Genomic DNA, 68,669 nt, shown 5'->3' on the forward strand with positions numbered 1-68,669 from the left:
CTAGAACCGTGTAGACCTTTTCCTATGTCGACCTAGACCCATGTCGACATTTTACCATGTCAACCTAGTAGTGTCGACCTAGTGACTGTCTACCATAATGCTGTAGACCAAATTACCACATCCCGTCCCTCCCGAGCAGCAGCAGCAGCACACACCTTTAGCATGTGCTGTGCTGACAGCAGGCTCAGCATGAGCGTCTCACTGACATGTGGAGCCTGCTGTCAGCACAGCACATGCTAAAGGTGTGTGCTGCTGCTGGGGGGGGGGGGGGGCAATAACACTCCAACCGTCGACTTTAGAGTGTTTTTTCACATCCTTCTAAACATTTTTGGGGTGTGGCCTAATTGTGGGAAGTGGCCACGTCTCCTGCGGTTAGGCCACACTCCCAAAATTTTAGCATACCTCTCAGTGGCCCTGTCCTCAGTGCATCCATCCGCATTTACCACTTTTCTGAGAGCTTAACTGGAATGGGACTTTTTTTCCACTGTATTCAGGCCATAAACAGAAACCGCATTCGCCAGGTACCGCATTCATAAGAAAGAGAAGGACTGAGATAATAGATGTCCTTTGTGAGGTGGCTAAGACCTGGGAGTCGGCCAACCAGTCTGAGGCAAAGAGCCTTAAAATATCTATTGTCAAGCTAAAGAGACGATATGATGCGCAGCCGCAGAAATAGGCCTAGCTGGTACAAGGCCGCGCCCCATTTTGGTGCAAGCGACGTCGCATAAAATACACTGAAAGAGCCAGGTCATAAAATCTCGAACCACATAAAGGGGGTTATTCAGACTTGATCGCTGCTGTATGAATTTGCACAGCGGTCGATTATGGAACGACGGCAAATTCATATGGAACATAGCCATTTAGCGAATCAATCCAGCATCTTTCCTGATCGCTGGCCCCTCACATGTTGATTGACAGGAAGCCGGGTAAAATGCAGGCGTGCACAAACGTTTTCAGGAATGGTCGTTGACCTCAGCTCCGGCCTCATTCAGCCTGGCTCTATCGCAAGGCAGAAGTGGGTTCTGGGTTACACACAGACTGCACCCACTGGGAAAGTCATGCGATGGTGTGTGAGTTATGGATGGAAGAAAAGGAGAAAGGAGAACAATGACATATCCCGGAAGTAGTCCAACACTTCACCTTTCCAGAAGCGTGGGATTCAGGAAGGCACGTTAACTTTCTGCCCTTCCTGTAGGACCGGGTTAGGGGTATGATCTGGTAAGACGGATCGCTAGTGATGTCATCGTGCAGTAGGAACAGACTTGGGAGGAATTCTTAAGGGACGGCCGTGACCTCATGTGCACCCAGGTGTCAGGCATGATCGGCAGATGATCCATGCAAAGCAGCAGGTTGGTCATCACCTTACCGGACATTGGGCCTGATTCAGACTTTCTATCGCTAAGCGGGGAGAAAAAACCAAAGGGGATTGTTATCACCGCTAACTTTATTTCATGGAAAAGGCTCCATGGCCGTCATATACTGTAGTCCCACCTGTTGTGATTTTAGGACAGTTTGAGAGGATCCAAAAGAAACCTGATTGCAAGTATTGTCACCACGCTAGGGTTTCCGGTACCAGGATTATCGTATTTTATTTATAAGGCGCCACAAGTGGTTGGCAGTGCCGCACATAGAGCACACATTACAACGATACAGGGGACACAGAACTATACATTGCAGTAACTGAGACACTACAGTAGAGCACAGGTGACAATTAGAAGCACAATGCTCTGTACACAGTACAGCTGGGATGTTGTCCACGTCCTACCAGGGGTGGGCTGCTATAGGAAGAGATGAACTGTTAAAGAGCGACAGGAGATCATGTGGGCACAGACGGTTGATGCGTAGGAGAGAGCTGTAATTGTAGTGTGAGAGAAGAGGACTGTGGGACAGGAGGGAAGAGGGTCCTGCTCCAATTAGCTTACAAACTTGCTATGGAGAGTGATGAGCCCACAACTGTGACCCATTCATCTTTATTATGCTTCTTGTGCTAATTATTTGCTTTATTCCAGGAGATAATGATGTATTTACTAAAATGCTAAGCGAGAAGCTAAATACATTCTGTTTTTCCTTCTCTTCTAGTCTATTGTTTGACACATTGACCGGGGAACCCAGATGTGATGTCTCTTCTCCTACCCAGGGATTCTCTGACCACTTCATGTTACTTACAATAACTAAATAGTCCTGTCGCTGGGACGACCTGCACCACCACCACTACCACTGTCTGGCTGGGGCTTCCAGTAACTGTATAGTCTGTATAATCACTGGGATGTCCTGCACCACCACCACCACTGTCCGGCTGAGGCTTCCAGTAACTGTATAGTCTGTATAATCACTGGGATGTCCTGCACCACTACCACTGCCACTGTCTGGCTGGGGCTTCCAGTAACTGTATAGTCTGTATAATCACTGGGATGTCCTGCACCACCACCACCACTGTCCGGCTGAGGCTTCCAGTAACTGTATAGTCTGTATAATCACTGGGATGTCCTGCACCACCACCACCACTACCACTGTCTGGCTGGGGCTTCCAGTAACTGTATAGTCTGTATAATCACTGGGATGTCCTGCACCACCACCACCACTGTCCGGCTGAGGCTTCCAGTAACTGTATAGTCTGTATAATCACTGGGATGTCCTGCACCACCACCACTACCACTGTCTGGCTGGGGCTTCCAGTAACTGTATAGTCTGTATAATCACTGGGATGTCCTGCACCACCACCACCACTGTCCGGCTGAGGCTTCCAGTAACTGTATAGTCTGTATAATCACTGGGATGTCCTGCACCACTACCACTGCCACTGTCTGGCTGGGGCTTCCAGTAACTGTATAGTCTGTATAATCACTGGGATGTCCTGCACCACCACCACCACTGTCCGGCTGAGGCTTCCAGTAACTGTATAGTCTGTATAATCACTGGGATGTCCTGCACCACCACCACCACTACCACTGTCTGGCTGGGGCTTCCAGTAACTGTATAGTCTGTATAATCACTGGGATGTCCTGCACCACCACCACCACTGTCCGGCTGAGGCTTCCAGTAACTGTATAGTCTGTATAATCACTGGGATGTCCTGCACCACCACCACCACTACCACTGTCTGGCTGGGGCTTCCAGTAACTGTATAGTCTGTATAATCACTGGGATGACCTGCACCACCACCACTACCACTGTCTGGCTGGGGCTTCCAGTAACTGTATAGTCTGTATAATCACTGGGATGTCCTGCACCACCACCACTACCACTGTCTGGCTGGGGCTTCCAGTAACTGTATAGTCTGTATAATCACTGGGATGACCTGCACCACCACCACTACCACTGTCTGGCTGGGGCTTCCAGTAACTGTATAGTCTGTATAATCACTGGGACGACCTGCACCACCACCACTACCACTGTCTGGCTGGGGCTTCCAGTAACTGTATAGTCTGTATAATCACTGGGATGTCCTGCACCACCACCACTACCACTGTCTGGCTGGGGCTTCCAGTAACTGTATAGTCTGTATAATCACTGGGATGTCCTGCACCACCACTACCAGTGTCCGGCTGAGGCTTCCAGTAACTGTATAGTCTGTATAATCACTGGGATGTCCTGCACCAACACCACCACTGTACGGCTGAGGCTTCCAGTAACTGTATAGTCTGTATAATCACTGGGATGTCCTGCACCACCACCACCACTACCACTGTCCGGCTGGGGCTTCCAGTAACTGTATAGTCTGTAAAATCACTGGGATGTCCTGAACCATTACCACCACTGTCCGGCTGGGGCTTCCAGTAACTGTATAGTCTGTATAATCACTGGGATGTCCTGCAAGACCACCACCACTGTCCGGCTGAGGCTTCCAGTAACTATATAGTCTGTATAATCACTGGGATGTCCTGCACCACCACCACCACTGTCCGGCTGAGGCTTCCAGTAACTGTATAGTCTGTATAATCACTGGGATGTCCTGAACCACCACTGTCCGGCTGGGGCTTCCAGTAACTGTATAGTCTGTAAAATCACTGGGATGTCCTGAACCATTACCACCATCCGCCTGAGGCTTCCAGTAACTGCATAGTCTGTAAAATCACTGGGATGACCTGCACCACCACCACCACTACCACTGTCCAGCTGAGACTTCCTGTAAATGTATAGTCTATATAATCACTGGAAATGCCCTGCACCACCACCACCATCCGCCTGAGGCTTCCAGTAACTGCATAGTCTGTATAATCACTGGGATGACCTGCACCACCACCACCACTGTCCGGCTGGGGCTTTCAGTAACTGTATAGTCTTGTCTCTAGAATGACCTGCACCGCCACCACCGCCCAAGCTGAGGCTTCCAGGAACTGTATAGTCTGTATAATTACTGGGATGTCCTGCACCACTACCACTGTCTGGCTGAGGCTTTGAGTATCTGTATAGTCCTGTCGCTGGGATGAGCTGCACTGCTGCCACGGCCCGGCTGAGGCTTCAAGTAACTGTATAGTCCTGTTGCTGGGATGACCTGCACCACCACAAGCGCCCGGCTGAGGCTTCCAGTAACTGTATAGTCGGGTCTCTGGAATGACCTGCACCGCCACCGACGCCCGGCTGAGGCTTTTAGTAACTGAATAGTCTGTATAATCACTGGGATGACCAGCACCACCACCACTGCTCGGCTGAGGCTTCCAATAACTGTATAGTCTGTATAATCACTGGATGTACTGCACCACCACCACCACCACTGTCCGGCTGAGGCTTCCAGTAACTGTATAGTCGTGTCTCTGGAATGACCTGCACCGCCACCACCGCCCGGCTGAGGCTTCCAGTAACTCTATAGTCTTTATAATCACTGGGATGTCCTGCACCACCGCCCGGCTGAGGCTTTCAGTAAATGTATAGTCTGTATAATCACTGGGATGACCTGCACCACCACCACTGCCCCGGCTGAGGCTTCCAGTAAATGTATAGTCTGTATAATCACTGGGATGACCTGCACCACCACCACTGCCCCGGCTGAGGCTTCCAGTAAATGTATAGTCTGTATAATCACTGGGATGTCCTGCACCACCACCACCACCACTGTCCGGCTGGAGCTTCCAGTAACTGTATAGTCTGTATAATAACTGGGATGACCTGCACCACCACCACTGCCCCGGCTGAGGCTTTCAGTAAATGTATAGTCTGTATAATCACTGGGATGACCTGCACCACCACCACCACTGTCCGGCTGGAGCTTCCAGTAACTGTATAGTCTGTATAATAACTGGGATGACCTGCACCACCACCACCACTGTCCGGCTGGGGCTTCCAGTAACTGTATAGTCTGTATAATAACTGGGATGACCTGCACCACCACCACCACTGTCCGGCTGGGGCTTCCAGTAACTGTATAGTCTGTATAATAACTGGGATGACCTGCACCACCACCACCACCACTGTCCGGCTGGAGCTTCCAGTAACTGTATAGTCTGTATAATAACTGGGATGACCTGCACCACCACCACCACTGTCCGGCTGGGGCTTCCAGTAACTGTATAGTCTGTATAATAACTGGGATGACCTGCACCACCACCACCACTGTCCGGCTGGGGCTTCCAGTAACTGTATAGTCTGTATAATAACTGGGATGACCTGCACCACCACCACTGCCCCGGCTGAGGCTTTCAGTAAATGTATAGTCTGTATAATCACTGGGATGACCTGCACCACCACCACCACCACTGTCCGGCTGAGGCTTCCAGTAACTGTATAGTCTGTATAATCACTGGGATGTCCTGCACCACCACCACCACTGTCCGGCTGGAGCTTCCAGTAACTGTATAGTCTGTATAATAACTGGGATGACCTGCACCACCACCACTGCCCCGGCTGAGGCTTTCAGTAAATGTATAGTCTGTATAATCACTGGGATGACCTGCACCACCACCACTGCCTGGCTGAGACTTCCTGGTACTGTATAGACAAAGAAATATTCCCTAGAAATATACAGGCGCTTTGACACGGGTAGTTGCCCCAATAGAAGCTGCTGCTCAAATGTGGGGGCAGTCACTCTCCACAAAAAAGGCAAAGAAGGGGACAAGCACAAGGCGAGTCGAGCAGCGCTATAAATGAATAATACCAGATGATTGGAAATATATCAAATGCTTTACTCACATTAAAAATAGCTGAATACACAATGGTACAATACAATATTAATTGATATAAAAGATATAGGGGGGAGAATAAAAGTAAATTGGAATGAAAATAAAATCATTAGCCAAGCCTCAATGGATGCATGTAATTGAAAATGGAGAATATTTCACTGGTGGGAGTGGGTAAATGTATATTACCACATATTAGACCGGATCCTTGGTTGGTGGAGAATAGCTGAAGTCCTCACGATGGATGCGGTTTTGGTGGACTACTGCTGGAGGATGTAATCAGTTGCTGTCGCTCACTGGTGTACTCTACCCATTTGTTGGGGAGGAAGAAGGTATTCACATGAGTCACCGGAAGATTCCTTGGAGCGAACCACCACCTTGGCCGTCACTGAGTGGAGTATGCAGTGCACAGTAGATTATAGACAAATATTGGTGCAGGATGTTTTTTCTGGTCACCTGGAAATGCTGTGCACGGTGTCCGCCGAGCACCTAACGCGTTTCACTGCGTCCTGCAGCTTTATCAAAGGTCATGTCACGATCCGAGCTGTCAGACAGACTTTCTTACCGGCTAAGTGCCTCCGCAGGTTCAGCTTGCGGTCCAGACGTCATCTCTGCCGGCCTCCTGTCTCCCAGTGACAGTCCCCAGTGCACGGCAATCCACCTGTCCGCCACCATTGCTCCCAGTATCCAGCATGGTGTGCACAAACACACTTTCCCGCCATAGCAGACATGGGGGCTGCCATGTTCTTTCCAGTCACATGTCTGTGCTGTCCAATCCTGTTGGTTCTGATCTCCCTGTCATACTTCCTCGGCCAATCCTGGCCACCCAGTGGGGATAAGTATGCTGGGAGCTCTCAGAACCATTGCTAGTGCTTCAGTTGTCTCCAGTGTATGGTCAGCTGTCCTTGTCTCCGTGCAAGTGTATTTCTCTGCTGGTGTTGTCTTCCATGCTGCAGTGTGTTCCAGGTTGTTCCATCTCCTGTGAAGTCCAGGTTATTCCACCGCCTGTGATCCTGCCTCTCAGCCCAGCTACCAAGCCTAGCTCCGGGACTCTGGTCCTCCGATGCTCCAGCATCATCTGCCACCGATGTTCCACCATCGATAGTCCGATATTCCGGATCTCCTGCTTCCGTCCGTTATTCCGGACCCACAGTCTCATCTCCCGTCCGTCATTCCGGACCCACAGTCTTCTTCCATATCCGACACTCCGGATCCGATGTTCCACCATCGATACATGTCATCATCTCATCTGTAAAGTATTGCAATCTGCATGAACTGTCATTATTTCCTGCATACTTTACTGCCTGTACTATTACAACCATCTGCAAATAAACTCTGGTTGTATTTTACCTCTGACTGCTTATTGGCTCTGGGTGCACTGTCGCGCAGTCCATGCGCAAGGGTCCTCTCCAACCTCCCCGGTTCAGGTACCGGTCCAGGTCCCCACCAGAGGTCTCAGTCTTGTCGACTAAGCCCCCTGGTGTGACAGGTCACCTTTGATAAAGCTGCAGGACGCAGTGAAACGCGTTAGATGCTCCATCCCAGCCTCTGGTTAGTGTCATTTGATTCTCCCCTTCACTATGGACATTGCCTTTTTCCATCACTGGCATCTCTCCAACTACATCGGCGGACACCCCCTATATCTTTTATATCAATTAATATTGTATTGTACCATTGTGTATTCAGGTATTTTTAATGTGAGTAAAGCATTTGATATATTTCCAATCATCTGGTATTATTCATTTATAGCGCTGCTCGACTCGTCTTATGCTTGTCCCCTTCTGGTACTGTATATTCCTGTCCCTGGGATGACCTGCACCTTCACCTGGCTGAGGCTTCCATCTCATCTATTACATCTATGCAACGGGGTTTCTTTCTCATTGTTGTCATTTTAGGGAGGAATGATTGTACCAGTTTTTAACCTGACCCCCACTTTCATCTCCCATGAGTCTGTGCTAATTGCTGCAAAGCCTTGTCAAAAAGCGTAACCACACACCGGCCAGTCATGCTTAATGTCAAAACCTTTGTTATTTAAACCCATTTATATTAGCACGGGCTCACATAACACCATGTACAATTCCATGTTCAAAATTATATACCCTTTCTAATAACGGTTTAGTCCCTATCTGCTTCTACCTCCAATCATTGTCCTCACAGCTCCCTCTCTCCATAGCCAGAAAGATTGAACAGATTGTTTTGCTTTCACTTTCTGTTAAGGAGTAATTTGGTCTGTCGAGTGGCCTCTAGTGGTCACCAGCGGTACTTCACCTTAGAGGTGAGAAGTAGTTAGCTATATATAAAACGGACCGACACTCCCACATCAATTTTCAGCAGCCCTGTGTGCCTCCAATCAATATCAGAATATCAGATTCACACTGCACCACACACTAGTGACTTTTATACATGTTACACCACACAGTAGTGCACCTTGTACACATTATTTCACAACAGTAATGCCCCTTACACATTATACCAAAAATTAGTAATGCCTCTATACACATAATACCACACAGTTACATGCCACAAATTATTACAACCCGGCTCTGCTGGCCATGCCCATACAGCGGAAACATAGTTAAATATCGAGGTGCGCAGTGTGATCAGATTTCTGCATCTAAAGGGCACATCAGCAGCTGGAAGTCATTGCCCTCTTTTTGGGTTGAACGATGATCACGTCATGTTTTAGAAACAGGCTTCAGGTTTAGATTTAGTGGATGTGCTTGGCGGTCTAGGTCGCTGCTCGTCATGAACGTCTGTCCTGTTATCAAAGGCAGCGCACCAAACCCGTTTCCGTGACATGCCGCTATTACCATACATAATTCAGCATGGATCGCTAATGAGCGAGTTTGCAAATCGAGCAATTATAAAATGCGCATATGCCAAGGCAAATAGCGAAAGAAAATGTGTATGGATCGTAAATTGCAATCCCCTCGCAGTTTCAATGACAGGAAGCGGCGCTTGGGGGTGGTAACCGCCCATATTCTGGGAGTGTCAGAAAAAAAAGCAGGCGTGCCCAAGCGTGTATGTTTTGATAACTCCCCCCCCCCCAGCACATTACACATTATGCCACACAAACAGTAATGCCCATTACACATTATGTCACACACTGTAATTCCTATTACATATTATGCCACACACAGTTATGCTGCTTACACCATTGTATTTGCCACACACAAAAATGCCCCTTACAAATGATGCCCCCACAGTAAGGCATCCACCCCATACATTACAGAAATTGTTTTACCTACATGCTCCTTGCCAGGGATTTCTTACTCATTGTCAGTGGTTTTATGCTTGCTGCCAGGGGGAGTTACATACTTATTGCCAGGTGGTGTTACATGCTCGTTACCAGGGGGGTTACATGCTTGTTGCTAGAGGGAGTTACATGCTTGTTGCAAGTGGAGAGTTACATGCTGTTTGCCAGGGCGTAGTTATATGCTCGTTGCCAGGGAGGAGTTACATGCTTGTTGCCAGGTGGGAGGGTACATGTTTATTGCCAAGGGGACTTATATGCTTATTGCCAGGGGGTTACATGCTTGTTGCCCAGGAGGTTCCATTTTAACAGCACACCAGCGCTCCCGGAATCCGCACTTCTGGTAGCGCTAGGCGCACTGCACTTGTCTCCTCCAAGGCTCTGCCCGCAGTGGATGCTTTTGGAGGGGCCGCTTGGGTGCCACCTCGCCTCCCCGGCTCCTGGAGATTGAGCCCCACCGAACCCTCCCTACGCCTCTGACCCCTTGTAGAGTAGAAAGTGCTACATGTATATTTTGTACAAATATAAAACCAAATATTTTATTGAAAGAAGTCTTTAAATTATCCAGTAAGAGCCTAAAATGTGCAGTTTACTCTCAGCGTTATGTACATCTAATACTCAGACGTTATCACATTATTATTATTATTACAGCCACTGGTAGGAATTTCCTATTTTCTATAAGGTGCCATCATTCCATTCAGTCCTATTCAGTTCTGTCCTTTTTCATCATTTTGTTTTTTTTCCCATGGGCTCCTCCATCCGTCACTGTCCGTGCAAACATATAAACGCCTCTCATTGCGACGATGAAGACGATGAATGCGATGATGAGGCCGAAGATTCCTGAGGACATCGCAGTTCCTGAGCAGAGGAAAAGAAATGTAATATTAATGACAGAGTGTCTTGGTGCTGTATAATGGTCTCCTAGTCCAATTTGGTGACTCCGGCACGGCGTGCACCGTGTACAGGGCCTAATTCAGAGGTGCACGAGACGGAATAACACTGATCGCAGCTGGCATCTCAATAGGCTTGGAATCATTTGTGACATTAGCATATATACACAGTACCGGTTGCGGTATATATATATATGCGCAGTGCTGGTTGCAGTAGAATCGGTTGTGGTATTAGCATATATATACACATTGCCGTTTGCGGTATATATATATGCGCAGTGCTGGTTGCAGTAGAATCGGTTGCGGCATTAGCATATACATGCAGTGCTGGTTGCAGTAGAATCGGTTGTGGTATTAGCATATATACGCAGTGCCAGTTGCAGTATTAGCATATACACGCAGTGCTGGTTGCGGTACAATCGGTTTTGGTATTAGCATACAGTATATAAGCAGTGCCAGTTGCAGTATTAGCATATACACGCAGTGCTGGTTGCAGTAGAATCGGTTGTGGTATTAGCATATATATACGCAGTGCCAGTTGCAGTATTAGCATATACACGCAGTGCTGGTTGCGGTACAATCGGTTTTGGTATTAGCATTTATATATAAATATATATATATATCTAGGAGATCTAGGAGATCCTGTGATTCACAGTTTATTTCACATTGAGAGGATGTATAATTTTTAATTGTGGACAGAGGAATGCCACATCCAGCACTGCTATTTCACCTGTGATTGAACTTTTCTGCTACTATGTTTAAGACCATTTACTTAATAGGTGGATCTTAACAACTGTTTGTAGTCACTGCTGTTGGCCACTAACTTATTGCTAGAGGATATACCTCCATTCAGACATATTGTCATTGGATTGATTAATTGCCCCATATAAAGTCCTAAGGGACAAAAAGTGTCGGGCTGCGGATTTGTACTAAATGTGGCATTTTTAACAACTCGAAACTGTGGATGAAATCCTACATGCTGGAAAAACTTTCATTAAATGTAAACTGGTTTTTAACAAATTATTACTGATTTATTGTATGCACATAGCCACTAAGTGGTGTTTTTAGTATAGCGCACCTCTATTCCTTTCTTCCATTCTTTTTCCCCTTGTGCCTTTATTAACAGCAAGGTACTATAACACTTTCTTAACTATAATGCTTTCTTAAGCGCACTATTAGGGTCACTATATCCTCTCTCTCTCTCTCTCTCTCTATATATATATATACGCAGTGCCGGTTGCAGTATTAGCATATACACACAGTGCTGGTTGCGGTAGAATCGGTTTTAGTGTTAGCATATACACGCAGTGCTGGTTGCGGCAGAATCGATTTTTGTGTTAGCATATACACGCAGTGCTGGTTGCGGTAGAATCGGTTTTAGTGTTAGCATATACACGCAGTGCTGGTTGCGGCAGAATCGGTTTTTGTGTTAGCATATACACGCAGTGCTGGTTGCGGTAGAATCGACTGCAGTATTAGCCTATATACGCAGTGCCGGTTGCGGTATTAGTAAGTAAGTTTTATTTATATAGCGCACGTTCTCCAACAGGACTCAAGGCGCTTTACAGACATTAAAAATAATCCACATACTGTAATACAAAGGGTTGTCAAAACGAGCAACAATGGCAGTACAGATATACATCTACACGGTGGAGGGTGATATGACAACAAGTTGTCAAAATAGAGGCGCTAAACAATGAGTTGCTGTGCCAAGCTGCAGTGTACTGAAAAGGGTTGTCACACCCGTGCAAGGAAGATCCTTTTTTTGCAGATATACATCACACTTACAGATTAGCATATATACGCAGTGCCGGTTGCGGTATTAGCATATATACGCAGTGCCAGTTGCGGTAGAACCGGTTGCGGGATTGGCATATCTACACAGTGCTGGTTGTGATAGAAATCGATTGCAGTATTAGCATATATACGCAGTGCCGGTTGCGGTAGAATCGGTTGCTGTGTTTGCAGAAGTATGAGGTGCCGGTTGCGGTAGAATCGGTTGCAGGATAAGTATATATGCGTTGCCTGTTGTGGTACAATCGGTTGCAGCATAAGCATATATATGCAGAGCCGGTTGCGGCATTAGCATACATACACAGTGCTGGTTGCGGTAGAATCGGTTGCGGCATTAGCATGCATATGTCGTGCCGGTTGCGGTAGAATCGGTTGCGGGATTGGCATAAATACACAGTGCCGGTTGCGGTAGAACCGGTTGCGGGATTGGCATATCTACACAGTGCTGGTTGTGATAGAAATCGATTGCAGTATTAGCATATATACGCAGTGCCGGTTGCGGTAGAATCGGTTGCTGTGTTTGCAGAAGTATGAGGTGCCGGTTGCGGTAGAATCGGTTGCAGGATAAGCATATATGCGTTGCCTGTTGTGGTACAATCGGTTGCAGCATAAGCATATATATGCAGGGCCGGTTGCGGCATTAGCATACATACGCAGTGCTGGTTGCGGTAGAATCGGTTGCGGCATTAGCATATATACACATGGTTGCAGGGTTGAATGTTAAAGGTGGCAGAACCTTAACATTTTTCTTTCTTAATTGTGTGTTTTCTGTCACTTGGCCAAGTCTGCCGTAACGTTCCTCTCTTCCCCAATAATGTAACACCTATCCCTTACCACTTGGCTTTATCTCTTAGCTGCTCCAAGCATCAAGCCAGCTTACATTTCTCTCTCCCATAATCCCACAGATACCTTTCCAAATGTCTCTTACAACATATACGTGGACCTGTATATCTACCTTGTGGGAGAACATTATAGTGGATCTCGATTGGCTCCTCGAGGGCCACATGTGACACAGCACAGGTGTAGGTGTCCGACGGTGCTCCAGGTGGTGGCATGGGAACCTGAAGGTGGCTGGTCAAATTGTAGGTCCCATCCTTGTTTCTGCGATGACTGGACGTCACGGGGGACACGTGGGTCACCGGTGCCCCATTCAGTGACCAGGCCACCTCCACATCCAGCGGATAGTATCGGTTAGTGCAGCAAGTCAGGGTGGGGTTTGGTTCTGTGCTCAGGAAAACTGTCACCTGAGGGGGTTCTGAGGACAAGAGAGACATCGGTCAGAATGGTGGGCCAGGCCCCGGACTTTTCGACCTAAGTGGCGCTTAATCATAGTATACTTTGGGGCAGATATATTAAGCCTGGTGAAGTGATAAAGCAGAAGGCGATAACGCACCAGCCACTCGGCTGCCAACTGTCATTTTGAAACCCAGTTGTAACTTGACAGGTGCTGATTGGCTGCTGCATTATCACCTTCCACTTTATCACTTCACTTCATACATCTTCCCCTCTGTTACATGAAAGCTGCAACTGATATATAATAAAGTATAAATGTACTGCTAAGCTAAATAGTATAACAATGTAACTGGGTTAAACATAAAAACTAAAGTGCTCTTAATGTGAACCAGTTTTACTCCACTTGGATGAAGATTTCCTGACCCCGCAGTGTGACTTTCCCGGCCATTATCAGTCAACGGTTACCTGGATGGCCGATGTTCATGCAGAGTGATCCAATGCTGCGTCTTCTATTTATGCTCCACAGAGGCTGCATCACCACCGCTATGGGCCCTGTAGCAGCTGCATCACCACTGCTATGGGCCCTGCAGCAGCTGCATCACCACCGCTATGGGCCCTGTAGCAGCTGCATCACCACTGCTATGGGCCCTGCAGCAGCTGCATCACCACCGCTATGGGCCCTGCAGCAGCTGCATCAGCACCACTATGGGCTCTGTAGCAGCTGCATCACCACCTCTATGGGCCCAGCAGCAGCTGCATCACCACCACTATCGGCCCTGTAACAGCTGCCTCACCACCTCTATGGGCCCTGTAGCAGCTGCCTCACCACCTCTATGGGCCCAGCAGCAGCTGCATCACCGCCGCTATGGGCCCTGTAACAGCTGCATCACCGCCGCTATGGGCCCTGTAACAGCTGCATCACCACCACTATGGGCCCTGTAGCAGCTGCCTCACCACCTCTATGGGCCCAGCAGCAGCTGCCTCACCACCTCTATGGGCCCAGCAGCAGCTGCATCACCACCGCTATGGGCCCTGTAGCAGCTGCATCACCACCGCTATGGGCCCTGCAGCAGCTGCATCACCACCGCTATGGGCCCTGCAGCAGCTGCATCAGCACCACTATGGGCTCTGTAGCAGCTGCATCACCACCTCTATGGGCCCTGTAGCAGCTGCATCACCACCGCTATGGGCCCTGTAGCAGCTGCATCACCACCGCTATGGGCCCTGTAGCAGCTGCATCACCACCGCTATGGGCCCTGTAGCAGCTGCATCACCACTTCTATGGGCCCTGCAGCAGCTGCATCACCACCGCTATGGGCCCTGCAGCAGCTGCATCAGCACCACTATGGGCTCTGTAGCAGCTGCATCACCACCGCTATGGGCCCTGTAGCAGCTGCATCACCACTGCTATGGGCCCTGCAGCAGCTGCATCAGCACCACTATGGGCTCTGTAGCAGCTGCATCACCACCTCTATGGGCCCAGCAGCTGCTGCCTCACCACCACTATGGGCTCTGTAGCAGCTGCATCACCACCTCTATGGGCCCTGTAGCAGCTGCATCACCACCGCTATGGGCCCTGTAGCAGCTGCATCACCACCGCTTTGGGCCCTGTAGCAGCTGCATCACCACCTCTATGAGCCCAGCAGCAGCTGCATCACCACCACCAAGCCATTTCCTCCAGAGGGGGTGGGCACTTGGGCAATGCAGCTGAACGCCCAGCGTTTCATGGGCATTCCCATAAAAATACAGGGTGTTCCCCTGGGAAAGCAGGTGGGCTGATGTCTGGGGCAGGCGGCTGATGTCACATGACATTGGTGCCGCCTCCTCTTCGGCGGACACCGACGGAAATAAGAGTCAGTTTAGAGTGAGTTTTATTTCCGAAGGGGAGAGAAATCATTCATTCAATGGGCGGCACCCACAAATTATTTCTCTCCCCTTCGGCCGCATTAGAGGGGTGTGTTAGGCCCCAAGTTCTAGACTAAACTCTCCTAAGTCTCTCCTGGGATCTGTCTGAATCCTTCATTCTGACTCCCTCACGCTGTATAATTTGTACCAGGCAAAACTAAAAAGTTATCTTTCTGAATTTGGTTTCTCCTAGGGGTCCATTTAACGACCCCACAACCTTCATGCATCAATGCTCCCAAAGCCTCCCCCTGTAGATGACTAGATTACCTCTGATCTGCAGTTGGAGAATTTGCTGCAGCTGGTGCGTTCCGGATGTCACCCCACAAATGTACGTCCCCTCGTCATGGGCGCGTAGCTGCCTTATGATCAGGTGCAGATCTTTCTTCCTGTCAGTGCTCTCTTGTTTCATGGTGATATGAGAATGCTCCTCAGGGTTCAGTCTGTGCCCTTTGCCATCCTTCTGCATGTGCCACTCCACATTCACTCCTTCCGTGTCCCCCCAGACCTCACAATTCAACGTCACTTCTTCAGAGATGGAAGCCTTTTGTGAAGGTGGATAGGATGATACCAGGAAGCCAACTGAAGAAAGAAAAGTTGTAAGATGAAGACAATAGAGGAGGAGAGCGTAAGATGTTACTAGTAGGAGAAAGAACCCAAAAAGTAAATGGTGGATGAAGTAAATGATATAAGATGAAGGAAGACCACAGAAGAGATATGTGGTGAAGAGTGGATGAGGCAAGTCATGGGGGTGAAAATAACGAAGAACATGGAAGAGGTGAGTGATATATGATGAATGAAGAGCACAGACGGGAGGGGGGCAAAAGGTGAGTTATATGTGATGAATGAAGACCAGAGAAGTGAAGGGTGGTAGAGATGAGTGATATATATGATAAATAAAGACAACATGAGTGAAGGGTTTATGGATGTGAGGGATATATGATGAATGAAGACCACACAAGTGGAGGTTAGAGAAGGGGAGTGTTATAGGATAAATGAAGACCACAGAAGTGAAGGATGGAAATGGTGAGTAATACTGTATAGGATGGTTAAAGACCATATGAGATAAGGGTGGAAGAAGTGAGTGGTATATGATGAATAAAGACCACAGAAGAGAAGGGTGGAAGAGGTGAGTATTATATGATGAATGAAGACCACATGAGAGAAGGGTGGAAGAGGTGAGTGATATATGATGAATGAAGACCACATGAGATAAGGGTGGAAGAAGTGAGTGGTATATGATGAATGAAGACCACATGAGAGAAGGGCTGAGTGAAGACCACAGAATGAAGGCCACATTTGAGAAGGGCTGAGTGAAGACCACAGAAGAGAAGGGTGGAAGAGGTGAGTATTATATGATGAATGAAGACCACATGAGAGAAGGGCTGAGTGATATATGATGAATGAAGAACATAGAGGAGAAGGGTGGAAGAGGTGAGTGATATATGATGAATGAAGACCACACGAGAGAAGGGCTGAGTGATATATGATGAATGAAGAACATAGAGGAGAAGGGTGGAAGAGGTGAGTGATATATGATGAATGAAGAACATAGAGGAGAAGGGTGGAAGAGGTGAGTGATATATGATGAATGAAGACCACATGAGAGAAGGGCTGAGTGATATATGATGAATGAAGAACATAGAGGAGAAGGGTGGAATAAGTGAGTGGTATATGATGAATGAAGACCACATGAGAGAAGGGCTGAGTGAAGACTACAGAAGAGAAGGGTGGAAGAGGTGAGTATTATATGATGAATGAAGAGCACAGATCGGAGGGGGGAAAAGGTGAGTGATATGTGATGAATGAAGACCAGAGAAGTGAAGGGTGGTAGAGATGAGTGATATATATGATAAATAAAGACAACATGAGTGAAGGGTTTGTGGATGTGAGGGATATATAATGAATGAAGACCACACAAGTGGAGGTTAGAGAAGGGGAGTGTTATAGGATGAATGAAGACCACAGAAGTGAAGGATGGAAAAGGTGAGTAATACTGTATAGGATGGTTAAAGACCACATGAGATAAGGGTGGAAGAAGTGAGTGGTATATGATGAATGAAGACCACAGAAGAGAAGGGTGGAAGAGGTGAGTATTATATGATGAATGAAGACCACATGAGAGAAGGGTGGAAGAGGTGAGTATTATATGATGAATGAAGACCACATGAGAGAAGGGCTGAGTGATAGATGATGAATGAAGAACATAGAGGAGAAGGGTGGAAGAGGTGAGTGATATAAGATGAATGAAGAACATAGAGGAGAAGGGTGGAAGAGTTGAGTGATATGATGAATGAAGACCACATGAGAGAAGGGCTGAGTGAAGACCACATGAGAGAAGGGCTGAGTGAAGACCACAGAAGAGAAGGGTGGAAGAGGTGAGTATTATATGATGAATGAAGACCACATGAGAGAAGGGCTGAGTGATATATGATGAATGAAGAACATAGAGGAGAAGGGTGGAAGAGGTGAGTGGTATATGATGAATGAAGACCACAGAAGAGAAGGGCTGAGTGATATATGATGAATGAAGACCACAGAAGAAAAGGGCTGAGTGATATATAATTAATGAAGAACATAGATACGGGTGGAAGAGGTGAGTGATATATGATGATGATATATGCATTGCTGGGTCCCCCAGCCTATATCCTGTTGGGGCGCAGAGAGCACGGCCATGTTCTTTCATTTTTAAGCATAGTAGTAAGAGGACAGTGGTGAAAATGCACCTGTAATAGTGCTCGCTAATGTCTGCCCACACTGATCATGTCAGAGCCTCACCTGTCATTGGTATAATACTGTTGTCACTCAGAGGTTCCTCTGATACGTCATTGGCTCCTGCTGCTACTCTTGCCACTATGGCAATGCTTATTTCCGGCAGACGAATGTGCGCGGCATAGAACGTGGAGTAGAGCGGGGAGATTTCACAGACGGCCTCCTCTCCCTCGCATTCCACATGCAGCAAGCGTTCCGCAAATGGAAGAGGAGCAAGGTTGACTGGGGGGGGGGACAAAAGAGAGAAGAAGTTAGATGGACAGACTCTCTTCAAACCTGCAGAGTTTTATCCCTCGTTACTAATCTTCAATGGTGCTCCAGCCAATCAGCTCCTGTCAGGTGTTTGAAAATTACAGTTAGGAACTGATAGATTAAATATGCCGGTACTTGTGTAGTTTCACGGCGCCACGGTGCTACTTCCGGGTTCTACGCTCGCCACAAACTATGTTAAAAAAAGTAACTAAACTCCATGCCAACATGGATAGTTCATACCCCCACTATCCATGTTGGCATGGAGTTGATTTTAAATAGCGTGGCGAGCCACTGAGCCTGCAGCATGGGCGAGTGAAGCGAGCCCCGCAAGGGGACTCAGACGCACGGCGCCATACTGGCGCCGTGAAACTACACAAGTACCAATATGCCTCTTGGGACATGGCTGCGTCCACCTTAGGTGACAGGGTAACTGACCTGTGGCCTCAAAAATCGTCATCTCTGGGTCCTCAGGAAGCTGAACATCTGGTAAAGGCTCCGCCTGCTCCTCTGCAGTCACCGTCATGTTGCGCAGGATTAGGGTCACTTTTTGCCGCGTAAAACCAAGTCCGCCGTAACCTGACTGCAGCAGCACATATTCACAGGGGAGGATGACATCCACGGAGCGCAGTGCGGGGGGAACGGCTGCAGCCTGGACCAAGGGACCTGCAATTGTAAGACCGTTATTATTGTGAGGATTGCCCCTCACCCTGCCAGTCAGCACTATTTCTATTGTATCTGTGTCCTTCCTCTGTCCCTCCTCTGCCAACCATGTTATTACAAGACATCAGGGCCCTAGATGCTGGCACTGCCACTTTGCTGGGCTGCAGTGATCTCTCAAGTCTGTTCTACTATAGGGGGCAAATGTATTAAGACCTGGAGAGAGACAAAGTACCAACCAGCTCCTAACTGTCATTTGTCAAACCCAGTTTTTAACATGGCAGATTGGTTGGTACTTTGGGCCTTATTCAGACCTGCTTGCTGGGCTGCGAATCTTCGGAGCCCAGCAATCAGGTAAATTGCGCACCCCCAAACCCCCCCCCCCCCCCCCCCGCCCCTGTGCACAGCTGCAAATATGTTCACAGCAGTGCACACTGGGAAACCCATTTGCAATCAGTCGCCATCAAATGATTTCCTCCTGTTCGCGGCGCCAAGTAATTGTAGACGTCCTCGGAGCTGCGATGACTGTGGGGAGAAGGAAGCCGGTCCCAACAGCCGGACAAAGCCTGCTTTTTCCGGGTCACTCGCAGAAAACGCAGGCATGCTGCCCCCAAACGCCCGGCGCCTGTCACTCAACTTGGGAATGGCCAGCAATGGCTATCCATCGCTGGCTTTGTTCGTATGTATGGTTTGTGCATGAGTACTGCGGACCGGATGCATGCGTGGTTGTCCGGTAATCGTCAGGGCTGTGAATTCTCAGCTCTCTGATCAGGGCTGAATCAGTCCCTTTATCTCTCTCCAGGATTTGGTACATCTACCCCTGAATATTTTTCACTACAGCTCAACAAAGTTTGTCACTATCTAATTCTCCAATATAAATATATATATTTGAAAATAAAACTGCAGGAACCCCCAAACCACACCGCTAGACCCAAACTGATATGTCTAAGTCATAATCTGAGATATTTAGGAACATAGATGCCCAGAAAAATAAGCCATGGAAGCCGTATCAACCAATCAAATGCTGCCTTGCAAATTTTAAATCAGCAATAGAAAACCTCCCAGACTTTGGTTATTATAGGTGACCAATTCCCCGCGCATCCCACCTCTCTTATACCTCGTTCTGGCTGTTAGATCTACAGTGTCTACATAGACAGTCTACCCCAAAAGGTCGGCATGTAATAGATCTACAGGGTCAAAATGTCGACATGAAAAAGATAGACACAGGACAAAGTCAATATGAGTTTTTCATGATTTTTTTCCCTTAATAGTGTGAGAGGATATGCGTCACACTATTTGGGGGTCCATGTCAACAGGAGTCGACATTGACAACATATTTTTTTTAAACTCATGTCGACCTTTGCATGTGTCGTCCTCACCCCACAGCTGTCTCTCACTGTTCAGCGTCAGGAGGAGTCCCAGCAGGAAGTATCCATTCTCCGTCATATTAATTAATCTTCAGTGCCAGGCATCCAGTACACGTACGGTGTATACAGGGTTACTACCAGCGTCACAACAATATCCACAGTTAGCGTGACACAATAACTACGTACAGCACTAGTGTTTATACACACTGCACACACAACACAAAGCAACTAAATAAAATACCACACACACACAAGGTACACAATGCATGCCATTATTAATAGACCCACAGCAGGGATCACAAACAGCAGGCACAAAACAATATCACCACTCCACACTGCTCACACACATACACACAGACGCAGGCTACTGTACTTACTACTTTCTCACAGTACACAAGTGTGCAGGGAAACTGACAACCGCACAACACACCGTCAATCACATACACACAGAAGGCTACAGGATATAAAATGGCAAATTCAGTTTTCACTTTCACTTCACACACAGGTCACATGACGCAGCCTACTGACTCAGAGACAATTATTAAGGGGGGGTTAACTACATGCTCTCTGGCCATGAAGGGGTGGCCCACCTCTGCAGAATTTAGGTCGACATGAGTTATTGACGGTTTTTTTTTTAAGCTGAGACAGGCGGTATTTCTTGCCCTATCTTGCACGACTAGGGCATGGTGGGAGAATAAAATAATGTGCCAAGCACAGCTAGGCACCGTGCCCGAAGCATGGCAAGCGCAGCCAGCCATGCAAGGGGACGCGGTACACTTTGACGGAGTCCATGTCGACATTCAGGAAAAAGAACTCATGTCAACCTTTTTGACTGTCGACCTTCCCATTGTTGACAGAATGCGTGTGTCTACCTTACAACCCTGTCGACCTTCGCCACGTGGACCTATTTCATGAGTCGACATAAGCCATGTCGTACTTTAGTGGTTGACGCAATGCATGTCGACCTAATATGGGTCAACGCTATGACCCTACCTGCTCTTAAAGGGCCTGCTGCAGGGAGGTCTGCAGTGGGAGATACAGCACTCTCCGCTGTAGGAATGTCCTTCTACCATCGATGGTTAGGGAGCATCGATGGTTTGTCACTGCTGGTTTGTCCCTCATTTCAGGGAGTTCATCGCTGGTTTATTTTATTTTTTTTATGGCACAGGGGACAACCCCCTGGCACACTATTAACTCGCCCTCTCTTCCCCGATTGGCAGTATGTGTGATGGTCTTGCACCATCAATTGTTTCCTATTGACGGTTTATTGCCATGGATGTAAATCACCAATGGCACCATCGATGCTGACCTCGGATATTACACTATCCGATAGTAATCTCTATTCTGCAGAAAGTGAGTTGAGGATAGTGACTAAATGACAGATATTTTTGGAAATGATTGCCCCCCTCCCCCGAGGTGGGAATAACATGCAGATCTTATACTACTCAATGTTAGGGATGACCATCGCTGCCATTGCCATCGATGGTTGCCATTGATGGCAATTCTGCAACTGGCCATCGATAGTGCTAAACTATGCAATGGATGACCATCGATATTTTTACATATCGATGGTCATCCATTGTGTTCGATTGATTGGCCTGTTTGCCAATCAAAACACGGGGGCTGGGCTTTGCGGGTGTCCGGTGCGGAGCTATGCTCCGTGTCCCGGCACTTTGAAAAAAAACCACAGCAAAACATTGTTTTGCTGTTCCATCGATGGAGGGTAACTATCTGGTTCTCCCGCATCGATGGCAAAAGTATTCAACATCGGTCATGAACCATCGATGATTTTGAATCATCGATGGTCATCCCTACTACTCATTTAGGCAGGGGGACCAATGTAGTACTGCAAATGGAAAATCAGGAGCCAAGATAGTCGGCTCCTGATTGGCCGCTAGGCGGCCAATGGAATCATTCTGAGGAGAGGCGCCGAGTATGAAATATCTCAGCATCTCTCCTCAGTGCGATGCGGACAGTGCGGGGACCGGCGACAGCTTGAAGATTACCTGGACTACGTCGGACCAAGACAAGACATCTTCAGCACAGGACCAGGTGAGTAGGATTTCCTTCCACAGCTCCAACATGGATTTCTTCGGACCCGGACACCGCCATGGACCTGGAGGACGACACGGACCGCCGCCATGGACCTGGAGGACGACACAGGACACCGGACACCATTACAGAGGGCTACCTACGGGATCAAGATAGGTAAGTATCAGTATGTGTGTTATGTATGTATTAAACTTTTATTTTCATTGTGTCAGTGTGTGTTTATTGTACTATTTTTATTACTGTGGAACTACAAGTGCCAGCGGGCCCTTTAATGCCCCGCAGGCTGGGACTTGTGGTTCTCCAAGTCCCAGCTTGCGGGGGAGGCTTGCTGGGACTCATAGATCCACAGTTTTAAACAATAGGTTTTCATCTATTCTTTTACACAAAATCAGCTCATGGCCACCGCACAGGGCCACCGGGGACAGCACCAGGCTTCAGCCTGGTCAGGTAAGTCCTGGAGGGGGGGGACCCCTTTATTGGGGGGGGGTCCCCACTCCCCCAGGGCCCCTGGCCAGGCTGACTGGTCGGTAGGGTTAATGTTTTGGCCGCGGGACCTTATATAATAAGTGTCCCCCGGCTGTGACATTACCCTGCTGGCTGGTTTGGCCTGGGGCTAGTTCTTAAAATACGGGGGACCCCTACTCATTTTGTCCCCCGGATTTTGGGAATCAGCCACGGACCTGGAGCCTGGGGTTGGTTGTTAAAAATCGGGGAACCCCTATGTGGCAGTCCACCCCTGGTGTACTCTTGTGCCCCCAAAGAGATTTTAATTGCAGCCAATGCTGCTCAGAGGAAAACCTCCTTTGCTTGTGGAAGCTGCAGGTCTGTGAGGGGTTAACAGACTCAGCTAGTGTCCCAGCTCCCCTGGACATGGGACAGGAAGCTGGGAGGTCAGAGGTGATCCCAGCAGCAGTGTGAAAGAGAGAGAGAAAGTGTGCAGAGGGGAGAATAGCTTGTATCCTGAGCCAGGAAGCATGCAGACAGAGATGCTTTGCAGAGAGAAGCACACACCTGAGACCAGGCACTGGGAGCAAGGACCCAGCAGTGAATGACAGCCAGCACTGCTGACCAGAAGAAGGGGTGAGCAGCATGTGAAGGGAGATAGAGCCCTGTAGGAGTGACTGCAGAGACCTACAGCACGGAACTAGGCAGAGAGGGACATTGCAGCCCATCTGGGAGTCACCCAGAGGACCACACAGCACCCAAGACAGGCAGTGGCCAGCCAGGAGTCGTGACCAGCAGGAGCTGGCAACTGCAGCTGAGTCTCCAGGTATTGTGTGCTCCCCACTGCTGGCCTGCAAGCTAGGAAAAAAAAAACAGTTTGTATCCCTATTGCACACTGAATGAGAAATATACATATAATAATCATCAGATAATACAGAGATCTTGGTTGCATATATCTGCAGATATAGGGTTAAGCCCCCAGGCCGTACGTCAAGGCGTCTCTGTCACTGGGGGTCCCTAACACTGGGTATGGGTCTGGGGTGTGGGCCCCCAACATGCCGACACAGGCTGACTACTCCAGGGCAGCACACAAATGAAAGTTAGTAGGTGTTAAATAAGAAGCACATAAGTGCTATGTAGGGAGGTGAAGGTGTGATTAAAATAATACATACAATAGGGAAAAAACATAAATGTTAATAAAGTGTTAGGGTGTGCTACCCTGGAGCAGACCAGCCATACCAACAAAGGGGGAATCACACTCCCAAACCCATCCCATGCACAATAACAAATTTATGGGCCTAATAGCCCAGTGTAAGGCCACATGATAATGGCTTACAACATCTGAGAGCCAGCTTACCTGGAGATACCCCTGGCTTCTCCAATGGCACTCAGGTGTCAGCAATCCCTCCTATTGCTGACCCATCTATGCCTCTCAACTGCACAACACTTTTATTGGTAAGCTGCTCAATCAGAGGTCTGTCATTCAGGTGCCAACAGGGAGGGGTAAATCTGGTTAGGAAAAAAAAACAGTTTGTATCCCTATTGCACACTGAATGAGAAATATACATATAATAATCATCAGATAATACAGAGATCTTGGTTGCATATATCTGCAGATATAGGGTTAAGCCCCCAGGCCGTACGTCAAGGCGTCTCTGTCACTGGGGGTCCCTAACACTGGGTATGGGTCTGGGGTGTGGGCCCCCAACATGCCGAATTATCTGATGATTATTATATGTATATTTCTCATTCAGTGTGCAATAGGGATACAAACTGTTTTTTTTTCCTAACCAGATTTACCCCTCCCTGTTGGCACCTGAATGACAGACCTCTGATTGAGCAGCTTACCAATAAAAGTGTTGTGCAGTTGAGAGGCATAGATGGGTCAGCAATAGGAGGGATTGCTGACACCTGAGTGCCATTGGAGAAGCCAGGGGTATCTCCAGGTAAGCTGGCTCTCAGATGTTGTAAGCCATTATCATGTGGCCTTACACTGGGCTATTAGGCCCATAAATTTGTTATTGTGCATGGGATGGGTTTGGGAGTGTGATTCCCCCTTTGTTGGTATGGCTGGTCTGCTCCAGGGTAGCACACCCTAACACTTTATTAACATTTATGTTTTTTCCCTATTGTATGTATTATTTTAATCACACCTTCACCTCCCTACATAGCACTTATGTGCTTCTTATTTAACACCTACTAACTTTCATTTGTGTGCTGCCCTGGAGTAGTCAGCCTGTGTCGGCATGTTGGGGGCCCACACCCCAGACCCATACCCAGTGTTAGGGACCCCCAGTGACAGAGACGCCTTGACGTACGGCCTGGGGGCTTAACCCTATATCTGCAGATATATGCAACCAAGATCTCTGTATTATCTGATGATTATTATATGTATATTTCTCATTCAGTGTGCAATAGGGATACAAACTGTTTTTTTTTCCTAACCAGATTTACCCCTCCCTGTTGGCACCTGAATGACAGACCTCTGATTGAGCAGCTTACCAATAAAAGTGTTGGCCTGCAAGCTATATGATCATATGCAGGGGACAACTGTTATTGGGGTGCTGATCACCCTGTGACATTAGCAGCCAAGAGACACCTGCAACGCCCCTCTGGCTGCATGCCAGATTTGCCACCCCCGCCAAGCCTATATCTACAGCCTGTGTTGTATGTCTAGCAGGGAGTTGCCCTAGGTAACGGGGACTCGCCTGTACCCCGTTATAGGGGACCATTAATATTTTCTGGCCTTTATATAGTAGTGTGCACACTAAGGTAGGGATTACCGTTTACTTGTGAGGATTACCGTCGTGGGACCGTTATTTGAATGTAATAACTGTGTGGTTTGCACCAGGGACTACCGTGCAGCATATAGGGTGCATAGCGCCACCTGGCGCACTTATTGTGTTGAAGTGTCATATGTGTAGCAAGTGCCGTAGTGACGTAGTAATTTGTGATTTGAATGTTTTGCTCTTTTTGTATTGGTATTGATGATCTACTGCTTTAAGTACTACATAGTATTAAGTGACTGTTTTGCATATAGCCGTGAATGTCTTGCAGCAGCCGGTTTTCATATATTTTCTAAATAAATATTTGTTGCTGCTAACCGTAGTAGCCTTGTCTTTTGTGGGTTCTCCTTGGGTTGTGCCGTTTCCCTGCCACAGGTTCTCCGGAAGAAGCCGTGAGGAATCCAGAAGCTGCCGCCGTCATCAGCCCCAGGTTCAGGTATCATCTTGCACTACACCGTTACAGGGGCACTGTCACACCTATTTGTCGGGTTCCCTGATTTTTAATTACCGGCCCCGGCTCTTTCAGCCTGGTGCTGGTTACAGCTGTGGGGGGGTCAGGCTTGCAGGCCCTTGGCAGACTCTTAAGGTGCACCTCGTATATGATTTCTATAAACCCTTGGGTACGCCTCCCAACTGGTGATCTGTGCAGCTAAACAATTTATTTATCTATTTATTAACAGTTTCTTATATAGCGCAGCATATTCTGTTGCGCTTTACAATAGGAGACAATAAGACAACAAACTGCGTATTTACAGACAGTCAAAAGGTATGAGGGCCCTGCTCACAAGCTTACAATCTATAGGGAAATAGGTATTGATACAGAAGGATTTTATATACTATCTTATTTATTAAATTGATTCCACCAGAAAGCAAAGGTTCCTGGTGTGCTGTATGATACGGTGACCCAGCAGTTTGGCCAGGGGCCAGGATTCTGGAAAAAGTGAAAAAGAAAGAGTGGATATGTGTGGACTGTGCAGTGCGGATGTGATTGGATAGGAATGGCATATGAAGGTTAAGGGCCTTATTCTGGTTCACTCTCAGAGGCAAATTCCTTCTCAAATGGACAAAACCATGTGCACTGCAGGTGGGGCAGATGTTACATGTGCAGATAGAATTAGATTCTGGTGGAGTTTTTCTTCAAAGTGAGATCTATATTGCAGTGTAGAAATAAAGCAGTCAGTATTTTCCTGCACAGAAACAAAATAACTCACCCAAATCTAATTCTATCTGCACATGTTACATCTGCCCCACCTGCAGTGCACATGGGCCCTTATTCTGATCGGTGCGGCCGGATCCGATTATGCGGCCAGGACCGTGCGTGCGAAACCCCGCCTTCCATACGGATCGCCAACTCCGTCCGTACGCGGTAAGAAGCTGTCCGAACGGACCGCACGTGTATTTTTCACGGAATACGCCTCCTCCATCTCAGGGAACCTCCCCCATCATTCGATGGTCGCAGACCATCGAATGCAGGACCGAGTGGTCCACCAGCTCCCGCAACCTCAGACCACACGGACATTTTTCCGTGCAAAAGCAGGGATCTGGGCGGGCAGCTGACATCCGTCGATGTCATATGTCCGCCCCCTACACGTGCGTCACGGCCGCATTACCATACGTACGCCCAGCGTTTGCATGGGAACGCCCATGAAACGCGGGGTGTATGCATATGGTAATGAGCCCAAATAGCCCTTCACGCCCCTCTCCACCCCCTGTTCGGAGTGTTCACATTTCATGCGGGATTTGGCCGTACGCCCCGCTCGCACATGCGCAGAGACGCCTCTGCACATGCGCAGACACAAAACATCGGCGACACGAACACACGCGGATATTAGCGCACCGATCAGAATAAGGGCCATGGTTTTGTCCATCTGAGAAGGAATTTGCCTCTGAGAGTGAACCAGAATAAGGCCCTGTGTGACTGGTTCTGGAATTTGATAAGCTTGCCTGAAGAGGTGAGTTTTCAGGGAACGCTTTGGAGACTGGAGTAGAGTCTTATTGTGTGTGGGAGAGCATTCCACAGAGTGGGTGCAGGTAGGTGAGCTTGGGGACTGGCCAGCTGCTCAGGGGCCTTCCACCCGTGGGCCCATCCCTTCCACAGCAATGTTCATCAACCTTTTTTTGCGTCTACAATTTGCATATCAACTTTTTGACCCTGTCAGCCTAAATCCACGTACATAATTTAACTGTTGTCATTTTGACCATGTTGGCCATCTGCTGTGGACCGAATGACTGTCTAGATCAGTGATGGCTAACATTGACACTCCAGCTGTTGTTGAACTACACATCCCAGCATGCCCTACATCAGTTTTAGCATGGCCAAATAGTAAAACTGATGCAGGGCATGCTGGGATGTGTAGTTCAACAACAGCTGGAGTGTCAAGGTTAGCCATCACTGGTCTAGATATTAGATACTGTTGATTTTTTCAATCCACACCCCTCTGTCTCCACTTCCCATCTCTAATGCCCGGTACACACCCGGAAGATGGTGCTCGTGAGCGGGTCGTCACAGAAACGTACGACCCGCTCACGAGCTGACGGCGCTGCCGACACGCCGCGAAAATGCCTCTGATGTTATCGAGATCCGATCACGACCCCCACCCACTGCAATGGTTGGTTCTGAGATCCTACCTGCAGCAGGTAGGATCTCAGGAAAGACCGACCCGCGGGGCCGCGCATCGGATCGGGATCGCATCAAAAGGACAGCGAAATGGCCCAAAACATGGCCAATTTACATACAATCGGTCGAGATTGTATCTAAATTGTCGGTACTCTTTACCTAGCACGGCGCCCATCGTGGGGATCGCGGGCATCGCGGTCAGTACATTAACGGCCGCGACGCGATGCCCGCGATCCCCACGATTTCCCATAGGGTTCAATGTTAAATTTAGTGCTGGCCGCGATTTTACATTCAATGCTTCAATGGCCACGATTTGGCCATAGGAATTAATGTTAAATGAGCCACAGAGCCCAAATAGGCACAATTAACACTTAAATGTCCCCCCAAATTTGTAACGCCACCCCACGATCCATGCCAACCCGAAGCGTGGCGAGCGCAGCGAGCCCGCGAGGGGCCGCGGTACGCGTCCTCCGACCTTTTCATACCCCCACTATCCACGTCGGCGTGGAGTTGAGAATAGAATAGTGTGGCGAGCGCAGCAAGCCACCGAGCCCGAAGCGTGGCGAGCGCAGCGAGCCCCGCGAGGGGACGCGGATACCTGTGAAGCCCGCGTAGGGCCACGTTTACCTGTGAAGGTATCCGCGGCCCCTCGCGGGGCTCGCTGCGCTCGCCACGCTTCGGGCTCAGTGGCTCGCTGCGCTCGCCACACTATTCTATTCTCAACTCCACGCCGACGTGGATAGTGGGGGTATGAAAAGGTCGGAGGACGCGTACCGCCGCCCCTCGCGGGCTCGCTGCGCTCGCCACGCTTCGGGTTGGCGTGGATCGTAGGGTGGCGTTACAAATTTGGGGGGACATTTAAGTGTTAATTGTGCCTATTTGGGCTCTGTGGCCCATTTAACATTGATTCCTATGGCCAAATCGCGGCCATTGAAGCATTGAATCTAAAATCGCGGGAAGCACTAAATTTAACATTGAACCCTATGGGAAATCGTGGGGATCGCGGGCATCGCGTCGCGGCCGTTAATGTACTGACCGCGATGCCCGCGATCCCCACGATTTCTTTACCCACGACGCCCGCGATGGAGATCGTGGGCGCCGTGCTAGGTAAAGAGTACCAAATTGTCTCATTTTGGGCCATATCGTCCTGGTGTGTGCCCCACATAACATCTCTGTACCCTTCCTCCTATATCTATCTTTCTCTATCTCTTGCTCTCTCATCTCTGTCCCCCTCCTCTCACCTCTTCTATCATCTTTGTAACCCTTATCTCTTCTCTCTCATCCCATCTCTCTATGCTGCCCCCCAATCCCATCTCCATACCTATATCATCACTGCTCCTCCCATTTCTATCTCATCTATGTACCCCTCCCCATATATCTTTATCATCTCTGTACCCCTCATCCCTTCTTGCTCTTATCATCCCCATCTCTGTCCACCCAATCCCAACTCCATCTCTCTAATCTCTGTCCTCCTTCTCCCATCTCTCTCTCTCTCTCATACTGCTCCCTTCTCCCATTTCTCTCTCATCTCTGTCCCCCTCCTCCCATCTCTACCTAACATCGCTATCCCCTTATCCCTCTATTATCTCTGTACCCCTCCTCCCTCCTTTTTTCTCATCTTCCTCCCATTTATGTATCTCCCCCCCCCTACTCCCCCCTCTCTCTCTCTCTCTGTATCATCTCTGTTCGATCTCATCTCTGTCCCCCTACTCCCAGCTCTTTCTATCTTCTATGTACCCCTCCTCCCTTCTCTCTATCTCATCCTCCTTCCATCTCTCTATACTCTCTTTCCCTCATCCTATCTCTCGTTAATCTCTGTCCCCCTCCTCTATCATTTTCTCTATCTCATCTAGATAATGGGTGTGGTACAGTACATTTTGAGGTATGGAGAGGTGGTGGGCATCTACGTAGAGATGAGAGTCAGGCCATGTTTTGAAGGAAGGGGGGTAGAATCTAGGACAGTGGTAGCCAACTCCAGTCCCCGAGAGCTACCAACAGTTCACATTTTCCAGACAACCTAGCTGCTGCACAGGTGCACTCATTACTCACTGACACATTTTAAAAGATCCCCAGGTGGAGCTAATTACTTCATTTGTGATTCTGTGAGGAAACCTGGAAAACATGCACTGTTGGTAGCTCTCGAGGACTGGAGTTGGCTACCCCAGATCTAGGATAAAACAACGATTGCAGACTTGAGGAACACAAGAGAGAGAGAGGGTGCTTAAGGAGATGTAACGGTCTGCCTATCCTGACCGCACATTGCTGAGCTGAGTATTTGGGAAGCAGCCACAAATCTAAGGGGAGATTTCCAAATGATCAAGCGGCATGGTAGAGGACAGGCAGGGAGAGGGCATCAGTGCAGGTGACATCGTAAGTTGAGGGGTCTGAAAAGCTGACAGATGGAAGAGGTGTAGGGCATAGTTGCCTACCCTCCTGCATTCTGCAGGAGACTCCCTAAAATAAGAGCAATCTCCCCCTCTCCCTCATTAGTCTAGTCTGTTACATCATAGTTACCTCCCCTCCTGCATTCTGCAGGACACTCCCTGACATAGCAGCAATCTCCCTCTCTCCCTCATTAGTCTAGCAGTCTCCCTCATGTCCCCTAGCCCACATTACATTGTTACATCATAGTTACCTCCCCTCCTGCATTCTGCAGGACACTCTCTGACATAGCAGCAATCTCCCTCTCTCCCTCATTAGTCTAGCAATCTCCCTCATGTCACCTTGCCCACATTACACTGTTACATCATAGTTACCTCCCCTCCTGCATTCTGCAGGAGACTCCCTGACATAGCAGCAATCTCCCTCTCTCCCTCATTAGTCTAACAATCTACCTCATGTCACCTAGCCCACATTACACTGTTACATCATAGTTACCTCCCCTCCTGCATTCTGCAGGACACTCCCTGACATAGCAGCAATCTCCCTCTCTCCCTCATTAGTCTAGCAATCTCCCTCATGTCACCTTGCCCACATTACACTGTTACATCATAGTTACCTCCCCTCCTGCATTCTGCAGGACACTCCCTGACATAGCAGCAATCTCCCTCTCTCCCTCATTAGTCTAGCAATCTCCCTCATGTCACCTTGCCCACATTACACTGTTACATCATAGTTACCTCCCCTCCTGCATTCTGCAGGAGACTCCCTGACATAGCCGCAATCTCCATCTCTCCCTCATTAGTCTAGCAATCTCCCTCATGTCACCTAGCCCACATTACACTGTTACATCATAGTTACCTCCCCTCCTGCATTCTGCAGGAGACTCCCTGACATAGCAGCAATCTCCCTCTCTCCCTTATTAGTCTAACAATCTACCTCATGTCACCTAGCCCACATTACACTGTTACATCATAGTTACCTACCCTCCTGCATTCTGCAGGACACTCCCTGACATAGCAGCAATCTCCCTCTCTCCCTCATTAGTCTAGCAATCTCCCTCATGTCACCTTGCCCACATTACACTTTTACATCATAGTTACCTCCCCTCCTGCATTCTGCAGGACACTCCCTGACATAGCAGCAATCTCCCTCTCTCCCTCATTAGTCTAGCAATCTCCCTCATGTCACCTTGCCCACATTACACTGTTACATCATAGTTACCTCCCCTCCTGCATTCTGCAGGAGACTCCCTGACATAGCCGCAATCTCCATCTCTCCCTCATTAGTCTAGAAATCTCCCTCATGTCACCTAGCCCACATTACACTGTTACATCATAGTTACCTCCCCTCCTGCATTCTGCAGGAGACTCCCTGACATAGCAGCAATCTCCCTCTCTCCCTCAGTAGTCTAGCAATCTCCCTCATGTCACCTAGCCCACAATACACTGTTACGTTTTTGGGCAAAATGGAATGAGAGACAGATACATTTACATTGAATCATCAGCACCATGTCCCAGCACATTAGTAAGTATAGTATCTCTTACTAACTGCTTTGGGGCTCATCTACATTTGGATATAAATCATTTTATTTTATTTTATTTATTTATTAACAGTTTCTTATATAGCGCACACATATTCCGCAGCGCTGTACAGAGTATAGTTGAACATTCACATCAGTCCCTGCCCCAGTGGAGCTTACAATCTCTATTCCCTACCACATATACACGCACACAGACATTCTAGGGTTAATTTGGTTGGGAGCCAATTAGCTTACAAGTATATTTTTGGATTGTGGGAGAAAACTGGAGCACCCGAAGGAAACCCACGCAAGCACGGGAAGAATATACAAACTCTGGACATTTAGAGCCATGGTGGGAATCGAACCCATGACCTCAGCGCTGTAAGGCAGTAATGCTAACCATTACACTGTTGGTGCTGCCCCAGTAGATTCCTCTCAGATGTAGCAGTACACACCCACGCTTCTAGGTGCCACATTCGCAATCTCTTCCACAATGTCCATATATGGAACTAGACAAGCCCATTGGGAGGAGAATGATATGCCCACTCAATGGGGCGTTGTGCAAAATTCTACTACCAACTATAATCTCCCTGAAACTAGTTTTCAAAAGTGGGCAAGTATGGTGTAGGGGGAAAAGGGAAGGGGGATTAAGAACGAACCTCGGGGTAGTGTAACATGAAGGTTGGGACGTAGACGCAAATGTGGAGATAGCAAGAAGTATGAGGTGAAATATGAAAATGGTGGGTCATGGAGGCCAATAAAGTAAAGGGCTTGTAGAAAGAAGGGGAGGAATCAAATAACCAATTACCCAGTCCATACTGTGCTACTCTGAGTCAACCCTATACCACACCCCTTCAGCCATCTACATACTGTACAGCCTGGGAGGAGCTGTGCACAGCAGCTCCCCCTAGTGTCAGTCGGCTGCCAGCTCAATATCTGTGTAAGAAGAGAAGGCAGCTTCCGTGCCTCAGCTCCTCCGTTTGCTAAGGAAATGTACAACTGCGGGGATGAATCGGCGGACAGCAGAAGACAATGGAGAAGCACCCCCTGAAGACCAAAAACCCGGCGGCAGCTGACTCCATTGCCTCCTGCAGTTCTGCCACTGCTCTGAGTTCTAATTAATAGCACATAATGATTTTCCCACAGTCACGGCCATTGACAGCAGATGATGGAAAATCAGCAATACAGTACTATTACAGGTAAGACGAATACATGTAACACAGTTGTCTACCTTCCTGCATTCTGCTGGCTCTCCCAACTGCCCCCCACCCGGGGGACACTGTGACCATGGAAGGGACAGCGGGACAGTCTGTAATTAGAGGGACTGTACCTTTGTAATTTGGACAGTTGGGCAGGCTTGCCTACCTTCCAGGAATGTCCGGGAGTCTCCCAAATATAATTTCCCCCTCCCGGTTCCCCAGGAAGGTGGGCAAGTCTCCCGCTTGCCCACGAGTGATTTGCACCCGCTCCTTGTGGCCCACGAATCACAGAGTTTTATGGCAGACCAAGTGATGTCAGCCTTGCCCCCGCCCCCCCTGACGTGTTGTCTCTCAAAGTAGGCAAGTATGCAGGTGGGAGATATGCTGTCATTCAGTATTTTCATGTTTTTGTTTGTTTGTTTTTTTGATCATTTATGTATTGTTAGGCGCTGCTGAACCCTTGTTGCGCCATATAAATAAACAATAAAAATAATAATCACATATGAAGATGTATATAGGTGCTGGCAGTGTATCTGGGATCGGCGGCGCTGTATCTATCACAGCTGCATTAGTGAACCGCAAACTATGACATTGTGTCCACTAAATCAGGCTCTTTATGATCAACTACAGAATTGGCATCTGAAATAACTTCTCACTGACAACCAGCAGGTGGCACCAAACTCATGTCTATAGAAATAGAAAGTTCAGCATGCACCAACATGACCACTGTCTAGTCCCGTCCTGTAGCAGGGTGTGTACAGGAAACGTGCTGCAAATATGCAGTCTTTCTACAACCCGTTCCTATTATTACATTATAAGACAATATCCAATTAAATAATGCATTCAGGTAATAGGATAATATATTTTTCTTTAAATGTATTTTCTGCCAATGTTTGCAGAAAACCGCCACCAATCCCTGACTGTCTTATAAAGGCTTAATTTGCAGCACTAAAGGTGCCCAACCAGGGAGCGATGATGTTCGGGTGCGATGCCCGCTCCAGCGCACATCACAGCTTAAATTCTAATAGCGGGGTGCATACGCAGATCTGTGAAAATCGAGTCTGCATAAAGGTTGGCCATCGCTCATCGATGATTCAAAATCATTGATGGTTTATGGGTAGGGAGGCCAATCCATGGCCATTTCGTCAATCCTGGTATTCGGGATTTAAAAACTGTCAATCTCAGGATCTAGGTGTAGGGGGCGGCCGAGTGCCCACAGCGGACGGGAGGTGGCAGAGCGGGTGGGCAGGAGGACACAGCGGAGAGGTGGGTGGGAGGCAGCAGAGAGGGCAGGTGGACATGTGGTAGAACACAACAGAGAGGACGCACAGGGGCCGACAGACATGCCAGAGAGGGAGGAAAGCTGCAGTAGAGAGGGATCCTATAAATCCCTCTCCTGGTAAAATTTGTGTACCACGCACACAGAGCCTGAGCCGGGTGCTGCTGGTGCTCAGCACTGCCCGCTAGAAAGGGATGAAATACAGATGCGCAGATCAATGCTGGGATTGGGGGCTCCAAAAATTCCAGACGATCCCTGGATTGGCACCTCTATTTATGGTCGATGGTGAATACCTTTGGATAACCAGTAAATTGGTCAACAGTGTCTAGGTCGACAGGAAAATAGATAGACACATGAAAAAGATCGACATGGTCTCTAGGTCGAAATTGACAAACGTCCAACACAAGAAAAAGGTTGACAGGTCAACAATTGACACCTGCAAAGACAAACACACACCCTGGAAACAACATGGAGGGACAGTCATGCAACCATCGATGGTCAGTTGATGCTTATATGGTAACCATTAACCTTTTTGTTTATTAAAAAATGGTCTACTCTACATTGAATGTTGAATAATGTTAATGTTTTTATTTTAAAGTGTCTCCCCACGCGATCAGCTACTAGCGCTAGGGCTGTTGAGCCTGACTAGAAAGGGTTAATGACAAATACACTGACTTTCATCTAGGGAAGCCAATCCCGGAGCATTTTTTCAATCCCGGATTTCGGGATTGAAAAATGCCTAATCCCGGGATTCCCGGGATTGGCTTCCCTAATTTAAAAAACGCCCCCCGGCCGCCCCGCATATTTACTTACATGTGGGCTGGGGTGCGGTGCGGCCGGGTGTGTGGGTGGGCAGCCGGCCAGCCGGCCGGGTGTCTGTGGAGCCAGGCAGCCGGGTGGGTTGGCGGGCGTCAGGGGAGCTGGCGGGTGGATGGGCGGGGAGCCGGCAGGTGGATGGGCGGGGAGCCGGCCGGATGGGCGGGGAGCCGGCCTGGAGGGTGGGTGGATGGGCGGGTAGCGGCTAGCGGGGCGGGCAGCGAGCCGGGGGGGGGGGGGGGCGGGCTTCTGGGGAGCCAGCCGGGTTGGTGGGCAGGGGCAAACGCATGCTGCACAGAGCCACACTGGCTCTGTGCAGCTGCTTGGCCTGCGCAGCGTGACCTCTGTACTCGTCACGCTGCGCAGGGATGTACTGCCGGGGAAGGGAGAAGCCGGGCAGTGTCTGAGCACACGCTCAGACGCTGGCCGGCATTAGACTGCGCATGCACAGTCTAATCCCGAAATCCCGGTATTGGAAACTCCAATCCCGGGATTGAAATCCCGGCGTTTTAGGGGCCAAATCCCGGGATCCCACCGATCCCGGGATTGGCCACCCTACTTTCATCCCTGAGAGCTGACAGTCTAGAGGGGAGGGGCAGATGGGCAGAGCAGAGGTCACAGGGGAGGGGCAGACGGGGCAGAGCAGAGGTCACACGGAGGGGGACATTTAGTTCTATTTCACATGGGATCATCAGATACTATCTAAATAAATAAATAAGAAGTCGATTCTGATTGGTTGCCCATAGCAACATCTCTTATGTGAAACAGAAGTCAATTTTCCCCAGAGGGGAGGGTAGTGAGGGAGGGGTGAGTTAGGATAAGCGCTGGATGGCTTTAACCTTTTGAGTGCCAACATCTCTGTTCCAACATCTCTGTGAGAGGTTCAAAATATCCCCTAAAAATCCCGGCGTCTCTCACATTTGTTATATAAATTCAAATAAAAAATGTTTTGCAAAAAAAAAGATTTATTTCGGCTATAAGGTAACATTACAGGTCATTGTGATGAACGTGTGCTTGGGTGTTTTTGACACCTATTTTGACAGATTCACTTGGCAATGGTTAATAAAGAAGCGGGATACATATTATATTGCAGCGTAGGTTCCCCAGTGCGCCCGGTGGCGTGTTCCCAGTCCGTGACCGCGCTGTCAGTAGAAGGACAAGGCAGGCTCGGTTATACTGTATTTGTGGGCTGAGAAACCCTGGAGCTGCCGGCCCCAGTTACCTGTCTAGGTATTTCTGTAACATGACTCTGATGAATGGAGACATCCGGTGTTATCGTGTAACCTGGGGGCCCCACTGTATCCACACCCCACCCACAGGTAATAATCATTCAGCACACACAGAGCTGGAGCCGGGCTCAGCAGCAGTGTGCACAATGCCCGTCTGTTCTCCCGTCATGTATGTGCACGTCCAGCTCTCCGCAGCGCTTTCACTTCTCAAGGTCGCGCCTCCAGTGATTACGTAATTGGCAGAATTGAGCGGATTTCACTGCGTTTATTATAGAGGAGTGCCGGCACTGTGCTGTACCTGTGTAACACTGTGTCTACAGGAGCTGGCCTCTAGGAATAGCCAGCCTGGTTCAGAAAGGAGCAACTTGGCCCGTGTTATACCGCAGGTCATACCTGCCTACTTTTAAAGTCTCCTCTCCAGACCAGGAGAACCCCGGAGAGGAGACTGTCAGCATCACTTCTGGGGGCGGGGCCTGATGTAGACTTCATCCAGCCCCACCCCCTGCACTGGAAATACCCCTGATTTGCGGGGCATCGCAATGGAGCAATTTGCATATTTAGCCCCTCCCCCGCGAAAAGACACAAGTCGTGGTAATTCAAGGAGGCGGTCGGGCAGCTGTCGGGGAGATGCAGAGGGTGTGGCAGAATTCGGGAGGATTGCCCACCTTTCCAGGGGGGGGCTGGGAGGGGGACCCGATTTCCGGGAGGGTAGGCAACCCTGCTGCAGGTGGGGCAGATTTATAATAGGCAGAGAGATATAGAGTTGGGAAGGGGCGTGTCCTAACTGAACTCCAAATTACAGTGTACCTGAAATAGGTCGACATGGGGAAGGTTGACAGGGATGGAAGGTTGACACAAGCATTAGGTCAATGGTGAAAACGGCGACATGAGCTTTAAACTTTTTTATCGCAAATGTCGACATGGACGTGTCGACCTAAGGCCTGTCGACCCAATGCATGTCAACCTTAATAGGGTCGGCCTAATGACCGGATCCCATGCAAATGCAGCCAGTATTTGCTCTGCATGCAAACATTGAAATACAAATTCCTGCATTGCTACAGGGCTGATTCCGGGAGCAGATTTCTCCTCGTTTACTACTAACTCCTGAATCAGGCCCAGACATTATCCATTGTGCATTGATTTGTACACGGTCACGTAGCACCATCACGTGCCGGCCCTATCTGACTTCATGGAGTTGCCTGTGTAAGTATTTATTATTGTGGTTCACTTAGAAATAAGGGTACTTGTTTCCTAGCACGGTGCCCGTCGCGTCCATCGCATGCCTTAAGTTAAGGCATGCGACGCTACTGATGCGATGGAAGCGATTTTGGTACTCTTTACCTAGAACGGCGCCCACGATGTCCATCGCGGTCATCGGGGGTAAAAAATCGCGGCCATCGCATGCACTAAAAAAACGGGTGCGACGCGATGCCCGCGATTTCCCATAGGGATCAATGTTAAAAGTGTGATTGGACGCGATTTTAGTGTTCAATGCCTCAATGCCCGCGATTTTTCCATAGGAAACAATGTTAAATGGGCCACAGAGCCCTAATAGTCCCCCTGAATTCAGAAATGGCCCCCACAATTGTTAACGCCACCCCACGATCAACGTGAACCCGAAGCGTGGCGAGCGGCGGCGGTACGCGTCCTCCGACCTTTTCATACCCCCACTATCCACGTCGGCGTGGAGTTGAGAATAGAATAGTGTGGCGAGCGCAGCGAGCCACCGAGCCCGAAGCGTGGCGAGCGGACGCGGATACCTGTGAAGCCCGCGAAGGGACGCGTTTACCTGTGAAGGTATCCGCGTCCCCTCGCCACGCTTCGGGCTCGGTGGCTCGCTGCGCTCGCCACACTAATCTATTCTCAACTCCACGCCGACGTGGATAGTGGGGGTATGAAAAGGTCGGAGGACGCTTAACGCCGCCCCTCGCGGGCTCGCTGCACTCGCCACACTTCGGGTTCACGTTGATCGTGGGGTTGCGTTAACAATTGTGGGGGCCATTTCAGACTTCAGGGGGACTATTTGGGCTCTGTGGCCCATTTAACATTGTTTCCTATGGAAAAATCACAGGCATTGAGGCATTGAACACTAAAATCGCGTCCATTGACACTTTTAACATTGTTCCCTATGGGAAATCGCGGGCATCGCGTCGCACCCGTTTTTTGGTGCATGCGATGGCCCCGATGCCCGCGATGGGCGCCATGCTAGGTAAAGAGTACCGCGATTTTACATTGGGAACAATGTTAAATGGGCCAATGGACCCGATTTGTCATTGTTTACCCACACTTATGGGTATTTTACATGTGAAATGCCCCCCCCCCCCATTGTTAACGCCACCCCACGATGAACGCCAACCCGAAGCGTGGCGAGCACAGCGAGGCCTCGAAGGGCAGCGGTACGCATCCTCCGACCTTTTCATACCCCCACTATCCACATCGGTGTGGAGTTGAATTTATATAGTGTGGCGAGCGCAGCGAGCCCCGCGAGGGGACGCGTAATACCTGTGAAATAATGCGCGTCCCCTCGCAGGGCTCGCTGCGCTCGCCACGCTTCGGGCTTGGTGGCTCGTTGCGCTCGCCACACTTTATAAAATCAACTCCACACCGATGTGGATAGTGGGGGTATGAAAAGGTCGGAGGACGCTTCGGGTGGCGTTAACAATGGGGCGGCATTTGACCCATCAGGGTGGGTAAACAATGAAAATTGGGGTCTGGGGGGCATTTAACATTGGGCCCAATGTAAAATCAGGTCTCGGACCATTTTTCATTGGTTCTGATGTAAAAGTCGCGTCGATCGCATCGCATGCGATTTGGTTGCATGCGATGCGATCGACGAGATTTTTTAGGACCCGATGGATACAATCAAAATCGCAGGTGCCGTGCTAGGAAACAAGGGGCAGATTTATTAAGCATGGAGAAGAGATAAACTGGAGATAAAGCGGAGAAAAGGTAAAAGGAGATAAAGCACCAGCCAATCAGCTGTGTTTGAAAAAGACAGTTGGGAGTTGATTGGCTGGTGCTTTATCTCCTTTTACCTTTTCTCCGCTTTATCTCCAGTTTATCTCTTCTCCAAGCTTAATAAATCTGCCCCCAAGTACCGAAATTGCCATTATTTATATAAGAGGTGATAATGGGGCAGATGTATGAAGCAGTGATAATGGAGGAGAAGTGTCCCCATGGCAACCAATCTGCAGCTCTGTATCATTTTTATATTATGCAAATTACAGATGTTACTGTAGTGCTGATTGGTTGCCATGGGCCCCTCCTCCTCCCTTATCACTGCTTCATACATCTGCCCCTTGATCAACTCCATAGGACCTGGATTCTGGCAGCGCTTCTGCCGCCACTGGACACTGGAGGGTGAGTATTACAAAAATGGGTGCATGGTGCGCAGTGTGGGCCCCCTGGGACTGAGGGGCCCGTGTGCACCGCACACACTGCGCCCATTATACATTCGCCACTGTCTGCGGAGTTAATTTACTATCATTCATGTTCATTCAGGAGTGCAGTTTATTGCAACCCTTAAGGTTCCCATACCCCAGGGCGGTCCCACAGCGATATGGGCTCTCTTCATCCCATTCCGGCGATAAATCGGATAGCAAGTGTCAGAATCGCATGTGATTGAAATCAGGGTCCTGTGAGTATCGTATTGGAGCCTGAAGATCGCACGCGCTGTCCTGCAAAAATCTGGATCTCGAACATAAGTATCTGTCACAGGAAGTGGTTACTTAGAGGCCTCAAGCGCACACACAGATTTAGGGGCCTGATGCTGAGGTGAACGGAGGCTCGGACGCGTCTTTGTGCTGATGCCGAGTCTGATTTGCCAACAACTAAAACACTCACTTCCTCTTCCAGCGTCTGAGCAGCGCAGACCTTTCTATAATGGGTGCAGAGTGGTAACCCAGTGTCGTAGCAATAGCGCCGCAGACCCCGCAGTGGTGGAGAGGCGCTGAGTAAATGTGGGCACCGGGGATCTGCAGGGGCTTTTTTTACGCTGCACCACTGCCGCCTGCCTTACCACGCCGCTGCATCTGTGGCTGGGAGTCGGGACCCACAGATCTACTTCTCTGCATTCCGGCGCTCCTCCTGGCTCCTTATAAAAAATGTCTCTCACAAAAAAGGCCGCAAAACTTGTTGTTACGCCACTGTGGTAACCAAATGTTATACAGTACTTACTCCTCCGGAGTCCTGCAGTAGGGATGCCCATAGACCTTCGATGATTTGAAATGAAACAATACAAAATTGTTTATGGGCGATTTTGAATACTTTTGCCATCGATGGGAGAGAGCCAGATGGTGACCCTCCATCGATGGCACAAAAAAACTGATGTTTTTTGGGGGGGTTTTTTCAGGACACTGAGTATAGCTTCACCTCCGACACCCATGAAGCCCCACCCACAAATTCTGATAGGCCCACAGGCCAGTCAGTCAATGAAAATGGATGCCCATTGATAGGTAAAACTATCTGAGGTCATCCATTAATAGTTTAGTACTGGGCAGTACGGCTGGTGTAATGGTTAGCATTACTACCTCACAGCGCTGAGGTCATGGGTTCCATTCCCACCATGGCCCTAACTGTGTGGAGTTTGTATATTCTCCCCGTGCTTGCATGGGTTTCCTCCGGGTACTCCGGTTTCCTCCCACAATCCAAAAATATACTGGTAGGTTATTTGGCTCCCAAAAAAATTAACCCTAGAATGTCTGTGTGTGCGTGCACATGTGGTAGGGAATATAGATTGTAAGCTCCACTGGGGCAGGGACTGATGTGACTGTTCATATATTCTCTGTACAGCGCTGCGGAATATGTGTGCGCTATATAACTGTTAATAATAAATAAAATACTATCGATGGCTGGTTGCAGCATTGCCATTGATGGTGACCGCACCGATGGTCATCCCTATCCCGCAGCTGTTTCCAAATGATTTGCTCATACGCACTGTGGATGTCCCCGGGAACAAAGCACGGGCACCATGTTCCAAGAGACCTGGGCTGCATGCGGGTCCTCTCCGCTCTTAAAACGCCCGCGCTTAGGAGAGTGGATCTCCGTCTCGTGCCATAATTACATGCACCACTTCTATCACAGGTGCCTACCGCCCAGGAACGTCCACCATGCCTCCTCCATCCCAGAGCTGCACTCGGATGCACGCGCAGACGTAAAACATTGCCCATTTGCGTTGGACATAACCACTGCGGCGCCTCTGAATGAGGCCCTATAGGTGAAGTGCAGCGTATATTGTAATTATTATTCAGGACAGTCAGATGTAGAAATCAAAGCGAGATCAAAATGAGGCTAAATTAGGGGCGTACTTCAGGCAGGAGACGCCCCAGGCATTGTGCCTGACAGCGACCTAGTAATTGTGCAGCCGCTCTCTCATGTCCCAGCATGTAACTACTGTACCTCAACTCCACTGTTCTCACTTCCAAACTTCTCTTTTTAATAAGGACACTACTGTATGGAATACACAGGTTCTGCGGTCACGTAAACCATCTGAAATGCACAGTATGAAGTCAGGCAGCCACAGAATCCGGCATAATTCATATGAATAATTTAGTAAAGGGAAGGTGGGACATACTGTAAGTGAACATGGGACTATTCCTCTGCCCTAGTCACGTCCCTGGCCTCCGATAACTTAAGTATAAAGGTGCCCATACACTGTACAATTATTGTATACAATATCGCATCACATCGCATTGCATAGGTTTTGTGCAGCACATACTTTCTGAGCTGTGCGATGCCCTGCGCACACCTCATCGCACCCAGCAATTGGACCGTGTATGGCCACCTTTAGCCTCCCGCTGGATTCTTTAGCTGGAATGAGAGTCAATGGATTCTGTTTCGGTGCAGCAAACTTTTTTTTCTGTAAACACCTTGTTGTAATCTGTAAGGGGCCACTCCCTGCAGGGTGACACTCAGCTGGGACGGCTCAGAGTGAAACTCCTCGATTCGCAGTACAAAGATCAAAGGTAGGTGGTGTTAGTGAGACACTGTGAGTGTGCGAGGGAAGGAACTGCACCATGTGTGCAGCATACACAGTATACTCCAGCCTCACAGGGGGACCTGTGTCACACAGCGGGAGCTCACACGCAGAGGCTGAGGGGGCCCGTGTCACACTCTGGGCCCCTGTGACCCACACAAGGTCATGAAGGAGACACCGTGTATTACATCATGACTACGGTGACGCCGGTAAGTAACCATCGCCAGCTCGGACCCCATTGTGTATCTGCAGCCTGGGGTCTACCTCTGTGTCTCTTCCATCTGTTTCTTTCATGCAGGATTCTTGCCTCACGTCCTTGGTGCTTCTGGGGTAGGACTATAAGTCTCAGCATGCCCTGTCACACTCCCTTGCACTATGTTTGTCTCTCTGCCTCAGATCTGGGTCTGTGCTGTCTCTGGAACCCTCTGCGGATTAGCAGAGCTCTGTGATCCATCTGTTGTGGAACTACAAGTCTCAGTATGGCAGTCACCAGTGTGTCGAGCAGAGGAATGCCTCTCAACTCCCCGCAAAACGTGCAGGGTGGTGGTGGTGGTGGCGGCGGTGGCCTTGGTGGGTCAGTCTCCTCCATTGGGGATTGTTGGAAGGTGTTACTAAATTCTTTACATGTACTAAGTCTTAGGGGGGATTTACTAAGACGGGAGTTGTATATTACATTGGATGTTGCTACGGGCAACCAATCAGATGCTGTCTATTATCTCCTAGAAGGTGCTACATAAATAAGAAATAGATTTTGATTCTGATCTCACGTGACACAGAACTCCCATCTTAGTGAATTCCCCCCTTAGAGAGAAATAAAGTGGAGAGAGATATAGTACAGACAGAATATGCTGCGCTTTACAAAATAAAACAAACTGAGAATAAATAAGAACAATCCAATCAGCCTGTAACTGTCATCTAAAAAACAACAGGCTGTAACTGGGCAGTTAGGGGTTGATTGGTTGGTACTTTATCTCTCTCCAAAGCTTAGTAAATACACCGCACAGTCCCAGTCAATGTTGTTCAGGTCTGGGGTCATTGGGTCAACCAAATTAAGGTCGACATGCATTGGGCCCCTGAAGGTTGACAGGGCTCAGGTCGACGACACGTGAAAAAGGTCGACTTGGCTAAGGTCGACAGGGTCAAAAAGTTGACACAAACATTAGGTCGACAGTGGGAAGGTGGACAGTCAAAAGGGCGACATGAGTTTTTCGCTTTTTTGTCCTGAAGGTCGACGCAGTTGACATGGACAATGTAAAAGTGTCCCCTCACACGGCTCGCCATGCTTTGGGCTCGGTGCCGCGCTGCGCACTATTATGTTCTCCCGCCGCGCCGTAGTGGATGGTAGGGCATGAAATACCGCCTGTCGGCAGATGTTGGGTCAAAAAAGTGAAAAACTCATGTCGACATTCCCATTTCTGAACGAATGTCTGTGTCGATATTAGACCATGTCAACATTAACCATGTTGACTTTTGCCATGTGTCTACCTAATCCCTGTCGACATCCAGTGGTCGACCCAAATACACGTCGACTTTATTAGTGTCGACACGACGAGCGTGTATCCTTGTCGCTACTGGACCATGTTATAGGAGCAGCTGGGATGTGTGTATTGCTGGCTGCAGTTCCCAGTACGGAATGGCTGTGTCCTAACGAGTGTCAGGAATTAATGTGTCATTAATGTGTTTTTGCTTGTTTTGTTTTTTTGTGCTCAACATCATTGTACCAAACATGAGCGCACACACATATAGCACATACATGATCATATAGCACATACATACAGTATACGGATTTATGTGCATTTATACGCTTGTCCCACCCCACTGCACATGAATAGAATAAAGATAATGTGCAATGATTGATGGCTACAGTACTTACATATCATCAGGCAACTGGGTTCATACAGCGATTAATGTGTCCCACTCTGCATATCTTTACAGCTGGGAGCTATGCAAATGTTCTCTCCCAGTTATCATTCCACCATTTATTATTACATATGATAAGGTGTAATACTCACTAAACTCTGCATATTATACCCGGGTCATGTGTTCACACAATACACTAACTTTTACTATAGAGAGTATACAATACAGACCCAGCTCTCTTGTGGCTAGTATACAATACAGACCCAGCTCTCCTGTGGCTAGTATACAATACAGACCCAGCTCTATTGTGGCTAGTATACAATACAGACCCAGCTCTCCTGTAGCCAGTATACAATACAGACCCAGCTCTCCTGTGGCCAGTATACAATACGGACCCAGCTCTCCTGTGGCCAGTATACAATACGGACCCAGCTCTCCTGTGGCCAGTATACAATACAGACCCAGCTCTCCTGTGGCTAGTATACAATACAGACCCAGCTCTCCTGTGGCTAGTGTACAATACAGACCCAGCTCTCCTGTGGCTAGTGTACAATGCGGACCCAGCTCTCCTGTGGCTAGTATACAATGCGGACCCAGCTCTCCTGTGGCTAGTATACAATGCGGAACCAGCTCTCCTGTGGCTAGTATACAAGGCGGACCCAGCTCTCCTGTGGCTAGTATACAATGCGGACCCAGCTCTCCTGTGGCTAGTATACAATGCGGACCCAGCTCTCTTGTGGCTAGTATACAATACGGACCCAGCTCTCCTGTGGCTAGTATACAATACAGACCCAGCTTTCCTGTGGCTAGTATACAATACAGGCCCAGCTCTCCTGTGGCTAGTATACAATACAGACCCAGCTCTCCTGTGGCTAGTATACAAAACAGACCCAGCTCTCTTGTGGCTAGTATACAATACAGACCCAGCTCCCCTGGCTAGTATACAATACAGACCCAGCTCCCCTGGCTAGTATACAATACAGACCCAGCTCTCTTGTGGCTAGTATAAAATACAGACCCAGCTCTCTTGTGGCCAGTATACAATACAGACCCAGCTCTCCTGTGGCCAGTATACAATACAGACCTAGCTCTCTTGTGGCTAGTATACAATACAGACCCAACTTTCTTGTGGCTAGTATACAATACAGACCCAGCTCTCCTGTGGCCAGTATACAATACAGACCCAGCTCTCCTGTGGCTAGTATACAATACAGACCCAGCTCTCCTGTGGCTAGTATACAATACAGAACCAGCTCTCCTGTGGCTAGTATACAATACAGAACCCTCTTGTGGGTAGTATACAATACAGACCCAGCTCTCTTGTGGCTAGTATACAATACATACCCAGCTCTCTTGTGGCTAGTATACAATACAGACCCAGCTCTCCTGTGGCTAGTATACAATACAGACCCAGCTCTCTTGTGGCTAGTATACAATACAGACCCCTCTTGTGGCTAGTATACAATACAGAACCAGCTCTCCTGTGGCTAGTATACAATACAGAACCAGCTCTCCTGTGGCTAGTATACAATACAGAACCCTCTTGTGGCTAGTATACAATACAGACCCAGCTCTCTTGTGGCTAGTATACAATACAGACCCCTCTTGTGGCTAGTATACAATACAGACCCAGCTCTCCTGTGGCTAGTATACAATACAGAACCCTCTTGTAGCTAGTATACAATACAGACCCAGCTCTCTTGTGGCTAGTATACAATACAGATCCAGCTCTCCTGTGGCTAGTATACAATACAGAACCCTCTTGTGGCTAGTATACAATACAGAACCAGCTCTCTTGTGGCTAGTATACAATACAGATACAGCTCTCCTGTGGCTAGTATACAATACAGACCCAGCTCTCTTGTGGCTAGTATACAATACAGACCCCTCTTGTGGCTAGTATACAATACAGAACCAGCTCTCCTGTGGCTAGTATACAATACAGAACCAGCTCTCCTGTGGCTAGTATACAATACAGAACCCTCTTGTGGCTAGTATACAATACAGACCCAGCTCTCTTGTGGCTAGTATACAATACAGACCCCTCTTGTGGCTAGTATACAATACAGACCCAGCTCTCCTGTGGCTAGTATACAATACAGAACCCTCTTGTAGCTAGTATACAATACAGACCCAGCTCTCTTGTGGCTAGTATACAATACAGATCCAGCTCTCCTGTGGCTAGTATACAATACAGAACCCTCTTGTGGCTAGTATACAATACAGAACCAGCTCTCTTGTGGCTAGTATACAATACAGATACAGCTCTCCTGTGGCTAGTATACAATACAGACCCCTCTTGTGGCTAGTATACAATACAGACCCAGCTCTCCTGTGGCTAGTATACAATACAGACCCCTCCTGTGGCTGGGTCTGGCAGCAGTAGCAAGGCCGGAATGGTCCGGACTCCGGAACGTCTGACCGAACCAGCTCCCTACAGTTACTGTGGTTCACTCTGTGCCCATCCCAATGTCACACAGCAAACGTGCCAGGAGACCATTGCACCCTAGGCAGCTGCCCACAATGCCTCACCAGGGTAGAAGTTTCTGACACATCTTTGCGTATGAATGTGGCCAGTTTGGACTTTTTAGTGATTGATTTGAGTCCTGAAAGTTCCCACCACGCTGTACCTGAAAGTAGCTGTTCTAAGTCGCTGTTACTTGAGTCATACATCCTGAAAGCACAGATAACACTCTGCAGTATGGCCGAATTGTATTATAACAGGGTAATAAGTAAAGTAAAACAGAACTGGCTGTATTATTCACCTGTTCATATGTTGATGCTAGATATTGACTTTGGACATGGTACAGACTTTCACAGAAATATGACAGCGGGCGGTGAGTCACCTAAGTTTTGTCTGGTGGTTCTATATTTGTGGAAATAAGGTAACATCAGTGCAAGCCCGTGTCACTGCAACCGCATAGCTTTATTAGTATCTGTTCTTATCTCATTGAGAAAGAAATGAGACGCGTGTTCCACCTCAAGCCACAGGTAGTAACGCCCCTTACCAGCCAGTCTCTCCGTCTACTCCTTACTGATAGTCTTCCTGTCTACTTGCGTTCTGGGTGACAGGTCATCGGCTATATCTTTCTTTATTTCAACTAGGGAATCAACTTCCATAATAACAGTGGGAGGGTCAAAGTTTCCTGTGGTGGGACAGCCAAACCCCCCCCCCCCCCCCTCCCCATCCCCGTTACAGCAGTTCAACCGGTGATCCAGGGGCAGATGTATTCTGCCTGGTGAAGTGATAAAGTTGCATGGAATTTCGCAGCAGCCAATCAGCTCAAACAGTTATATATCAGACCCAACCTATAACTTGGCAGCTAGGAGCTGATTGGCTGGTGCATTATCACCTTCCACTTTATCATTTCACTAGGTATAATACATCTGCCCCTCAGAGCGCCATGTTTTTATTGGGTTATGGACAGGGGTGTTTTATCAGTGGTGGAAGCCAACGTGCAATCTCCATGTGGGACACGCCACCAACTGCGCAGCAAACTCTCAGTGGTGGGCGGATATGACATAGACGCAAACCATCGCAGGCACCCCATCATCAGACATGTACACAAACCATCGCAGGCACCCCATCATCAGACATGTACGCAAACCATCGCAGGCACCCCATCATCAGACATGTACGCAAACCATCGCAGGCACCCCGTCATCAGACATGTACACAAACCATCGCAGGCACCCCATCATCAGACATGTACACAAACCAACGCAGGCACCCCATCGTCAGACATGTACACAAACCATCGCAGGCACCCCGTCATCAGACTTGTACGCAAACCATCGCAGGCACCCCATCATCAGACATGTACGCAAACCATCGCAGGCACCCCATCATCAGACATGTACACAAACCATCGCAGGCACCCCATCGTCAGACATGTACACAAACCATTGCAGGCACCCCATCGTCAGACATGTACACAAACCATCGCAGGCACCCCATCATCAGACATGTACACAAACCATCGCAGGCACCCCATCATCAGACATGTACACAAACCATCGCAGGCACCCCATCATCAGACATGTACACAAACCATCGCAGGCACCCCATCATCAGACATGTACACAAACCATCGCAGGCACCCCATCATCAGACACGTACACAAACCATCGCAGGCACCCCGTCATCAGACATGTACACAAACCATCGCAGGCACCCCGTCATCAGACATGTACACAAACCATCGCAGGCACCCCACCAGATGTTCGCAAACCAGCATTCGAGGAACCTCAGCAGCTTCTTGCATGAGATATGTTTCATTCAATAGAGAATTAGCAGGAAGCGGTAGTCGATCTCGGGCCGATTTTGGACAGTTTTTATATCTATAGCTCGGTACAGACTAAGCGATATTACAAACGATACCACTCACTTTGACCCTTCTGAGTGATATTGTTTGCAATATCATCAAGTGTGTATGCTCCATATCGTTAACGATGCATATCCCTGCAGGTCGTTAATGATATCCTCCGGCGTCTGTACTTGCCGCTCAATTTTGACTATATAAACGATTGCATGTACGGAGCGGGGAAAGGACGTCGTCACTGAATGATATTGTCAGCGATATCATTCCTTGTGTATGCACTATATCGTTTTCCCGGGAGTTCATGTTAATCGTTAACAATATCGTTCATAGAATATGGGGAGAATTCAATCTTTCCCCTTATTTCCGATTTTCAGGAAATAAGGAGATTTCACTATTCAATCCCGGAGGTTTTCATCACAGAAACTGGCGGAATTAGCGTCCATTTCCACGATAAAAGATGTGGATTCGGGGATCCAGGTCTTTTCCCGATTGATCACGAAAATTGGGAAAAAAAGGAAAAAGATTGAAATTAGCACGAATAGCCCCCTACATCATCTAGTGTGCACCAAGCTTGAGTGTAGCGGCATTTAAACCCACTGACTAAACCCCACTGACTTCAGACTGAAAAAAAAAATAGGTTGTAAAATTTACCTTTGAAATCAACTTTTAGTAATTATGACCCTAAAACCCTGCCGATGGTGATTAGATTGCGATTTTTCAAAATCAAAAATCGATTATTTAATTTTTTATATATATTGCATTTATCCCCCAATCCATCACTTTGTATCGTTCTATAAGGGAAGGTAAAAGGAGATAACGCACCAGCCAATCAGCTGTGTTTGAAAAAGACAGTTGGGACATAGTTACCTACCCTCCTGCATTCTGCAGGAGTCTCCCTGAAATAGCAGCAATCTCCCTCTCTCCCTCATTGGTCTAGCAATCTCCCTCATTCCATCTAGCCCACATTACACTGTTACATTTTAGGGGGAAAAAAGGAATGAAAGATAGATACATTTACATTGAATCATCAGCACCATTTCCCAGCAAACTAACTGCTTTGGGGCTCATCTACATTTGGATATAATTAATATTAAAAGATTCTAAGTGCCACGTTCACAATCTCTTTTCACAATCTCTCCATATATGGAAGTAGACACGCCCCTTTGGGTGGAGCATGTCACGCCCCTTTAAGGGGGCACAGTACAAACTTCTACTACCAACTATAATCTCCCTGAAACTTGTTTTCAAAAGTAGGCAAGTATGAGTTGGGAGTTGATTGGCTGTTGCTTTATCTCCTTTTAACTTTTCTCCGCTTTATCTCCAGTTTATCTCTTCTCCAAGATAAATAAATCTGCCCCCATGATCGCACTTTGAGCTACAGTAGGCGCACCGTCGCTGCACGTGCGCAGAAGTGCAAAAATCACCTAATATTTTAAATATGGATTGCAAATTCCTTCGGAAATAAAATATGTACAAAAATTTACGTATTATTGCGCCGTTACCCAGACCACTCCCACTTTGTATTCATCTTCTGAAAAATGGTGGTAGAACCTTACAAACTATGGGGGACACCTCTAATGTTAAATATCAGGGAAATTGGCCTTTTTGAGGGAATCCCCAACCCCCCACCCCCCCCCCCCCCCCCACCCCCCTTCCTGTGACCTTGCACGGATTCTCTCCTTCTTTACAAGAATTACGCATCCCACAATTATGCAGCGGTTTACGTTTACATTTCCAGGATGTTTGGGTCATTTATCTCTGCTCCCAGGTCTAAACTGTTGTATCCTGCACAACAAGTGTTGTGTGTCAGGTACAGCACTGTGCATATTATAAGGCATAAACAGTATATTTCTGTCCCATTGTTTTGATGGAAGGCACTTAGGCCCAGTGCAGCCGTACCAGCACTGCGCTCCTTGTGTAAATACTGACGTTAGTGTATATCTGGAAGTATATATACAGTAGTTGTGTAAAACAATAACACTGTAAATTACTACTTACTGCGCTGCTGGCGGAGTAGGGACACTTGCGTCACACAGGACGTAATGGGAGGATACTGGTGTTTAGACCTGTTTGCTGCTACTAGTAAAGGTCGCTTATGTGTCAGTGACTATATATGTGTGTGGAAACCTACTGGTTGCAGGCCTCTGTCCTATGCTGTCAGGCACACGGTTTTCATTCATGTCCAGCGGTAATAAGGCTTCCAAATATTATTATTATTATTATACTTTTTAATTATAGATTTTATCATTCATTTTAATTTCGGAGTTGTTTTGTCGACAATTCGCCTCCGGGTTCCACGGTGACTTTATAGCTATGTAACTGCGCCATATTCTAGGTAATACTCTGCACTCATTTTACCATGCGCCAAACAAGGACAGCACTACTGCACTTATAGATGGCCGTGCAGGGCAGCACTACTGCACTTATAGATGGCTGCGCAGGGCAGCACTACTGCACTTATAGATGGTCGCGCAGGGCAGCACTACTGCACTTATAGATGGCCGCGCAGGGCAGCACTACTGCACTTATAGATGGCCACGCAGGGCAGCACTACTGCACTTATAGATGGCCACGCAGGGCAGCACTACTGCACTTATAGATGGCCGCGCAGGGCAGCACTACTGCACTTATAGATGGCTGCACAGGGCAGCACTACTGCACTTATAGATGGCTGCACAGGGCAGCACTACTGCACTTATAGATGGCCGCGCAGGGCAGCACTACTGCACTTATAGATGGCCGCGCAGGGCAGCACTACTGCACTTATAGATGGCTGCGCAGGGCAGCACTACTGCACTTATATATGGCTGCACAGGGCAGCACTACTGCACTTATACATGGCCGCGCAGGGCAGCACTACTGGACTTATATATGGCCGCGCAGGGCAACACTACTGGGCTTATATATGATCTCCCAGGGCAGCACTACTGGACTTATATATGATCTCCCAGGGCAGCACTACTGCACTTATATATGGTCACACAGGGCAGCACTACTGCGCTTATATATGGTCGCACACGGCAGCACTACTGCACTTATATATGGCCGCACAGGGCAGCACTACTGCACTTATATATGGCCGCACAGGGCAGCACTACTGCACTTATATATGGTCACACAGGGCATCACTACTGCACTTATATATGGCCGCGCAGGGCAGCACTACTGGACTTATATATGGCCGCGCAGGGCAGCACTACTGGACTTACATATGGTCTCACAGGGCAACACTACTGGACTTATATATGATCTCCCAGGGCAGCACTACTGCACTTATATATGGTCACACAGGGCAGCACTACTGCGCTTATATATGGTCGCACACGGCAGCACTACTGCACTTATATATGGCCGCGCAGGCCAGCACTACTGCACTTATATAGGGCCGCACACGGCAGCACTACTGCACTTATATACGGCCGCACAGGGCAGCACTACTGCACTTATATATGGTCGCACACGTCAGCACTACTGCACTTATATATGGTCGCAAAGGGCAGCTCTACTGCACTTATATATATGGTCACGCAGGGCAGCTCTACTGCACTTATATATGGTCGCACAGGGCAGCTCTACTGCACTTATATATGGTCGCACAGGGCAGCACTACTGCACTTATATACGGCCGCACAGGGCAGCACTACTGCACTTATATATGGTCGCACACGGCAGCACTACTGCACTTATATATGGTCGCAAAGGGCAGCTCTACTACACTTATATATGGTCACGCAGGGCAGCTCTACTGCACTTATATATGGTCGCACAGGGCAGCACTACTGCACTTATATATGGCCGCGCAGGGCAGCACTACTGCATTTATATATGGTCGCACACGGCAGCACTACTGCACTTATATATGGTCGCACAGGGCAGCACTACTGCATTTAGATATGGTCGCACACGGCAGCCCTACTGCACTTATATATGGTCGCACAGGGAAACACTACTGCACCTATATATGGCCGCACAGGGCAGCACTACTGCACTTATATATGGTCACGCAGGGCAGCACTACTGCACTTATATATGGCAGCACAGGGCAGCACTACTGCACTTATATATGGTCGCACAGGGCAGCACTACTGCATTTAGATATGGCCGCACAGGGCAGCACTACTGGACTTATATAAAGCAGCACTACTGCACTTATATACAGCAGCACAGGTCAGCACTACTGGACTTATATACACTGTATATAAGTCCAGTAGTGCTAAACTGTGCTGCTGTATATAAATCCAGGGTACTTGTGTAAAATCTGGGCGCCCGATTTTTTAATCGCATGCCTTAACTTAAGGCATGCAATGGGACCCGATGGGACCCGATTTTCGGGGTTTTCAAGACTTTGCTGTATAATTAAAAAATCAATCGCATCGCACGCCATTATAATGGCATGCGATGCGACGCAACCGACCCGATTTTGCCATTGGACCCAATGTTAAATTGTACCTCAGACCCGATTTTACATTGGATCCAATATTAAATGCCCCCCAGACCCGATTTTCATTGTACACCCACCCTGATGGTTAATTATTAGGTCAAATGCCCCCCATTGTTAATGGCACCCCACGATCAACGCCAACCCGAAGCGTGGCGAGCGCAGCGAGCCCGCGAGGGGTGGCGGTACGCGTCCACTGACCTTTTCATACCCCCGCTATCCACGTCGGCGTAGAGTTGATCTTATTAAGTGTGGCGAGCGCAGCGTACCCCGCGAGGGGACGCGGATTACTTAACATGTATTCCGCGTCCCCCACGCTTCGGGCTCGGTGGCACGCTGTGCTCGCCACACTATATAAAATCAACTCGCTGCGCTCGCCACGCTTCGGGTTGGCGTTGATCGTGGTGTGGCGTTAACAATGGGGGGGCATTTCACATAGTAATTACCCATCAGGGTGTGTATACAATTAAAAATGGGATCTGTGGGGCATTTAACATTGGTTCCAATGTAAAATCGGTCTCAGGGCAATCAAACTCCTGCGACCAGCGATTAGAATGGGGCTGAAAACGGGAGCGCGCACCCGGCGATTTATCACCGGGGCACACTCCCATCACTGGAAATATGGTCGCCTGCGACCATATTTCCAGCGATTTCAGCCCCTATCGCCCCCGTGTGTACACAGCATATGAGTTTGTTAATTTTTGGGTACTTGTGTATTTTGGCGGCGCCCATCGCATCGCATACCATAAGGCATGCGATGGTATGCGATGCTACCACAGATATCGCGCCATATTGTACAATGTCATACAATTTTAAAACTGTATGACATTGTACATGGCATACAATGCCATACAATGCGATGCGATGCGATTAAACATTGTATAAGCACCCTAATGGGTGCTTACAATTGTGAAATGCACCCCCACGCCACCCCCCCACTATAAACGTGAACCCGAAGCGTGGCGAGCGGACGCGGATACCTGTGAAGCCCGAGAGGGGACTCCGATACCTGTGAAGGTATCCACGTCCCCTCGCGGGGCTCGCTGCGCTCGCCACGCTTCGGGCTCGGTGGCTCGCTGCGCTCACCACACTTTCTATTCTCAACTCCGTGCCGACGTGGATAGTGGGGGTATGAAAAGGTCGGAGGACGCGTACCGCCGCCCCTCGCGGGCTCGCTGCGCTCGCCACGCTTCGGGTTCACGTTTATAGTGTGGGGGTGGCGTGAGGGTGCATTTCACATTGTAAGCACCCATTAGGGTGCTTAAAAGCACCCTTTATGGTGCTTATACGATCTTTCATCGCATAGGGGGCAAACATCGCGTCGCATCGCATGCCATGCGATGCGACACGATGAAAACATCGCGCGATGCACATCGGGGGCGCCGCTATAATACACAAGTACCGATTTTAGGATTATTCTTCAGACCCTAATGCGTCTCTCATCCTCCTTCCTAACACAGCCTAACATGTAATTCCTCTAATGTCCACATGATGTCACCATCATCCAGTCATAGAGTTACCAAAACTTGGTCAGATGGAAATTTAAAATCTCCCAACATGACCCTCTCCAGGAGGGACACAATGCTCTGTTCCTGGACTTCTCTGTTAATGTATGATTACCCTCATCTGTGTTGAACAGGTGAATGGATTAGAAAGGTGTTTCACCACAGGTGGTGGTAATCATACATTAGTATTTAATGTTTGTGGGGTACTTATGTAATATCTGGGCTCCCGTTTTTTTTTTTTAGACCGCGGCCCCTTGCGGGGCTCGCTGCGCTCGCCACGCTTCGGGCACGGTGGCTCGCTGCGCTCGCCACACTATATAAAATCAACTCCATGCGTAGTTGGATAGTAGGGGTATGAAAAAATGGGGTGCATTTAACATGGGAGCCCAGATAATACATAAGTACCGTTTGTGGCTACATCGCTTAGCCGCAAATATTAAGTATCCCCCCGAATGTATCAGGATGGACTGCAGCAGGAAATGTGATCCGTGATAAACGGGCTCCTAAGCGAGAAGTCCAGGAACAGAGCATTGTGTTCCTCCAGGAACAGGTCATGTTGGGAGGTATGGGAATAGTGTGTTCGTCAAAAGTAATTTTTAGTCAGTCACCTTCCCCTAACAATAGGCTTAGGCTTACCATACTGTCCCTTTACACAGGACACTCATGAATTACACAGGTACTGCCGCTGATTAATAACCATATGAAATGCATGCTAGCTTGAAGCCAGTCCGCCCTATTCAGACCTGATCACTGTGCTGCTAATGTTCAGTCCTGCCATCAGCTGTATGCCGCCCGCGAATTGCTTAGCACGGCTTAAATGATTCCCCAGTGTGTGCAGTCTGTGCGTAGCCCAGGACCTACTCGTCGGCTGTGTTAGAAACAGGCAAATTGGGGCCAGAACTGATGTCACATGACTTCCTCACAAACACCCGAGCACGCCTGCATTATCCCTGACACTCCCACAAAAAGTACGGTTACCAATCCCAAACTCCGGCTTCCTGTCAAACAACTTACGTCTGGCCCATGACTATAAAAGTAGCAGGCTATGATCGCAGGATGGCCTTGCGCATGCACACTATGGGTACCGTCTATCGATAATCACCCGGCCTGCGTATTCGCAGACGTCATAGTTACCTACCCTCCTGCATTCTGCAGGAGACTCCCTGAAATAGCAGCAATCTCCCTCTCTCCCTCATTAGTCTAGCAATCTCCCTCATGTCACCTAGCCCACATTACACTGTTACGTTTTTGGGGAAAAAAGGAATGAGAGACAGATACATTTACATTGAATCATCAGCACCATTTCCCAGCACTTTACCAAGTAGAGTATCTCTTACTAACTGCTTTGGGGCTCATCTACATTTGGATCTAAGTAATTTTAAAAGATTCCTCACAGATGTAGCAGTACTGATCCACGCGTCTAGATGCCTTATGCCTTGTGCTCTTTTCACAATGTCTCCATATATGGAACTAGAGACGCCCTTTGGGTGTAGCATGACACGCCCCCTGAATGGGGCGCCATGCAAAATTCTACAACCAACTATAATCTCCCTGAAACTAGTTTTAAAAAGTAGGCAAGTATGGCAGACGTACAATCAAGTCTGAATTAGGCCCATTATTGCAGCCTTAGTATATCAGGCAGGCAGGGGACAGCTGCATGAGGCCCCCGCAGTACTTTCAGTTTACTTGAGGGGACTATTGTCTTTAGTTTCCTTTTGAGTGGACATATCCTGTAACTGTGAAAGCGACTTCCTCCCTAATTCCTGATACCCCCACAATGCTTTAGTACCAAGCTCTCCTGATGAAGTGATTTACTGACTGACTGTTCTTGCTCTCTCAGGTTTCCCCGGCGACGCTCAATGGCTCCGACCTGGACAACTGCGATGAGCACACCCCTCCATCCTCCCGCACCCTGCTCCTGGTGGGGTACAGCCTGCTGATGCCCCTGGGCGTTATACTGAACGGAGTATCGCTTTTTGTGTTCCTGCGGTGGCTGCGTCCACTCTCCGTGGTGGGCACCTTCCTGTGCAACCTGGCGCTCAGCGACCTCCTGTTCTCCCTCTCCCTGCCCCTGAGGATCTACTACTATGCCAATAACCACTGGCCGTTCGGGAGCTTCCTCTGCCGCCTCTCCGGATCTATCTTCCACATCAACATGTACGGCAGCTGCCTGTTCCTCTTCTGCATTAATGTGGACCGTTACTTTGCCATAGTGCACCCGCTGCGCTTCCGTCACTTTCGCCGGCGCAGAGTGGCCCGTCTGATTTGTCTATGTGTCTGGCTAATGATCGTGAGCGGATCGGTGCCCGCCGCCATCGTACACAACTCCAAAGACTGCTGGAACGGGCATGAACGGGTCCACCGCTGCTTTGAAGGCTTAAGCAGCTGGCACGGCTACTTGTTCCCTCTGCTGTTGGTGGCGGAAGTCATCGGGTTCCTGATGCCCCTCGCGGCGGTGCTCTACGGCTCGTGCCACGTGTTCTGGGAGCTGTGCCGGGCCGCGGAAGGAGGGGCGCAGCGGCACAGGAAGACAATACGGTTACTTGTCATCAACCTCAGCATCTTCCTCTTCTGCTTCGTCCCCTACAATTCCACGCTGGTGGGCTACGGGCTGCTGCGGGCAGAACTCATCAGTGATAGGTGGGATTCGAAATCGACTCTAAAACGAATTCTTTCCATCACCGTTCTGCTGGCCAGCACTAACTGCGCCCTCGACCCCCTAGTTTATTACTTCAGCACCGAGGGCTTCCGAAATACGCTCAGCCAAATGGGGAGGAGCAAGAATTCCGGAGAGAAAAGTACGTCCGACAAGAAAAACGGAGACACCACGTCTTCCAACAAGACCCCAGGGGTCAAATACCGTGGCATTACCACAGGGTCTGACAAAAACAATGGGAGCAAAGAGAAGCCCCAAAAATTGTCCCAGATTAGGAAAGTGGACAGCAATGGCAGCGAGAGGAGGACAATGATTGAAGAGTCGGAGATTTGAGCCAGTACGCACTGAGGACACGTCATCACTTGGAAAATGGGAGTGTGGGGGAGGTTAGCTGAGGGGATTACTGCATGGTGGGAGGTAGTAAATTATGGACGCGGGGTGCCAACAAAGGTTGCCAGAGGGAAGGAGAATTGAAGGGTAATCAGATCCCTCATTTTGGAAGACGAACAATCAGAAATCAGAGTCCCTCCGCCATCATACCGAAGTCTTGTCACCATTTTTATTGATTTATTTAATGCATCTGTGATGGAAGCGACACTGTATAACGAGGCTGAGGCTGTAGCACTGAAATACATTCTGTTTTATAATAAGCACTGATTAGCGCTCTGTGATCAGCACACACACACAACACAGGGGCATGCAACTGGCTTGCTGCTGGTAACGGCCAATCACAAATTCCTTAACTGGTATCTCTGTTAGCAACACAGACAAGGTTGCGTTCCTGAGGTAATATATACAGTAGGAGTTTCATTTGGATTGGACAGTGTTTAACATAGGAGGAGCTGACCTGGAAAAAGGATGTTTCAGGACTCTTCCCCTTGTTATCCTTACTGGTGTGAGACGGAGCTGTGGATAAGAGCAGAGGTGCTCTGTATAATGAGAGCAATCCCTCCCCACCCCCTGCTATTCTGTAGCCATGCACATCCCCTGTAACTAGGACACTACACAGCAATGGAGACCTCACAGCAGTGCAGAGGAATTGCACAGGTCAGAGGTGCTTATGTATAGGCCGCCTGACAGAGCCTCCATATAATGCCGGCCTATGCGCTGGCCTACGTAGAGACGCCGGCTCAATGGCTTCTGCAAAATGTTTTTATCTTTCTCACAGGAGAAGAGCACTTATCACTTTCACACATGGGCCCTTATTCTGATCGGTGCGGTAATATCCGCGTGCGTTCGTGCCGCCGATGTTTTGTGTCTGCGCATGTGCAGAGGCGTCTCTGCGCATGTGCGAGCGGGGTGTACGGCCAAATCCCGCATGAAATGTGAACACTCCGAACAGGGGGTGGAGAGGGGCGTGAAGGGCTATTTGGGCTCATTACCATATGCATACGCCCCGCGTTTCATGGGCGTTCCCATGCAAACGCTGGCCGTACGTATAGTAATGCGGCCGTGATGCACGTGTAGGGGGCGGACATATGACATCGCCGGATGTCAGCTGCCCGCCCAGATCCCTGCTTTTGCACGGAAAAATGTCCGTGTGGTCTGAGGTTGCGGGAGCTGGTGGACCACTCGATCCTGCATTCGATGGTCTGCGACCATCAAATGATGGGGGAGGTTCCCTGAGATGGAGGAGGCGTATTCCGTGAAAAAAACACGTGCGGTCCGTTCGGCCAGCTTCTTACCGCGTACGGACGGAGTTGGCGATCCGTATGGAAGGCGGGGTTTCGCACGCACGGTCCTGGCTGCATATTCGGATCCGGCCGCACCGATCAGAATAAGGGCCATGGTCATGGCCATTTGTGACTTGCAAATCAGCGCTGGTGCAGTGCCGAAAACAGCACTGGTCGCACTGCGCACCTCAATTCTGGAAAGTACGTTCAGATCAGCACCGATGCACAGATGCTGACAGTTCAAAATGGCCGACTTTGTATGGGAGAGGACATTTTACACAGGCAGCAGAGAGGAGTGGGGCAGGGTGAGGATGTTACACACAGGGAGGGGCTGGGAACTTTGGACTTATATATAGCTGTGGTACAGAGCTGGGATCTCTGCACTTACATATGGGACACTATGAAGCTCGACATACATTAGGTTGGAAGGGTTAAAGGTTAACAAGACTAAAGGTTGACAGGGCTTAAGTTGACACCTGAAATGTGTCGACATGGCTAGGGTCGACAGTGTCGGAAGGTCAACACAAATATTAGGTCAACAATGGGAAGGTCGACAGTCAAAAGGTTGACATGAGCTGTTCGGGTATTTTTTGTGCTGACAGGTGGTATTTCTGTGGGATCTGTGCAGTTATATACAGCTGGGATCTGTGCAGTTATATACAGCCGGGATCTGTGCAGTTATATACAGCCGGGATCTCTTCATATATACAGCCAGGATCTGTGCAGTTATATACAGCCGGGATCTGTACACAAATATACAGCCGGGATCTGTGCAGTTATATACAGCCGGGATCTGTACACATATACAGTATACAGCCGGGATCTGTGCACATATATACAGCCGGGATCTGTGCACATATATACAGCCGGGATCTGTGCACATACAGTATATACAGCCGGGATCTCTGCACATATATACAACTGGGATCTGTGCACATATATACAGCCAGGATCTGTGCAGTTACATACAGCCGGGATCTGTGCAGTTATATACAGCCGGGATCTGTGCAGTTATATACAGCTGGGATCTGTGCAGTTATATATAGCCAGGATCTGTGCAGTTATATACAGCTGGGATCTGTGCACATATATACAGCTGGGATCTGTGCAGTTATATACAGCCGGGATCTGTGCAGTTATATACAGCCGGGATCTGTACAGTTATATACAGCCGGGATCTCTGCAGTTATATACAGCTGGGATCTGTGCAGTTATATATAGCCGGGATCTGTGCAGTTATATACAGCCGGAATCTGTGCAGTTATATATAGCCGGGATCTGTGCAGTTATATACAGCCGGGATCTGTGCAGTTACATACAGTCGGGATCTCTGCAGTTATATACAGCCGGGATCTCTTCATATATATACAGCCAGGATCTGTGCAGTTATATACAGCCGGGATCTGTACACAAATATACAGCCGGTATCTGTGCAGTTATATACAGCCGGGATCTGTGCACATATATACAGCCAGGATCTGTACACATATATACAGCCGGGATCTGTGCACATATATACAGCCAGGATCTGTACACATATATACAGCCGGGATCTGTGCACATATATACAGCCGGGATCTGTGCACATATATACAGCCGGGATCTGTGCACATATATACAGCCAGGATCTGTACACATATATACAACTGGGATCTGTACACAAATATACAGCCGGGATCTGTGCAGTTATATACAGCCGGGATCTGTACACATATACAGTATACAGCCGGGATCTGTGCACATATATACAGCCGGGATCTGTGCACATATATACAGCCAGGATCTGTACACATATATACAGCCGGGATCTGTGCACATATATACAGCCAGGATCTGTACACATATATACAGCCGGGATCTGTGCACATATATACAGCCGGGATCTGTGCACATATATACAGCCGGGATCTGTGCACATATATACAGCCAGGATCTGTACACATATATACAACTGGGATCTGTACACAAATATACAGCCGGGATCTGTGCAGTTATATACAGCCGGGATCTGTACACATATACAGTATACAGCCGGGATCTGTGCACATATATACAGCCGGGATCTGTGCACATATATACAGCCAGGATCTGTACACATATATACAGCCGGGAACTGTGCACATATATACAGCCGGGATCTGTGCAGTTATATACAGCTGGGATCTGTACACAAATATACAGCCGGGATCTGTGCAGTTATATACAGCCGGGATCTCTTCATATATATACAGCCGGGATCTGTGCAGTTATACACAGCCAGGATCTGTGCAGTTATATACAGCCAGGATCTGTGCAGTTATATACAGCCGGGATCTGTGCAGTTATATATAGCTGGGATCTGTGCAGTTATATACAGCCGGGATCTGTGCAGTTATATATAGGCGGGATCTCTGCAGTTATATATAGCTGGGATCTCTGCAGTTATATATAGCTGGGATCTCTGCAGTTACATACAGCCGGGATCTCTGCAGTTATATACAGGCGATATCTGTGCAGTTATATATAGCCGGGATCTGTGCAGTTATATACAGCCGGGATCTGTGCAGTTATATATAGCCGGGATCTGTGCAGTTATACACAGCCAGGATCTGTGCAGTTATATACAGCCGGGATCTGAGCAGTTATATACAGCCAGGATCTGTGCAGTTATATACAGCCGGGATCTGTGCAGTTATATATAGCCGGGATCTGTGCAGTTATATACAGCCGGGATCTGTGCAGTTATTTATAGGCGGGATCTCTGCAGTTATATATATAGCCGGGATCTCTGCAGTTACATACAGCCGGGATCTCTGCAGTTATATACAGGCGATATCTGTGCAGTTATATATAGCCGGGATCTGTGCAGTTATATATAGCCGGGATCTCTGCAGTAATATATAGCCGGGATCTCTGCAGTTATATACAGCCGGGATCTCTGCAGTTATATATAGCCGGGATCTCTGCAGTTATATGTAGCCGGGATCTCTGCAGTTATATATAGCCGGGACCTGTGCAGTTATATGCAGCCGGGATCTGTGAAGTTATATACATCCGGGATATCTGCAGTTATATACAGCCGGGATATCTGCAGTTATATACTCCCGGATCTCTGCACTTATATATAGCCGGGATCTCTGCACTTATATATACCCGGGATAGCTGCACTTATATATAGCCGTGATCTCTGCAGTTATATATATACAGGATCTCTGCACTTACAGTATACAGTATATAGCCAGGATCTCTGCACATATATATATAGCTGGGATCTCTGCACATATACAGTATATAGCTGGGATATCTGCACTTATATATACCCGGGATCTCTGCACTTATATATACCCGGGATCTCTGCACTTATATATACCCGGGATCTCTGCACTTATATATACCCAGGATCTATGCACTTATATATACCCGGGATCTCTGCACTTATATATACCCAGGATCTCTGCACTTATATATACCCAGGATCTCTGCTCTTATATATACCTAGGATCGCTGCACATATATATAGCTGGGATCTCTGCACTTATATATACCCGGGATCTCTGCACTTATATATAACAGGGATCTCTGCACATATATAGCTGGGATCTCTGCACTTATTTATACCCTGGATCTTTGAACTTATTTTACCCGGGTTTTCTGCACTTATGTATAGATGGGATCTCAGCAGTAATTTACAACCAGAATCTCTGCACTTATATATACCCGGGATCTATGCACTTTTATATACCCGGGATCTCTGCACTTATATATACCCGGGATCTCTGCACTTATATATACCCTGGACAACAAATAAACCATAACACATATGTAATATATTTAAACCTGCACAACTATAGAGGAAGTACTGAGAGCAGTAGGATCAAAAAGTGTCGGAAGCAACCAGCAAGGCCAGTACACAGGCAGAACGCGGTATACCGGCCCAGTTTAGGCTCATCGTAACGTCTGCCATCTGTAATTCAATAAATACAGAACTTGCTCCAATAAAATCTAGAGAAATAAATTTACACCTGGAATTGGCATACTGTCCCTTGCTGGTAAATACACCACTCCTTATAACTGTTCAGCAAGGGGTGTTTGCTGGGAGTTGCTGACCCCTGGCGTAGAGTGTAGAGGATGAGAGGTCCCAGTGACCCACATTTCCAGCCTACACTATGTTTCCCTCTTTTGCAGCGGTGGAACTACCACTGGTGCAGCAGGTGCATTGCGCAGGGACCCTGGGGACTAAGGGGCCCACTGCTGTGTGGCATATTGTGAACTTGGGTTGGAGTGGATGAGGGGGGCCCAAATTAAATTTTTGCACCTGGGCTGACCATTCTGCCACTGCTCTGGTACTATGTACTAACTGTGACACCATACTGTACATTCTCCTTGCTATTTTGATGCCACATTTCCTGGTATAACTTTATCTGATTCCTTCATCCATTATATACAGATACGTATATGCCACCGTACCACTGTGTGATACATGTGGTGTTTTCTCCCCATGTGTCCCAATTTTCTGCTGTTTGGTAAGTGTCCGGTTTAGAAAATTAACACTTATCACCATAACATTACAGGTGTGGCAGTTGACTTTAACTATATATATATGGAAAAAGACGGGTAGTCTCCCAAGTGCAGGCGTCCACAGTCACTTCAAAAAGCTTTGGTGTTAGTGGTAAATGTCCACAAATAGGACCGCAGCTCTTGGTGCATAGATGTGCATAATTAATTTGGTGATGTAATCGGTTGTTTAGTTTCAGAGTTATGCAGCAAATCGTCTGCCAGCCAATCACAATGCATCACCAATGTGCTCTGGAAAATGTGACCGTTGGTCAGCTCTGCCTGTGCACCTGCCAGGTGGCCTGGAACACGTGACCTGCCTGGGTGGTCTGGAAACTGTGACAGTTATGTGCTGCGGCCCGTTAGCAGCTAGTTCCCAGGCTGTGAATGTGGCTTGGGCCATGTGACCGATGGATCATACCATGTGCAGTGACAGCAGAAAGGTCGATGGAACACCAATTTCACTATCCACGCCACCACCGGTTGCCTTTATTAACCAGGTGGCGAGTGAACAAGAACAAGACACCCGGCCTGAAGTGTGGCAAGCAGAGCAAGCCCACAATGGTACCCTGTGGGTGTCCTTTTGCCAACTTTCAGGCTCCCCCTGCCCTCGCACCTCATATGGAATGTCCCGCCAGCAGAAACATTTACTGGATGGAATGTATATCCAACTGCAGCCACGCTCAGCAGGGATACTACAGGGTATCGACTCCTAAGGGGGTGAAAAGGGGTCAAATGTTCCACCCAGCAAACCTTCATCTAGTTTTTCAGACGTGTGTGTGTGTGTGTGTGTGTGTGTGTTTGTGTGTATTAATCACTACTTCTCCATCTATGTCCTGCTTGATCATGCCTCTTTCAGACCGCACTTTGTAAACGGTATATTGCCGTTTTTTTACCATTTTAAAACGGTAATCTATGCGGTCTGAAAGGTGCAGGACCCCTTAACCGTTTTACAAAAGCCAATTTTGTAAAACGGTTAAAATGGAGGGTCCTACCCGTTTCAGACCCGGTATTTTTGCATCAAAATCGGGTCTGAAACGGTATTTAGGACCCAGCCAATGAGCTGGGTCCTAAATTCAGAGCAGCGAATATTTAATGAGCACTCATTAAATATTCGCAGCACTGGAGCCGCCCCCCCCCCCCCCCCCCGCGCGCGCGTGTCGCCCCCGCGCATGTGTGTGGGGGGGGGGTGTTAGCCCTGGGGTGGGGGGGATTTGGGGGTGTTAACCCCCGGGGGAGGGGGGGCGGGGGCGGCGCGCGCTGAAGACTGGCTTTGACCCTGTTTTTGGAAAGTTTACAAAAACTGGTCTGCCAGTGTAAAAAAAAACGCACTTAAATGGTAATATACCGTTTAAGAGATGCGGTGTGAAAGGGGTTTTACCTGGCAGACCCGTTTTTGGAAACGTTTCCAAATACAGGGTCAAAGCCAGTTTTGCGGTCTGAAAGCATCAGAGAACCCACATGGCACCGGTGAGTACCATCCCATGACGTGTTCCATGTAATCACGTCTGGTAAAACCCACTGGGTGAGATGATAGATGTCATCAACCAACGCAACTATAGCCATGATGATCCACAGCCATATATGTATACAAATCTACAAATCTACAGATGATCAGACCAAATCTACAAATCTACAGATGATCAGACCATATACAGTATGTCAACCTAGCCATTTAAATGCAAGTACACAGAGACTGTAATACTACAGTATGCTGATTATAATGACCAAACTTATTAATGGAGAAAGTTTTGGAGACAGAATAAACAGGGGGCCGGATTCGAGGTGGGCGCAAAGAGGAAAAAAGCAAGTACCTTTGCACCTGAGCAAACTGCAATGCGAGGAGTGCACGTGAGAAAAAGAATGCATGCAGGGTAAATACTGTCTGCTTTTGTATGTAGCCCACACATGAAGGGCAGATTTATTTTTATTTGCAATGTAGATCTGATTTTACAATATTATAGTTATGTGACTGTGGTTGCCACAGTAATCTGCAGAATTCTAACAAACGGGTCTGTTTCGGCTCTTAAGATAGGAGGGGGCTCATGTGCAGGTTCTCTACAGGCCCCTCCTCTGTGGCAGTGACCGCAGTGCTGTAGGCTTTGTAGCAGTGTCTACTGAACATGGGCAGGTCTCCGAGAACATGGTGCCCATACATTATACCTGGGAACATCACTGCAGCGCATGCGTAAATTCAGGGTTGCCGACTTTTTCTGTCTCCTCTCCGGGAGAAGCCCGGAGAGGAGACTTGCAGCTTCAGTTCGGGGGGCGGGGCTTGAGCTTTACATCATTAAGCCCCGCCCCCAGGATGGTAAAACCCCGCAATTCACAGATCTTCGTGGAGGGGGCGGGGCTAAAATGACACGATTTTAGCTCCGCCCCCTCCTCTGAGACCCGTGGATTGATGGATGTCAATCCAAAAGTATGGGGAAGATGACGCAATCGGGGGGTGGCGTGGGGGTCCCCCGGAATCCGGGAGGGTTGCCCACCTTTCCGGGGGGCCGGGAGGAGGACCCGATTTTCGGGATCCTCCCGGTAATTCCGGGAGGGTCGGCAACACTGCGTAAATTGCCACTGTGCCATTTTCCCGGTGATTTTTGTCTGCAGCTTCAGCTCCAAAGGGGTAAGTACAATTATATGGGTGTGGGGTGGGGCCCCTTGGACCCAGGGGCCCTTGTGCAAAGCACAGCCTGTGCCCATTATGGATGCATCAATAAATGGCACAAAAGCTATATTAATATAAACATAAAATCTAATGACAGAAAATGGCCGCCAGGATTATCACTATCCCTGCTGAGAAAGTGGTGCAGAGAAAAGGGTTTCTAATAATTACCCAGGCCCAGGTTTGATGGAGGGGCCCCGGGGCAGTGTGGTGGGGCAGACAGCATGCTACAGGCAGAGGAGCAGGGAGAGCATGGAGCCCACTCAGCATGGTGGGCGGGGCCAGCATCAGGAAGGAAACTGCTGGCTGCCCGCTCTCTGCTCCTCTGGATGTTCCTCTGACAGCGTGCACTGCACAGAGCGGGATTGTGGGTAGTGGTGGCCAGCTCTGACATCTACCCTGCATGCCCTCCCCGGATTCGTGCAGGCACAGTTTGGACTTACAAAAAGGCACCCTAAAAACCGGGACGGCAGGTTAGGTTTGTGGGGCAGCAGGAGGCTCCTTTAAAAGTCGCGAGCCTCCCGCTAAATGTGTGAGGGTAGGCAAACCTGGCTTAATTTTTTCTGTATTTCAATCTAGGGCAGGGTAGCCAACCAATCAGAGGCAATGAGCAGATACTATCCCAAAAATGGGAGTGGCCTATCTCCCACAAGGCCACACCCCTTTTTTACAGGCGTTGTGGCCAAGCAACAAGCAGCACATTTATGCCATATAGAACAAACTTTTTGGCAGGGGGGAGCAAAATTTATAGTTACGCCACTGAATGTATGATTGCCATCCCCTGTGGTGAAACACCTTTCTTATCAATTAACTAACTCACCACAGGTGACGGCAATCATACATTACCAGGGAAGTCCAGGAACAGAGGATTTTCAACCCGGAAGGAGAGGGTCAGGTAGGCAACCTTATCTTTATTTTAAACCAGCAGCCCATGTAATGTACAGTTGTGCTAATAAGTTTACATACCCTAGCAGAATTTGTGATTTTCTGCCCGTTTGTCAGAGAATATGAATGAACTCAAAATCTTTGGGTTGGGTGAAGCCATTTATTGTCAAACAACTGTGTTTACTCTTTTTAAATCATCATGACAACAGAAACTACCCAAATGACCCTGATCAAAAGTTTACATACCCTGGAGATTTTGGCCTGATAACATGCACACAAGTTGAAACAAACGGATTTGAATGGCTCCTAAAGGTAACCATCCTCACCTGTGATCTGTTTACTTGTAACCAGTGTGTGTGTGTGTGTGTGTATAAAAGGTCAGTGAGTTTCTGGCCTCCTGAAAGACCCTTGTATCTGCACTGACGGGTCTGGATTCTGAGTCATGGGGAAAGCAAAAGAATTGTCAAAGGATCTGCGAGAAAAGGTAATTGAACTGTATAAAACAGGAAAGGGTTAGGCGCAGGTACACAGACCACCCGGCCCCAGATGTCCGCTTTATCTACCAGCCTCAGGGCCGGCGCCACCACTAGGCAGGTTTAGGCATTTGCCTAGGGCGCCGGCCACTGGAGGGCGGTAGTAAGCTGCAGGCCAGCTACCGCAGAGGAGAGCCGGAGGAAGGAGAAGCTGCAGCAGCATCGATCTACTCTGGTGAGTGATATCCCTCCTCCTACCCGCCGGAACCCCCGTGAAAAACTTGCTGCCTCTGACTGGTCGTCAGCAGCCATACCAGCGGCAGTGTTCGGCGGCGCCCCAGCCCCCGCCACATAGTCAGCACTTAGCTGCCTGTAGCTTCCCCCCGGCTGGACAGTGCCCGCAGTCTCCCCCTTCCCCCCCGGCTGGACAGTGCCCGAAGTCCCCCCCTTCCCCCCCCCCCCCCCGGCTGGACAGCACTCGCAGTCCCCCCCTTCCCCCCCAGCTGGACAGCACCCGCAGTCCCCCGTCCCCTGTAGCGGCCGCACACCACCTACCCCCCAGAGCTAGTGTAGCGGCAATGTGCTGCCCCCCCCCCCCCCCCCAGGCGATCAGTGCCCGTTGGGGAGAGAGGGCGGGCGGGGGATCACCTTGGGCGCTAACAGGGCTTGCACCGGCTCTGTCCAGCCTCAGACTTCAGGGGGTGGCCACAAGTTTCTGGCTGATGCTGCGCTGACAGCCTGGCTCTGTACAGGTAGTGGAGCTGCTTGTGTCTGACCTGCTGCTTACACTCACTTACACTTCGCTGTGGGGGTACCAATGTGCAGCACGCATGTGGCAAGGTGACCTGTAGATCACAGTGTGATGGGCTCTGCTGTATAGAAGTGTCAAGCGCTTACTAATACCCCTTTCTCACTGCAGCTCTTAAATGGTAATTTCTCGTTTTTTAGGCCTTTTAAATGGGTAGAGCTGCAGTGGGAAAGCTGTAGGGTGCTTTACCCGTTTAACAAATACCGGTATTTGTTAAACGGGTAAAAAGCAGTGTTTTACCCATTTATGACCCTTTTTTTGGCAGTGGGAAAGGGTCTTAAACGGTATCCCACACTGGTCTCCCCCCTCCCCTGGTACCTGTCC

The 68,669-nt window shown here is 48.7% G+C and overlaps 2 protein-coding genes and 1 long non-coding RNA gene across 6 annotated transcripts in view; 2 read left to right on the forward strand and 1 right to left on the reverse strand.

Moving 5' to 3' along the window:
- The window catches only part of LOC146007295 (uncharacterized), a 7,607-nt gene extending 5,238 nt beyond the window's left edge, over positions 1-2,369 (forward strand). Inside the window, exon 4 of the long non-coding RNA XR_014444320.1 lies at positions 2,080-2,369. This is a non-coding gene — a long non-coding RNA (uncharacterized LOC146007295). The remainder of the gene's footprint in view (positions 1-2,079) is intronic.
- A 7,522-nt stretch (positions 2,370-9,891) lies between these two features.
- TAPBPL (TAP binding protein like) lies at positions 9,892-20,713 on the reverse strand. 2 transcript variants are annotated; one of them, XM_083149696.1, is made up of 6 exons: positions 20,264-20,713; positions 18,645-18,872; positions 17,964-18,179; positions 15,456-15,767; positions 13,006-13,305; positions 9,892-10,224 (listed from the first exon to the last, which is right to left on the reverse strand). In XM_083149696.1, exons 1-6 carry the CDS (start codon positions 20,310-20,312, stop codon positions 10,070-10,072), a joined length of 1,260 nt encoding a protein of 419 aa, XP_083005822.1. In that variant the 5' UTR covers positions 20,313-20,713; the 3' UTR covers positions 9,892-10,069. The 2 variants fall into 2 exon arrangements, with proteins under 2 accessions (XP_083005822.1, XP_083005821.1); XM_083149695.1 differs by having other exon boundaries at positions 20,246-20,711.
- A 13,834-nt stretch (positions 20,714-34,547) lies between these two features.
- On the forward strand, positions 34,548-57,955 carry LPAR5 (lysophosphatidic acid receptor 5). Of its 3 annotated transcripts, none has more exons than XM_083145639.1 (2): positions 34,548-35,008; positions 56,496-57,955. In XM_083145639.1, the coding sequence occupies exons 1-2, from the start codon at positions 34,865-34,867 to the stop codon at positions 57,642-57,644; spliced, it is 1,293 nt and encodes a 430-aa protein (XP_083001765.1). In that variant the 5' UTR covers positions 34,548-34,864; the 3' UTR covers positions 57,645-57,955. The 3 variants fall into 3 exon arrangements, with proteins under 3 accessions (XP_083001765.1, XP_083001767.1, XP_083001766.1); XM_083145641.1 differs by lacking the exon at positions 34,548-35,008 and adding an exon at positions 36,560-36,646; XM_083145640.1 differs by lacking the exon at positions 34,548-35,008 and adding an exon at positions 42,535-42,739.
- Positions 57,956-68,669: the final 10,714 nt, after the last annotated feature.

This window comes from Crinia signifera, chromosome 6, assembly GCF_055691185.1.
Source record: "Crinia signifera chromosome 6, ASM5569118v1, whole genome shotgun sequence".
NCBI classification, from domain to species: domain Eukaryota; kingdom Metazoa; phylum Chordata; class Amphibia; order Anura; family Myobatrachidae; genus Crinia; species Crinia signifera.

Coding starts and splice junctions, on each gene's coding strand:
- LPAR5 (XM_083145639.1), top strand. CDS start 34,865: ATGAAAAAGATCGACATGGTCTCTAGGTCGAAATTGACAAACGTCCAA. Junction 35,009..56,495: donor CAGTCATGCAACCATCGATG/GTCAGTTGATGC, acceptor TTGCTCTCTCAG/GTTTCCCCGGCGACGCTCAA.
- TAPBPL (XM_083149695.1), bottom strand. CDS start 20,312: ATGACGGAGAATGGATACTTCCTGCTGGGACTCCTCCTGACGCTGAAC. Junction 18,873..20,245: donor CAGTGAGAGACAGCTGTGGG/GTGAGGACGACA, acceptor TTACAATTGCAG/GTCCCTTGGTCCAGGCTGCA. Junction 10,225..13,005: donor CTATAATGTTCTCCCACAAG/GTAGATATACAG, acceptor TCCTCTGCTCAG/GAACTGCGATGTCCTCAGGA.